At 35.3% G+C, this 72,089-nt stretch overlaps 4 protein-coding genes, 1 long non-coding RNA gene and 1 other non-coding gene across 6 annotated transcripts in view; 2 read left to right on the plus strand and 4 right to left on the minus strand.

Moving 5' to 3' along the window:
• LOC125587228 overlaps window positions 1-922 on the plus strand; it is a 1,399-nt gene extending 477 nt beyond the window's left edge. Inside the window, exons 1-2 of the mRNA XM_048757437.1 lie at window positions 1-807; window positions 875-922. The exon at window positions 1-807 is cut by the window's left edge and continues 477 nt beyond it. Coding sequence (XP_048613394.1) covers window positions 1-807; window positions 875-922 — 855 coding nt within the window. The remainder of the gene's footprint in view (window positions 808-874) is intronic.
• Window positions 923-1,724: 802 nt separating this feature from the next.
• Window positions 1,725-2,390, minus strand: LOC125587229. Its single transcript, XM_048757438.1, has one exon. It carries the CDS (start codon window positions 2,388-2,390, stop codon window positions 1,725-1,727), a length of 666 nt encoding a protein of 221 aa, XP_048613395.1.
• Window positions 2,391-36,791: 34,401 nt separating this feature from the next.
• LOC125587648 lies at window positions 36,792-38,696 on the minus strand. Its single transcript, XR_007323927.1, has 4 exons — window positions 38,216-38,696; window positions 37,654-37,965; window positions 37,370-37,578; window positions 36,792-37,279 (listed from the first exon to the last, which is right to left on the minus strand). It is a non-coding gene; the product is annotated as an uncharacterized LOC125587648 (long non-coding RNA).
• Window positions 38,697-38,943: 247 nt separating this feature from the next.
• Window positions 38,944-43,388, plus strand: LOC106445601 (protein NRT1/ PTR FAMILY 7.3). The gene is made up of 6 exons (XM_048758522.1): window positions 38,944-39,111; window positions 39,824-39,938; window positions 41,309-41,526; window positions 41,628-42,199; window positions 42,283-42,784; window positions 42,860-43,388. The coding sequence occupies exons 1-6, from the start codon at window positions 39,082-39,084 to the stop codon at window positions 43,265-43,267; spliced, it is 1,845 nt and encodes a 614-aa protein (XP_048614479.1). The 5' UTR covers window positions 38,944-39,081; the 3' UTR covers window positions 43,268-43,388.
• LOC106445600 (plastidial pyruvate kinase 3, chloroplastic) lies at window positions 43,327-46,258 on the minus strand. Its single transcript, XM_013887182.3, has 12 exons — window positions 45,887-46,258; window positions 45,520-45,792; window positions 45,275-45,440; window positions 45,063-45,197; window positions 44,859-44,969; window positions 44,682-44,770; window positions 44,549-44,611; window positions 44,286-44,461; window positions 44,112-44,211; window positions 43,901-44,049; window positions 43,710-43,818; window positions 43,327-43,627 (listed from the first exon to the last, which is right to left on the minus strand). The coding sequence occupies exons 1-12, from the start codon at window positions 46,112-46,114 to the stop codon at window positions 43,511-43,513; spliced, it is 1,716 nt and encodes a 571-aa protein (XP_013742636.3). The 5' UTR covers window positions 46,115-46,258; the 3' UTR covers window positions 43,327-43,510.
• A 15,412-nt stretch (window positions 46,259-61,670) lies between these two features.
• Window positions 61,671-61,777, minus strand: LOC125588108. Its single transcript, XR_007324503.1, has one exon. It is a non-coding gene; the product is annotated as a small nucleolar RNA R71 (small nucleolar RNA).
• Window positions 61,778-72,089: the final 10,312 nt, after the last annotated feature.

Consider the following 72,089-nt stretch of genomic DNA (forward strand, 5'->3'; position numbering starts at 1 on the left):
CCAGCAGCACTAGCTTCAGTCAACTGGAAAAAGTATGTTTGGAATGTTGGATACTCCCCAAAACTCAAACTACTAACTTGGAAAATTCTCCATGAAGCTCTTCCTATGGGAGTAAACTTGGAGAGAAGGGGAGTTGTTCACAACTCTACTTGCATACATTGTGGAGCAACAGAGACAACTGAACATCTCTTTCTCCACTGCCCCTTTGCGGTTCAGGTCTGGAATTTGATCCCTCTCAAGATACCTTTTAACTCCATACACTGCGCATCCTTCTACTCCGTCCTTGAAGCGTCGACAAGCTGGGTATGCCTACCACCGACAGGTTACTCAGAGAACATCTTCTACTGGGTTGTATGGTCGCTGTGGACAACACGAAATCACTTCCTGTTTGAATCAAGACACATCTCACAATTAGAGGTTGCCATAAAAGCTCTTGGGGGAGCAAAGGAATGGTCTGCAGCCCAATTGGACTCCGATGCATCAAACAACAACACAAAGGTACCAACTTTACCTTTGCTACCATCCATGCCCGAGGAGACAACCACGTGTAACACAGACGCAGCTTGGAACCCGATCTCCAGAGAAGCAGGCCTTGGATGGATTCTCTCGAATCAAGACACCTCAACACTCCAACGATCGCAATTCCAGACGCATGTTCAATCAGCTATCGCCGCGGAAGCCTTAGCGATTCGAGCAGCACTATCACACACCATTCATCTTGGCGTCACAAAGATCTGGCTTCGTTCAGACTCACTAGGGCTTGCCAAAGCCATCGCTTCGATCACCAAACCAAAGAATCTTCACGGAGTTCTTCTGGATATCGAAGCCCTATCCCTCGTCTTTCTCTTTCTGTTTTTTTTTCGTTCATTCCAAGGGAGTCAAATGGGCTTGCAGATTCTATCGCAAAAGCCACACTCTGTAATTTGGACTCCTCTTGGGCCTGAGCCTAGGTTTCTATATTTCCCATTTATGAAAGTTTTAGTTGATCAAAAAAAAAAAGAAATAAATGGATATGTAGACATCACATACAACCATTAACAATCACACCTTAAGTTCTTTCCTAATATTAGGTCTAGGTTTTTTCCTATTACTTTTTCAATTTGTCGGAAGTTCGACTCAAATATCAGCATGGTATCAATTTAATGTTCTTATTTTTATTGTTTAATTTATTAAAATTAATTATTATATTAAATTATGTTAATTTTGATTTAAATACCTTCAGTTTTCATTTTATTTGGGTTTTATCTAAAAGCTTTATTATATATATGTTGCTACAAAATTTTGTGGATTTTATTTTATATGAGTTAAATAAGATTACTAAAACATTAAAAATATTTTCAGTGCGCTAATTTTTAAATTTATTACCTTTTCTATTTTATTTAAATGTTAAGATTACTATAATTATTAATAACAAAAGTAAAAAGTTTTTTTTTTTTGATGAAATTTCAAATTTATTGATATTGGCAAAAAAGTAGGCATTTACATGAGGTATAAACTAAGTTCTACCTAAACTTTGTGATAATCAAAGATGAAAAAGAAAAAAATAGAAAAAAATAGTTTTGTGGTAACTCTATCTAGCCTTATAATCTGTAAGAAAATCACATTGTGACTTCAAACCATCTCCTCCTTAGACCTTCAAGTTTGCTGTCATGCTTGTATCCCAAAGATGAGATTCTATTCCTCGTAGTCTTATCAATCTGATGAGCCAGTTTCTCCATCTGTGTTCAGGGTTTCTCATGCCTTCGCGCATTTCTCTCTCGCCAAATATGGTAAACCGTCATTTGGAAAACCATTCTCCCCAAAATTTTATCCATTTTAGCCCCGCGATCATACCTTAACCTCGTAACAGTGTCCTGCCAGTCTGGTGTGACACGTCTGCCGAGAAGCCTTCCTGTCACAGTAATCCAAACTATGTAGCTAAAAGGACAAGCAAAAAAGAGATGGTCCCTGGTTTCATTCTTTTCCCCACACAGTAAACACTCCTGTTGCACTCCCCAGTTCCTCATACGGTCTCCAGTTGACAAACGATTCATGATCGTAAGCCAGGTGATAAAAGAATATCTTGGGACAGCTTGCGTAAACCAGATTATAGAACACCAGTCAACCTTCTCTCTTCGATCTCTTATTTGTTCCCAAGTTTTGCCTGCCGAAAAAGATGTCTGGTAATCATCATGGCCATGTTTCCACATAACGATATCGGGACCGGAATCAGCCAAAGGAATAGGTTGATCATTAATCCTCTGTATAAGATTCTGAAAAATGCGGCAACGCCCCCCACCAAGTCTCCAGTGAGTACCATCAACCACGTCACAAACCTTTGCTTGACGTAATATCCCTAGGTAGCGAGTACCTTGCTCACCTGTGATTTCAATAAGTTTCCCTTCCTTCATCCAATTGTCAAACCAAAAGAAAACCGACTCACCATTGTGTACCTCGTGACTGAGAAACTGATAAGCAACTCCTCGAAGCTTCAGTAGTTTCCTCCAAATCTAGGACCCCTGAGAGTTCTCCTTCACATCCCAAAAAGAGCTATTTCGCAGAAGATAAACTTGGATCCAAGACTTCCATAGAGAGCTTCCTGAAAACAGCATCCATATCAGACCGAGAGCGAACACCCGTGTTGTGTCACGAAGTCGCCGCAAGCCTAAACCTCCCTCTTCCTTAGGATAACAAAAATCTTTCCAAGCAACTTTGGCACTGTGAGTTTGAGTAACTGTTTCAGACCATAGAAATGCACTGCAAAGACTCTGAATTGTATCCAAACAACCCATTAGCAAAATGAAAGCAGAGCTCCAAAAATTCACAATGTTGTAAATGACAGACTTAATAAGTTGCAAACGTCCAGCGTATGATAAACTCTTATTAGCCCAAGACAACAGCCGTTTCCTAACTTTGTCGATAAGGGGTTCATAATCATGCCTTGTTAGAGTCTTAGTGGTCAAAGGGAGTCCCAAATAGCTAATAGGTAGCACACCCATTCCTATACCTTTAGCCGCAGCAGCCATACCAATCTCAGTTCCACACCCTCTTGAGGTAAGAATATAAGATTTTGTTGTATTTATGTGAAGCCCCGAGAATCTGGCGAAACGGCTGATCACTTCCAAGACCCCATCTAGAGAGCGCACTGAGCCATCCGTAAAAACAAGTATATCATCAAGAAAACTCAAGTGCGTCAAGTTCACTGCTCTGCACTGAGGATGATACTCAAAAACTCCATTTGCCGCAGCCTCATTTAACATTTTAGATAAAACATTGTTCAGGATCACGTAGAGGTATGGTGATAATGAACAACCTTGTCTGATCCCCCGTGCACTTGTAAAGAAACCCTCAAGGCTTCCATTAACCGCAACCGAGAAAGACGCCGTGGAGATACAGATATGAATCCAATGGATAAACTGATCAGGAAGGTTCATTGCTTTCAACACATCAGTGATAAACGACCACTTAACTGTGTCAAATGCTTTTGAAATATCGAACTTGATTGCATAGCGGGGTGAAGTCGATTTCTTATGATAGCCGTTAACAAGCTCGGATGCAAGTAAAACATTCTCCAGCAGCAATCTCCCCTTTATAAACGCACTCTGATTTGGCTCAATAGCTTCCGGCATGAGGGCTTTAAGTCGAACAGCTAGAACTTTAGAAATTACCTTATATAAAAGATTGCAGAAGGCTATCGGGAGGAACTCCTTCATTGTTTGAGCATTTTCAACTTTTGGAATTAAAGACAGTATGGTTACATTGATTCCAGTAGGCAGAAAAATGTAGAGGAAGAAAGATTGAATTGTTGTAACAAACTCCCCTCCAACCACAGCCCATGCCGCCATAAAGAATTCTTTAGTATAGCCATCAGGCCCTGAGACTTTATCTTTTGGTAGGGAGTGCAGAGCAGAAAAAATCTCCTGAGGAGTAACCGGTGCAACTAGAGTCGCAGCCCGTTCGGAAGTACATCTGAAGGTAAGCAGATTCTGAAGATAGTGTACAGAAATCACCTCACCATCCCCTTGTTGTTGTTGAAGAAACCTCTGGAAATGCAGAACAGCTTCTTTCTTTATATCTCGTGCTGCTGTAAGAGTCTCTCCATCCCTGTTTATCAAAACTTTTATCGAACTCTTTGTGTTTCTGGACTGGACCGCTCGGTGAAAGAAAGTTGTGTTATGATCACCTGCTTGTAGCCATTTGATACATGACTTCTGCCGGAAGAAACGCTCTTCAATGGCTGCCAGTTTATGCCAGATGTTTGATAGCTCCTCAGCTTCAGCAAATTTCGATGGTGTGGGATCAAGCAGAACCTGATTCTGACAAATACATAGTGCTTCAAAAGCCTGTTTGACACGTTCTGTAATGTTTCCAAAATAGTTTTTGTTGAGAGCCCGCAACTCCTTTTTAAGCTCTTTCAACTTATGATGAAATCTGCTGAGAGTACTTCTGGAGTGGTGTAAAGGCTCTGATGAATCCCATACGGCCTTCACCGTAGGAATGAACTGCTCATGTTCCGCCAGAAAGTTGAAAATTTTGAAACGTCTCCTAACTTCTTCTCTGCTATCCGATAATGATACCATACATCTCTCACGATCTGAAACCCCTCCAGTATCAAATATGGCATAAGATTGTGGGAACCGGTGCATCCAGGTTTCGTTTATCATGGCTCTATCCAGCTTCTTGCCCACTGGATTACCTTCCCTTTTATTCCACCATGTAAATAATGCACCCACATAGGCCAAGTCAGTGAGATCACATGCTCCTACTACATCCTGAAAGTGGCGCATGCCTGCCTGGTCGGAAAGATAGTCTAGCGTTCTTGAGTGTTCTCCTGAAGCAAGCGTGACATTAAAATCACCAACCAAAATCCAGGGAATCGCTAGATAACTATAATCCGTATGCATTTCTCTCATATCCTCCCATAAGGACCTTCTTTCAGATGCTGTATTATATGCATAAACCGCTGAAACAATAAACTCCTCTCCCGTTTCTGGTACCTGAATTGCACAGGTGATGATCTGAGCACTCCTATGCAGCAATGTGACCGAAACTTTGTCCGACCAGCAGAACCAAATTCTTCCCAATCTGTGATAGTCATAATTTTTTACTGAATTCCAACCCGGTAGCACCGCTTTCATACACTTCAAATGATTTTTCTGACGAACCCTTGTTTCAACCAAACAACCAAACAAAGGTTTCTCAGACTGAACCCAACTTCTAACTACTCCATGCTTGCGTGACATATTGAAGCCACGCATATTCCAGGCAAAAAAGGACGTCATAACTTCCTAACGGAAGCTTTTTTGGATGTTGACTGCGCGTTCACAAACTTCAGATCTTTGGTACACACCACAATTTTCTTATTAGACTTGTGAGAAGCTGCTGATTGCTCTTTCCCTGCACTCCGGTTTCGGTGTTCCACTTGGTTCAATAGTTCCTCTGTATCTGCCTTCTCAGGTTTCTCGACCCCCGGTACAACCTCTCCTTCTTCAACCTCCGTATCCTCAATATCCTCAATATCCTCGTCAAGAGTAGCTAGAACACTGAATCTGGAAGGTGACACCACTGTCGCAGTCTCCTGGAAATCCGTCCTTCCAGAAGGATCACTACTCGTTCCCTCATTCAAAAATTGTTGTCTCGACCCTCCATTGATAATAGCCCAGTCCTTTCCTTGCTGTGGCAAAACAACTGCACTTTCCTCCACCATGTGATCCTTTACAATCATTTTCTCCAAACTGACTTCCCCAACACTACACTCCACATTTGGGTCTCTCACCGTGGGCACCGGTTCCAGACACTCCAAATCACGCAGCAAATCAGAAACTGCATTTTTCTTAAGGTCATTCTGCCCTCCCAAATTAACTTCTGCAGTCTCAGTAGCTATCGGCTCAGTCTTTTTTCCATTACTGAGAATAGTAATATTGGATGCTAGACAATCTGATCCTTTGTGTCCCTAGCCTTGACAAACTATACAGTGTGGAGGCAGCCATGGGTAGGCTCTCCAATTTCAACACTCTGACCTTCCTGATCCATGAAAGAAATCTTCTCAACTAATGGCCTTTGAAGATTTACTTCCACCAATAGTCGGGCTACATCAAGTCGAGTACAGCATTCCGTATTAGGGTGAAGCTTAACAAATTTCCCCGTTGCACGAGAAAGACACTTCAATCCTTTGCGAGAAAAAAGCATGTTAGGAACTCCTTTCAGATCAATCCACATTGGCATAGCTGAGATATCCAGAGGATCCAAAGCTGTTTCCGGAGACCATTCTCTTACCACCAGCGGAACATCAGAAACATGCCAATATCGTCTTTGAATCACCCTCTCCCTCAGCAGAGAATTCTCAATACGAAAGAGAACCGTATTCTTTTCAATAAATTGGACATCGATTTTTGATCCATCCCTCGTTGCAGTCCAGATCCTGTTGACCGTAGCATGAATGGAACCCACATGTGAAGCATCTCCTATGAAGTGACCTACCACAAAACTTCTCCATAGTGGCTCTGGATTCGCAAAAATCTCATCTGGTATCTGGATTGACGCTACTCCATCTACAACGTCAATCATTGGTTGGACATCAGTAATAGGTCCCTTCGACCAAGGACCAGGGGCGCGCTGTGACGAAGGGGATGCAGGGGTGTTCGAAATTGGAAGAATAGGCGACTGAATCCCAGTATCCGGAGGCGGGGAAGACCCCATTGATGGCGATGACGATAACCTAATCGCCGCCCTATTATTACTTTATAAGTTAGAAAAATTATCACTACTTTATAAGTTAGAAAATCATAAATTTATATTAAAAATATAAAAATAAATTTAATAAATTTATATAAAACATATAATATGTTTTCATATAATTATAAATGGGAAAACCGCCATTTAAATCCCCAACTTTCACGACTAAGCTAAACAAAGCTCCAACTTTTAAGCAAGCCAAATAAATATTAATTTTTTAAAAAAATTCCAAATTAATCCTAAACTTCTATTGAATCAGTTTTTTTAGTTATGTACAAGTCAAACGTTAATTAGACGTTTACGTCTGTTAAATAGTAAAACAGTGCATTTTGATGATTCATTAAAATTAGAAATTCTGCTCGAGTCGTGAACCCTAATTCCCATAACCAACTAAATCATATAAAATTTCCAGTGATTGCAGAGAGAAAGAAGGTGAAGATCTTGGGGACTTTAAAACATTGATGATGCAGCTAAAACGCACCGTGAGGATGGACATGATCAGTGTGACACATCACTGGCCATGCCAGTTAAGTGAGGGAGAATAGCAAGAAGTACAAAAACAGAGTATGCTATCACTTGAAGAATTATCCAAGAAAAATAGATCGTGAGTTTGTTAGAGTTTTGTTCATCTTTTTTTTTTGGTAAAAGTTTTGTTCATTTTTGTTCTGAGTTCTTGATACTCTTTAATGGAGTTCTCTCATTGTTGTTTTTTGAGTTGATTCTTCATATATACTCTTGAGAAGTGTGAGAAATGGTATTTCGTATCATGACCGTTATTCCATTATTGTGTTGTTGAAGCTTTCATACGGATTTACTGTATCAGAAACTAACAAGCCTTATTTTAACCCATGGTGAAAAGAAAAAAGAAATATTTCTGGAATTAAGGATTGCAGTCCACGAAGAAGGGAAGAACTCTTAATTTTATTGAGTCACCAAAACTCACCGTTTTTACTATTTAACAGATGTAAGCGTTTAATTAACGTTTGACTTGTACATGACTAAAAATGGTGAGTTAATAGAAGTTTAGGATTAATTCGGAATTGTTTAAAAAATTAGTATTTATTTGGCTTGCTTAAAAGTTAGAGGTTTGTTTAACTTATTTTTGAAAGTTTGAGATTTAAATGGCGGTTTTCCCAATTATAAATTATATATTACTATATTTTAATTAAGCAGTTTTTGTAGTATACAAATCTAGTTTGCCGTTCATATATTATTATATTGTTTTTTTTCATATATTAATAAGAATAAATATGCTTGGTTTGGAATTTGTTTCCTTTTGGTTTTTTAAAATAGCATTCACAAGATTGCTACAATAATCAGTTTGGTTCAGATTTATGGGACTAAACATTTTTATTTTCTCATTAAAATTTAATTTTATTATTATTCCAAGTGTAAATAAATTTTAGTTTTAATTAATAACTTTTTTATTTAATAATATGTAAATTGGCAGGAAAATTATTTGTGACGTATAGACCAGACTTTTTTTTTGTTTGTATAGACTAGACTTGAATTGACTTAAACCACCGGTTCCTTACTTGTGAACCACTAAACCGATCATTTGAAAAGTATAATGACCTTTCATTAACCACTGGGATGAAAACAGCGGTGTACATGAAGAGTCATTTTAGACGTTTAATCACTTGTAATCAAAGCATAATCCACTTCCAAATGGTCACTAAAGAAGCACATTTGGGATTATATAAACCACTGAAATCTACAATTTATTAAATTATATAAAGCTCATCAATAGCTGTCGACAAAAATGAGACATGTCATTCAACATATATATGGATTGATAAAATAACAAAAATATTATAAGTGGTGCAGGATTACCAAAATTTTCAAGCCAAAAGCTTTAAAAATTAAAGTTAAAGCTATTACTATATAAACCATTTTGCGGGCATAAAATGATGGGTGATGCCTAAGTTGAAAACTTATCTAATGATGACCTATTAAATTTAATTTAGAAAGTAAAACTAGTGGTGTAGACAAAAGAGCCAAGCGTACTAATTGATCACGACGAGAACTCTGAATTCTAAATTAACACAAAAGGCATTGCAGTATGGACGAATTAGGTCATGATTTGCTCTATATTTTTATTTTCTAAGATAGTCGATAATGTATTATGTAATGATGTACAAATGTCTGAAATAGTAAAATATAATCATATCCAAGATAAACTATTCTGTTTCCTTAACTATAATGGTGATTAACTTATGAATTGAGTGGATAATTAGTCATATATATAATGATACAGCTAAAGGTTTAACAGTACAGTATATATAGTATATACATGAATATATTAAATATACAAACCAATAGTTTCTCGGATGTGTCTCAAGAAACATTGGGTTTTAAAGATAGTGATATGATTAACATTTAATGTTTAATGATAATGTCTAAGTTATAATTTGGCAATTTTCTTCTAAAATAACATATCGTCTGCAATCGTTAGTTAAACTCATGTTATACAGATGCTCAAGACAGAATTAACAAAATTTATCTATAAAACGGTATGGTTTTTCATATTTATAAGATCTTTTATTTATTTTCTGGCAAAAACTTCATTTTAAAATAAAATATGTTCAACCCTACTCTATTTTTCTTTCTAAAATAGAAAATTATTTATACTTATTATAATAAAATTATTCATCATTCTATTTATCATTTCAAATAAATTAAGATTCAAATACAATTTAATTCCATTATGGAATTACTCTCATTAAAAAGGAATTAAACATTACAAATGCTCTAATTCTAACCATTTTAGCGTAACCTAACTTGTGACAGTTTAAACCATGGATATCTGTTTTTACATTGTATTCTAGCAACGCCATTTTTCTCTTTGCTTCAAAGGCAAAATTTACGTCATTGAATTTTATAAGAAAAGAAATTTACAAATTCTCATATTGATTTGGATTGAATCTATTGATTATACCAGACATGTACTTATACTAATCTAGTCCAATTCTTAAATTTTAGTCCATGGTCTTATCTATATAATTATAAGAGTGATAACTAAAGCCGATGATGTAATTTATCACACATGAACAGTTTGAGGGGGGCCTGTGCCTTTGTGGCAAGTGCATAGTGGACGGGACTGTGTTGTCCTTTTTAATTTTAGGGATTCTACTGGCCAAAAAGTTCACTATTTTCCTATCGTTTACACAATCATTATACATGCTTTCAAATTAAAACTTCTAATGCGAAAGATATTCAATAAGGAAGACATATATTGACAACTTGACTCAGTAAATCTGTTCGAATGTATCACACGGAAACATTCACATGCCATTACAATTTTAACATTGAAAGATATCTTGCAACGTTTCTCATTTTTACATCTTGTAATGTTTGACCGTTTGTCTATGCAAGATGATTTGTCACTCTAGAAAGGTCCAAAGCTATTCGACTGGCTTTTCAATGAATTAATTGTTAAGGAAACAAGAAAGATGAAAATATGACCGAATAATACTTTGATTACTTAACATTTTCAATACAAGAACATAGCTTATATAAAGAGCTCATAGAACAAACGATTTAGACAATATTGACTGTAATAGCTGTAAAGGTAAAAGTAGAGTCGAGTTGTCTGATTTTACCATGCAAAAATACACTTGATACATTCAATTGTCTGATTTTACATCCTTTTTCTATAGCAATATCAAACATCAGTCTTATTATAGCAGTTCTTACAACTGAACTAAACATTTTCAGATAGTTAAGGCCCTGTTGTTGTTCAAAACCTTTTGCAACCAGACGAGATCTCAACTTTTCAACAGTCTCATCCGGATTAAGCTTAACCGTATGCATGATGCAAGCTCAAATTAACCATAGAACCAACTCTCTCAAATAAGAGATCGGATGTAGCACTTGGAGATCGAATCCAGAGGGAGCGGAGGCACACAATGGATCAGATGAATAATAAGATCAATCTAAGCAAATGAATGTTAAGACAGTAAATATTAATAAGCAGTAAATAAGATACATGAGATGTGTGTTCACAGATAAGACATAAGCTAGACTTTCAGGTTAGGTAATCCAAATTATGATATAGTTTCTAAGTGCATCTGATAATCAATCCTAGAACTCGAATTCTAATGTAAGATATCCAGCTCTTGCTGCGAGTCTACGTGTTGGAATTCTATGTCCACGCTCTCACGTGTCACTTGGAACCGGTATCGATCGATGCACCTATAGGGTGTCGATCGATACTCTTCCAAACAAGCTTTAACCATTGATTGATAAGTTCACTAAATCTGTTAGGCCAGCTTGTCTCTAACAACCTAGCTCGACAGAATTGCTATTAATTATGAGACTACTCTCGTAGTTCTCAACTCCTAAATCATGATCCTATTTAGCAACTCTAGAATGCAAGCAATAAGTACTAACTCTGTGAAGGATGTCAATTTATCACCTTAGCAGTTTTAATATTAATAACTCTTCATAATCATATAAACCCAAAGTCTAACAAGGTAACTACTCAGACATAATCAAACAAGACACAAAGATAAACTAAATGAATTGAATAATTAGATAGAGATATAAAAAACAGTAGTTCCAATACAATACTCTAAATGAGTTCTTGGATCTTCTCTCCAAAGCCTTGAGATTAGAAAACTATAAAATTTTAGTTTGTGTTTTTTTCCCATGAACAATGGCACAACTTATATATTCTAGATCAAAACTTGTCAGGGGAATTCTTTTAAATTGTGTAGACTTCTGGGCTCAAATCTTGATCTTGGCCCGCGTAGCTTCTCGCATCGAGTGTCGATCGACACCAAGGATGTGTGTCGACCGACACTTCCTGTGGGTATCGACAATGTTGCCTATTCATTTTCTCAGCTACGGGTTTGACACCATTTAAGCTCCATTTAGCTGCATAAAGTCCACAATGTTCCAAAACGTACTTAAACCTGTAAATACACTAAAATATACTCCAAAAATAACATAAATACTCTAAATGAGATATATACTATGGCATAAAAAGTGGTCAAATCCATAGTATATCAACTCTCCTAGACTTATCTTTTTGCTTGTCCTTAAGGAAAACATAGAACAGTATCTCCTTAGATGCTTAGGAATCTTATTTCTCCTTCTCTTCCCAATAGAAATATGTCCATCAATGGCCTCTTTGAAAACTAATGGTCCTCGTGCATCATACTCTCGGGGGTGTCGACCATAGTTGGGTTGTTGATTCCAATCAACAGTCGGCCTTGTCTGAGATGGGTATCGATCGACATAAAGACGGTGTCGATCGATGATGGGCAATCGTGGGCGGGATGCTAGAGATGTTTTGCAGTAACGATCGTAATCAGGGTAGCATATGCCGATGCTTGGAGTTTGTCGAGATCCTAAGGATTCTGCAGGTTGTGTCGATTGTTGCGCTGACGGGGGTGGAAATCGATGCTCAACAGGTGGTGTCGATCGCTGCTAAGCTGGTGGTATCGAGCGACACCAATGAAAACTGCCAATCGGCATGGAGCTCTAGACTTCGAAGTCTCCTTCTTGGATTTTCTCATGCTTCACCACTTTCTAGAAGTCATCATCAAGCAGGGCATTCACGTGGTGTCTTTGTCCAGTCTGACTTCTTTCCTTAGCTTGTGCTTCCTGCTTCCTACTTCCTTACAGCCTCAGTATTCTGTGCAACCTGGGTTTCCAGCTTTTTCACCTGGGTGTTGAGAGTGTCAAACTTCCCATTCAAGTTGTTGTACACAACATCTATCTTTCCATTGAAGTTCACAACAATCTTCTCCAGCCCTTCAAGAAATTGGTGAAACATTGATTCCAGTTTGCTTTCTTGAGTTGGTGGAGGGATGTTCTGGTATGATTCTCCGTAGTTTTTGTGAAGTTGTTCTTGCTGTTGTTGAAGGGTTTATGGTACTGGGAGTTATGATTGTAATTGCTCATTTGGCCTGAACCATTGAAGTTTTTGTTGTTGTTATGATTCCATACTTCTGATTCTGAAACCAACACCACTCACAAATTTCACATCCTCCTCTTCTTCTTCTGGCTTGACTACACCTAGAGCTACATCTTATACCACTGCGAAACTGACTTGCTTCATGGGAAGTTTGTGGACTCCATCCAGATTTTCTTTAACCTCATCCAGCTGTTGCATGTTCATGCTAGAAACTGATTTCTTCCTCTCATAATCAGTGTTCTTGGTACTGTTGCTAGATGCCAAGTTTTCTATGAGTCTGGTTTCTTCCTCTGGGTTTCTGGTGTTGAAGTTCTCTTCACTAATTGTGTCTAGAGCCATCTGGTAGACCAAATCGATGCCTCCGAAGAAAGTACTGAGAAGCGGTACTTGGTTGAATTCATGATGTGGGCAATCGCGTTGGTAAGACTTGAATATAATCTAAGAGTCTCTGAAAGACTCCATAGACTTTTGAGAAAATGTATAGATTTTATTCCTCAAGTCTTCAGCTCGCGCATCATCAAAGAAGTTACGCATGAATGCGTTTTTGATGTCAGTCCAGAATATAAGAGATCTCGGTTCCATTCTTAAGCCAATATGAAGCATTTCCGGCAAGTGAGTACTTGAAGAGCTTACAAAATAGATAGTCCTCAGGGACTCCATTGGCTTTAATAGCAGATACTAGATCCTCGCATCGCTCCAAGTGATCCATTGGGTGCTCATATGAGAGTCCATATGAGAGCCCACAAGAGTGAAGTAAGAAGGCTTGACATCGAAATTGTGCCTCTGGAAAGCAGGGGGACGAACTGCAGATCTGTTGGCATAAAATTGATCTGGACGATTGTAGTCAGCCAACGTTCTGGGTCGAGCCGCCTCAGCATTAGCTGCAGCATTCTCTGCTTCCAAAGCAGCAGCTTGTAGAGCTTCTGCTTCTGGGTAAGGGATTTCAGCCCCCTGATGATCATCTATCCTTCGACCTGCTGCATTACACAGGTGGCCCTCTAGGTCACCCAGGCCTCCACTCTCATCTCGGGTCAATACTAGAGGTGCGACCTTGTTGTTAAATCACGGGGTTTGTATTGATCAATGCGTCTAAAAGAGTGTCGATCGTTGCTTGCCTATGTGTAGTGTCGATCGGCAGAATAGTTGTGTCGATCGATGATGATCGCCTTTCTTTGCGGATTGTACGCTCGAGTTGAGTAGGATCTGATGGTGGTAAGAGATCTTTTCTGTTACTGCTTCTTGTGTTGATAAGCATGCACCTGAAAGACACAAGAAAATAAATTTTTAATTAATAAAAAAAGAAAGAAAATAAACTAAAAATAAAACCTAGACGAAATAAAAAAATCTAATCTAATGGTGAATCCAACGCAAGCTCAAATTAACCCTAGAGCTAATTCTCTCAAATAAGAGATCAGATGTATCACTTGGGGATCGAATTCACAGGGAACAGAGGCACACAATAGACCAAATGAATAGTAAGATCAAGCTAGGAAAATGAATGCTAAGACAGTAAATATTAATAAGTAGTAATTAAATAAGATAGTGTATTCACAAATAAGACAGAAGCTAGACTTTCAGGTTATGTAATCCAAATTATGATATAATTTCTAAGTGCATATGATAATCAATACTTAAACTTGAATTCTAATGTAAGATATCCAGCTCTCGCTGCTAGTCTACGAGTTGGAATTCTATGTCCACGCGGAACCGGTATCGATCGATGCACCTATAGGGTGTCGATCAATACTTTTCCAAACAAGCTTTAAGATTTGATCGATAAGTTCACTAAAGCAGTTAGGCCAGCTAGCTACAGCTCTTGTCTAACAACCTAGCTCAACAAAATTGCTATCAAGTATGAGCCTACTCTCATAGTTGTCAACTCCTAAATCATGAACCTAGTTAGCTACTCTATAATGCAAGCAATAAGTATTAACTCTGTGAAGGATGTCAATTTATCACCTTAGCAGTTATAATATAAATAATTCTTCATAACCATATAAACCTTAAGTCTAAAAAGGTAACCACTCAGACATAATTAAACAAGACACAAAGATAAACTGAATGAATTGCATAATTAGACATAGATAGAAAAACCAGAGTTCCAATACAATACTCTAAATGAGTTCTTGGATCTTCTCTCCAAAGCCTTAAGCTTAGAAAACTATAAATCTTAGTATGTTTTCTTTTTGCCAAAACAATGGCACAACTTATATATTCTAGGTCAAAACTTGTCAGAGGCATTCTTGTAAATTGCGTAGACTTATGGGCTCAAATCTTGATTTTGGCACGCGAAGCTTCTCGCATCGGGTGTCGATTGACACCAAGGATGTGTGTCAACCGACACTTCCTATGGGTATCGACTATGTTGCCTCTTCATTTTCTCAGCTACGGGTTTGGCTCTATTTACGCTCCATAAAGTCCACAATGTTCCAGAACGTACCTAAACCTGTAAATACACTAGAATAGAATCCAAACATAACATAAAGAGTCTAAATAAGATATATAATGTGGCATAAAAACTGGTCAAATCCATAGTATAACAACTCTCCAAGACTTATCATTTTGCTTGTCCTCAAGGAAAACATAGAACAGTCTCTCCTTAGATTCTTAGAAATCTTATCTCTCCTTCTCTTCCCAATAGAAATCTTTCCATCACTGGCCTCTTTGAAAACTAATGGTTTTTGTGCATCATACTCTGGGGGGGGGGGGGGGGGGGTCGACATAGTTGGGTTGTTCATTGGGTTGTTGATTGGGTTGTTAATTCCAATCAACAGTCGGCCTTGTCTGAGATATAAAGACAGTGTCGATCGATGCTCGACAATCATGGGCGGGATACTGGAGTTGTTTTGTAGTAACGATCGTCATCAGGTTAGCATCGGTCGATGCTTACAGTTTTTCGAGATCCTACGGATTCTGCAGAGATTTTGGATCAAACTTGTGAGTTTAAAGTAGTCTGAGAAAAGGGTAACAAGCTGGACCGAACATTCTGAGAGAACCATAATCTAGTTTGACCTGAAATAGACATTCAAATGGACTCTTGTTGTCTAACGCTGATGAGGGAAGAAGGTTGCTGATATAACATGTTGTCGCAAAAGCTTCGACCCAATGATGCAGAGGAAGGTGACTATGGAACATTATTGCCATTGCAAATTTTGTGAGGTGTCTATGACGTCTCCCTGCCAACCCATTTTGTTCCGGAGTATATGGACAAGTGAGACGATGCTGAATGGCATTCTCTGCAAGAAACTATTTCATCTCTTTGTTTACAAATTCTTTCCAACAGATTGAGATTCTTTAATCTTTGCACCAAATTGATTATCAACAAATTTCTTGTACATCGAGAAGACTTTGAAGAACTCTAACTTATTATGAAGATGGTAAAGCCATGAAAATCGAATACATTCATCCAGTAAAACAGCATAAAAATGAAATCTTTGACTTGAAACAATGGGAGAAGGGTCCCATATATTACAATGGACCCTCTTAGAGGCATATACACATGAGACTGAGAATGAAAAAAATGTAACTTATTACTTTTTCCCATCTGGCAAGGCTGACATCTTGTTCTGCTTTTATTCACACTGATATTCTTGCTTGACTTGAGTTAGGAAGAACCCTAAAGTTTGCATGACAAAATCTGAGATGCCAAAGATCCTTTGAGGTAGACAGTTGGTGATCAGAGAAATAGACTGCAAACTCTTCAAACTTCAACGTGTACAAACCATTACTTATGATTCCCTTTGATACCACTTTCTCCTTTAGGAGGTCAATCAAATACACATTAGTAGCATCAAAAAGACAACACATGGATAGTCTTTACACAGTTTTGAAACCGATAGTAATGATTTTCTAATGTTAGAACAGCCTAATACTTCATTAATGATAAGGTCCCTAAGGAGGATGAAATGTTGGCTGAACCAACATGAGTAATAAGTAAATCAACTCCATCTCCGACCACTACTGCATCATTGCCTTCATAGGGGTGAACTACTTGCAATTTGGTGGTGGATGAAGTGACTTGGGCTGTAGCTCCATAATTAAGGTAACAATTCTTATCCCCAAACACACATCAGGAAGTGAATGCCTCAACAATTTGATGATTGTTATAGAACATGTTGTTACACTTGATTGCATTATGACCAACCCTTCCACAAATCTGACATATTGGCCTTTCGCTCTGAGTATTACTATTAGATTGATGTTGTGGGAAGCCATATCCTTTGCTAGAGAAACCAACACGATCCCCGTAAGAACCAGATCTGCCTCTTCCTCTTTAGCTATGATTGTAGGATTGACCAGTGTTCTTGTACTCCACAGTCTGCGTTGAGAAATCCATATGCGGGTTAACCGTGGTAGTGTCCTCATATGACTGTAGCTTCACATCAAATCGTTGCACTTCAAACACAAAAAGTTGGAGCTGGAAACGTGGTAAGAGAACTCTGAATCACTTTGGTTTTGGGTCATATTCACGTCCAAGACATTGAGGAAACCAAATATTTTCATTGACATATCAATCGGTTTACCTATAGTAGAGAAAGAATCGCATATGGTCTTGAAATCCCTATGATAGACATCCAAGTTCTTGTCTTTTTGTCAATAACTGCAGACTTCTTCGCAACGAGAACTCCCGAGAAAGATAACTTTTTCTGAAGTTGTCTGCTAATAATAACCATACCTCGCGAGAGGTAATCAAGGTATGAACTGGCCCCAAGACCTCCTCAGACAGTGTTCCAAATAGCCACTACATCACCTGTTGATCCGTAAAATAACATGACTCAAACTGCGGATTTTTTTCTTCTACATACAACGCTCTACGAACCACAGTACGTGTTAATGGTGGCGGAGTAACAACACCATTGACGAAGCCCAGCAGCTTCTGACTTGTCAGTAGGGACTCAAACTGCGTCTTCTATAGAAAATAGTTGATGTCATTGAGCTTCAGAGTAATGGAGCTAAGAACATGAACATTGCTCGGGAAAGGATAAGGGTTCACGGAATCTGCCATTGAAAGCACATGTTAAGGTTTAAGAGGGCTCTAATACCATGTTAGGAAACAATAAAATTGAAAATTTGGCTAAATAATACTTTGATTACTTAACGTTTTCAATACAAGAACAAAGCTTATGTAAGGAGCTCATAAAACAATCTAGACAATATTGACTATGAAAGATGTAAAGGTAAGGGTAGAGTCGATCATATCCAGCATATAAGGATAAAAGAGGGCTGAAATCGGATAAGCTCCAACTGCGTTCCCGTACCAGCTTCCTATGTTCTTCAACATGACAAAATCTGTTGGGGAGAAGACCGTTCTGGGAGATGCCAATTGGGCTCCTTCTGGGCCTTTATTTCGACATCGTGATGGCCGAAGTTTGTATTACTCTTACATTAATTCCCAACATATTATCTTATTATAGGATGCACATGTTTCTACAGAGAAATAGTTATTGTTAGTGAAAGAGAGTGAAATGGAAATATATTCATTAAACATTAAGTGTGTACATATTGGATTCTTTATACTCATACATTAGACTAATTTGCACTGCTTTCTACTCTCTACAAGTATATGAACTATACACAAATATGATGATATACATAATAGCCCCTTTTAAAATGGTGTCAGGATTTTTTGAAGACCCATGTTGGACATAAGCCGGTGAAAAAGAGCAGTATAAAGAGCTTTATTGAATGGATCAGCCAGATGATTCTCAGTTCGTACATGATGTGTTTTCAAATCACCAGCTTCAATCTTCTCGCGAATAAAATGACAATTTTTTTTCTATATGTTTCGTGTGTTCATGGAACACATGATTCTTGGCTATGTGTATAGCAATTGTACAATCACAGTAAAGAATAGGAACATAAGGAGAGGAAACTTGAAGATCATTAACCATCCGAGCAAGCCAAACAACTTCCTTTGCTGTGAAAGACATGGCTTTGTATTCTTATGCATATACAACATCTTGTTTCTTGGATTTCCAAGAGATAAGTGATTCACCAATGAAGATACAAAAACCAGTTATGGAGCGTCTTGTATCCGGACAGTGGGCCCAATATGAATCACAAAATGCTTTGATTTGAAATTAATTGTCAACCAGGTAGAAAAGTCCTTGACCAATGCTTCCCTTGAGATAATGGAGAACCTTATGTGCAGCTTTGAAATGAGGAACACGCATTGTAGTAGAGAACTTACAAAACTTGTTAACCACAAAGAAAATATCAAGACGTGTGATGATAAGGTATATGAGTACCAATCAAACATCTATAAGATTCAGCATTAGGAAGAAGATCACCATTATCAAAAGCTAACATGAAAGTCAGATCGACATGCACATATGAAGGCTTACAGTCAAGTAAAGATATGCCAGAAGAAGAACGTTCAATTTCTATACCAAAGAAGAGCTGTGGTTTGCCAAGATATCTCACTTTGAAGTATAGCTCAAGTTTACTGATTAAAGAAGAAAATGCATTTTCCGAGTTGTTAGAGATTAGTATATCTTCCACATAGACGATAACCATAAGAAACTTGTCGTCTTAATGGGACCAGAAAGAGTATCATCACTGTTGATCTTTTCGAAAGCCATACTCACTAGAGTAGTGGAAAATATTAAAAACCACTATGGGAACCTTGTTTTAAACCATAGATCGGCTTTTTAAGGCGCAATACTACATTTTGTGGGAAGATTATCCACCTTTCTTTATGCATATCCAGAAAGTAAGTAGTCCATTTATATTTCTTCAGAGAGCTATCCATTAAGAAAGGCATCAGATACATCTAACTAATGTAAATACTATTTCTTCTTAGCATCCAAAGAAAACATCAGTTTGACTGTAACCATCTTAGTCATAGGGGAAAACGTATCCACATAATCTACTCCTTCTTCTTAGGTGCAGCCTTTTGCCACCAGATGACCCTTGTAACGTTCAAGAATACAGTCTGCATTTAACTTGAGTGTGAAAATCCATCGACATCCAACAGTTTTCTTCCCATCATATAAAGACCAAACATCCCAAGACTTAAATTGTTCCAAAGAATCAAACTCCTCGTCCACAGAAGTGCACCACTTCTTAGACCTCTTCGCTTCATCGAAAGTATTAGGAGTAGAAACAAGAATAGCAGAATTAAAAAGAAGGAGAAATATTGGTGGAGAGAATTTGTCATATGAAAGGAAGGCTAATTAAGAATAAATAGAAAGAAAAAAATAGCATAAATATTTTTGCAAATGAGAAGGTTTCTTGCGTTACCTAGAGGATACAGTTGCCAAAGGAAAACCTACATCAGAGGGTGATGGAGCAGATGCCATTGTATCACCATAGCATGAAAATAGTGAAGGTACACTATCACCAGACGTGCAAGACGAGTAAGGAAAGCTTTTGTAGTATCAGAAATGGAGGAAGCAGCAAAAAGAAATATGTTCTCATGAAATATGGCATGTCTGGAAATGAAAATACAATTAATTTGAAGATCAAGAACTTGATACCCTTTATAACCTATGGGATAACCTATAAAAACACAAGCCTTATCTTGAGAATCAAAATTGGTTCTACCCTTTAGAGAAGTACTTTTGTAACAAAGACACCCGAAGCTCTTAAGAGACTGATAATCAGGAATCCTATCCATGAGTACTTGAAAGGGATATTAGTTATGAGAAAAACTGTTGTCAAGATACACTCACCCCAATACTTTAAAGGAATATTAGATTGCAAAAATAAGGCTCTAGCAACATTGAGAAGATGTTGGTCTTTTTGTTCTACAACTGAATTTTGTTGTGGTGTTTCAAAACATGAATGAAAGGAAAGAATACCCTTTGACTGATAAAAGTTGGTAAAGAATAACTCAGAAGCATTATTAAACCTAACATACTTAATAGTTTTACTAAATTTAGTTCAACCATTGTAATGAATGCAAGAGACACAGTAAAAACATCAGATTTGGCTTTTAAAAGGTATATCCAAGTGGCACAACTGTATTATCAACTATGGTTAAGAAATATCTATAACACTCATGTGTAATAACAGAGAAAGAGCCCCAAACATCAATGTGAATTATGTCAAAAATATTCTTACTAGTGTGACTATCATATGAAAAAGTAAAACGCTTTTGTTTAGCTTTAGGACAGACATCACAATGAAAAAAATCCAGATTTATTTGTTTTATTCAATGATAAAGTTCAGACATATTATCAATCTTAGCCCTAGAAGGGTGTCCTAGACGATTATGCCAAGTATAACTATCAATTATTGAAGAGCAAACAACATTGTTCTGATTATTAAGAAAAGCAGGAATTAAAAATCTTGAATCAAGAACATATAGAGGTTGTGAACTTGTCTACCCTTGCCAATCATCAACTCATGAGTAAGATCATGTGTAAAGCAATCATTTGAAGTGAAACCAACCATATAATCTGTATCCTTAGTCAAAGAACGAATACTCAACGAGTTAAACGAAACTTAGATATATATATAAACCATTTTTAGTCTTATGTTATCACCGCTGTTCGGAAATTCGCTAGGCGTTATCCGTACGATCGGGTTGGGCCTAGTGCCTAATGAAAAAAGAAGGCATTATTCCAAGATTAATCGGCGATCAATTTTAGGTGTTTTTTAATTTTTTAATAAGTTATATATAATACTTAAATTTATACAAAAAAACCTAAGATATGCGTGTGGTCTGGTGGTCATACCGACGTTGAGTGCAACAGAGTTTGAGTTCAAATAGCGCAAGTGTATATTTTTGCTATTTATTTTTTATGAGTGACAAAATGTTAATATTCTCTTCTTCTTCCTCTGAAGAAGTCTTAAGGGTTTACGATTTCTCTGTAACTTTTTTTACAACCGCCATTAAAATTTTCATAGAATCCTTCATCTTTTCACTTTTTTTAATTGTTTTTCAACCTTCAAATTGTATATCTATCCTATATTAATCGATTCTGAAATCCAAAATAGCAAAAGAAAAAAAAAAACAAAATTTTCGAATCATTCTGTATAATCAACCGATTATAGCAAATCGCGACATGAGGTTCCCGTGGAAAGTTTAACCGTCGGAAACGCGGCCGCATTAACCACGTTTTAGAACAGGGTTATCACTTTTAATTGGACCTATTCCAATAATGCTCACAAAGTTTCCTGTTGATAAGGTAACAAAGATATTCAATAGGGATTTTGGGATGTTAAAAAGAGTCTTATCGTGACAAACATGATGTGTAGCATCCGAATCTAAAACCCAAGACTCACTTGAAACCAAAGTATTTCCAGAAGATAGAGCTGAAGGCATACCAATGAGAGAAAAAGTATCTAGAGGTAGGAAAGTATCAGATGCTTTCCAAGCCGTTGGTAGAGCTGACGGAGAAGGAAGAAGTCCATCCTTTGATGATGCAGTGCCATTGTTGTGAAGTTGAGAACTAAAGGAAGCGATGAACTGTTTCATATGTTCTGGAGTAAGAGAAGGTGATCTTGAAGATGTTACGACATCTAGATTATTCTGTTCAGTCTGAGTGGTTATGATCGCATTAGCAGAACATGAAGTGTTCTAAGGATATGTTTTTCTTTAGAGGATAAAAATTCATTTTATTTAAGACTCGGAGGATATCCAGAATCTTGTAACATCGATCAACCACATGACCAACACCACTACAGTGTGTGCATACTGGAAAAGATTGATCATAGTGTGAATTAGAGGAAACTTGGAAAGTAACAATATCAACTCCAGTGTGAGAAGAATTCCTTGCAGACCTCACTATCTTCTACGATCGCAATACTTATATGAACATATTTGTATAACTTGGAAAGTAACAATATCACAGATTGGTTTGAATACCATGAAGCATCATGGGAAGGAACATAGTTCGTATAAGTATTGCGATCTATTAGTACTGATTTTCTGGAGTTGGTTATGTACTTCGAAGTACACTTTTGTTTTCCTATTCTAAGTGAAAATAAAGATGAATCGGTAGGATTAAAGATGAATTTGAAGAAGACAATGAATAATTTCAGCTAACGAAGACCGTGAGATAAAGACAACGAATAGAGCGGAAGATGATAAGACGATGAACGAAGACGATGATTGAAGATCGGAGATGATAGGAGATGATCGGAGATCGGAGATGATAGGAGATGATCGGAGATCGAGAAAGCGGTGATTGGAGGTTGAGAAAGAGATTATCGGAAGTTGAGCTTGCTCTGATACCATATTAAAGAAAGAGAATGAAATAGAAATATCTTCATTAAACATTAAGTGTGTACATGTTGAAGTATTTACACTCATACATTAGACTACTCTACACTTCTTTCTACTATGTACAAGTATACAAGTATTTGAACTATAAACATAAATATGATGATGTACATAATAATTATATGTTCTACTACCGGATGAAACAAAGTTTTGCCTGATTTGTCTACGTCGTTCACTTGTCTTGGGATATCTTAATCCATGTCTGTCTCGGTTCGATATCTCATTCGGATTCTTTAAAATTGTATTGTTAGTTCTACTCATATTTGTTACCAAACTGAAAGGTCAAAATATTGATTATTTTAATTTCCATGTTTTTATTATTTTTTCTGGTGGAACCAAAGTTAGAAGTCTTCATTTTTCTACTCACACTTTGTAAAACTTTAACTTTTATTTTGTTGAAATAGTATTAACTTTTAATCAAAAAATTATACACATGCTTACTACATATGTCTCTTGATTTTTTTTTAAATGTGCATCTTGATGCTGCACATGCAATCAAATCACATATTGTATGGTTTCATCTAATCAATTGTATACATATGACATTTTATGTATTAATGATCTATGTTCTCCAACCAACGTCGCATCATTCGCAGTACTCATAAAACAAACTGTTACTCGTCTTGTTTAAATTAATTAACTACATTTCGATCCGCGCAACCGCGTGGATTTTTGGTTTCATTTATTTTTATATAAATATTTTGTTATCAATTCTAAATTGGTATATATTATAATATATATGTGTCTATCAATTTTTAAAACATAATAAGTTTACTGTATATTTTTTTCATTGAATAGATCGTTTCAAACTTTCACATGTATTTGTATCTTCTTCTACATATATATTTTTGGATTATTATTTCATTATTAAAATCATAACTATATATATAAAGATTAGTAAAATATTGTTTTATTGTCATATTCAAAGATATTGTAACATTTCACAAATTTAGAAAGTTTTTCTAAAATTAAAAATTTCGCTTCATAGATTTATATTATCAAGTAAATAATTAAACATTTAGTTTTTTTTTTAATTTTTAAAATAAAATACGTAGTTTGAAATTTGTTTTCATTGGTTTAAGGTAGTAAAGATTAATCATTGTTAGATAATATGATTTTTGTTATTTAAAAAAATCTTTATAATTTTAAAAGTTAACATCGACAAATATTTAAATATTTAGCATATAGAAGTATAGTATTACAATATTAAATTATATCTATTTAATTTATATTATCTATAATCCAATGGATCATCTATTGTTTAAATCTAATTATTGATAGCCCAATAAAAATTTCTGGTTGGCCCAAAATTAAAATGATAAGATTAGATATTAAAAGTAACATGACTTTTTAGGAATAGGTCCATTAGGTCCATTTTTTAAAAAAAATCACACATAAATCAATGTTGTGACTTCTTTTTTAATATATAAGATATTTCTATAGTCCTAATAGAAAAAAGCAACATGGAATCAAGATCTTTAGTCACTTAGTTTATTACATATTCAGCCGAGCTTAGGCAATAGAATAAAATCGAACGTCTAAATATTTTATTTCAAACAAACTCAAGATGGAAAATTGAAATCTAGCCAGCTATATCTTATGACCTATGAATATGTATGATTTGGACAAATTAAATAAAGTTGAAGTGGAGCTACGCATTGAGATAAATCAGGTTATTGTCTCCTTAATAGTGTTGGTGTTGGCCTGGCATAATAAAAAGATTAGGTTATTTCACATAAAATCTCGGCTCGATTGAAAAGACTCACTCGGCTGAGCTCAAGTCATGATCAAGAGAGATAAGTAGATAACACAATAAGATTTGATCGCGGACTGAATCAGAGAGTCAATTTGTACATAAAACCTCTGTTCTAAAAATCGGCCGTCTAGGCGCTACGCGTCACTCTTCCGCCCCGATTTATGCTAAATCGGGATATCCAATTTTTTCCACCTAGACCGCCTAAACGACCGCTTAGCCGCATAGGCGGCCGCCTAATCTATTTTTTTATTATTTATTATTTTATTTTTATTTTTAATTATTATTTTTTTTTTAAATAATATTTTTATTTGTTTATTTGATCTAAAATTTTATAAATATCATTTATATTCATAATTTTGATGAAAATTACACTATATTAAATTTATATATTCTATTTGTGTGTTTTATACAATCTTAAACATGAAAATGTATTAATGTTATACACAATTAAAGATTAACATGTTTTATAACATAGTAAACCATCTAAAAATTCCGCCCCGCATAATTTCTGATTAATCCCCGATTTTCTCTTTAGGCGCTAGGCCTAAGCCGACTGCCCGACTAGCACCTAGCGCGTTCCCGAACAGGGCATAAAACCATCAATTCAAGAAAAAAATAATAAAGGAAGAAAAAATCACGTAGGTTGTGACTGGTAATTTCTGGAATAGAAGAGAAATGTAAAAAGTAAAAATGGGAAGAAAATATAAAATGAGTTAATAGTCATTCTATTAAAAAAATCTATATTAAAAATAGCCTTGTCAAAAATATAAATCGCTATAAGAAAAACTGCATGTGTCACAATTAAATTGATGTCATGCCACATTTTGTTTTTGAAATTTAATATAGTGGTGACATATATGCAAATCTTTAGTAAATAATGTGTAGGGAATTTTATAGAGTAAATGAAAAAATAATTGTTCACCTATATTGTTTACTCTAATAATGCTATACAGTCAAATCCATAGTTATTTTTCATTGTATTTTACTTTGCCATTGATATGCTCTCATTATTCAATACAAATCACTATTTATCCTTCTTAGTCTATAGTTAGTCCTATGTTCGAAGGATGAATTCAATTTGTTCCAAAAAAAATGAATTCAATTCGTACATTATTCTAAATTTTCTTATATGATAGTCTTTTTTTTGTTTTTTTCTATCAAACCAAAATAAATTTTATTAAAAACTATATATACACTTATACTTTTAGGATTAATTGATTTAGACTTATGGTTTATAGTTAAGAATGAAGTTTTCGGGGTGGGATTTAAAACTTAAAAAAAAATATTAAACATAAATAGTTTCAAAAGCATTTTTAGATTTCAAAACGAAAAATTTGAAAAAAAAATCATTGAAAAACTATTAAAAAATTGAAGTTGAAAATATATAATTTGTAACTATATATATATTTTAATTAGTATTATTGTATCTAAGTAATTATTTATATTTTATATCTACAAAGCAAAGAGTAGAAATGTCTTTTGCCTATTTAATGAAATTTATTTTAGTCTTTTTTTTTTGAACTCTTTTGGTGACAAAAATAAATTATAAAATGTCAGTAACTGTCTTTTAATTCATATATACACTAAGGCAAATATCTCGATTTATTAACCTTTATTTTTTCCTTATGAAAATTAATTGATTTTCCAAATTAATTTGGTACGGATGTTGATGTCTTGATAAAATAAAACAAAAGAAACCAATAAATACACAGATAAGTGAAGTGCGATCCAACTCAAGTCGAGCTCTTGCGAAAAGCATACTATTTATTTAGTAATTTCGCTATTGTGCGGATGGGGGACATTACTAAAGCCTGATAAGTGATTTGTTCTTGAGTCTCTACTACTGTTTATTTATTGTTAGAAAAAGCTTATTTTTCTTAACTGGATGTTGTTTTACTTTAAAAAGATGATTTGGTTACGTTAGCGAGGAATTCTGATAAGTAAGTGGATGGACGTAATACGAGCAATTGCTTTTCAATCCATGCCCAAATTTTTACTGTTGATTTGTCATTTGAAATGCTTTTGAAATTTATTTTTTCTTTTTTCTTGATTCAGCGAGTTGATAATTAGTTTTTTTCAACAATAGCTATACTACACTAATTTAAATTAGAAACCGATTCATAAACCAAATGGGTTAAATATAATCAACATAAATTATAGTTGAAGAAAACTCTTAACGCTTCATTCAACCTTGTCTATAATTTTATTCTTTGTATCTGTTAAATTAGAAAATTTAAGATCAGTTTACATTGTTAAAATTCGTCCATGTGAACAATGAAAGCTGACATTGATGTTGTTGTAAACATAATTTTTTTTTGAATGAATGTTAAATTTATTCAACAAAAAAAAACTTTTTTTGGATAATTTCTGTAACTGTATCCGAAGTAAAAAACTGCAATTTAAGACAACTTAGTTGCTATCTCACAGAAAATTTTGTTTATTAATTATCTCTCTAAATATGATTCATCCAACAATAATATATTTCAAACAAATCGGTCATTTAAATTAACTTACTTTAGTTAAAATTCATTATTAACTTAGAAAATATATATTTTAAATTAGTTGTTTATTTATTAGCAAATTAATCTTGTGAAAAAGTTGAAATATCAACTTATTCGGTAAAAATAATATTGTTAACTTTTTATAGACTATTATGTTAACTGAAAATGCAGGTTTTGTGTGAAATATGGAGAAAGCACAAGTAGATAAATGTCATTTAGGGGAAGAAAAATACATAGGCTTTCACCATGACCTTAGGGTTCTCTCTTCTGAGATCAAACCCTGAAAGAGATGATCAAATTGGCCCTTGTGAATAGCTTGGTGCACTGCTCGGAAAATATATCTGACTGCACATGAAAAGGTGACTATACTGTCTACAAAAAAGTGAAAAGATTTCCCTCCCCAAAACTCTCTAAAATCTAAAGTAGATATCGTTTAATAATAGCAATTCAAAATTGTATTTAATTTTGGGCGAGGATCTCACTGTGTGAATCTGTTTTTTTGTGGATCGACGTTCTAATCTATTTATAAGTATTTCATAAGCCGGTTATGACAGTGTAGTCGGCTGTAAATCCTCATAAAACATATATATTTATTGGTTTTAGAGTAACTAGAGTCGGTTTTTAGGGTATTGCAGGTGGTCTCTGAAGATTCTTGGAGAATCAATGCCATGTGGAGGAGGATGCTCGTCTTTTGCTACTTTCCAGTTAGAGGTATCTTGGCTACATTTTCCTGGCTTGTGGCATTGCAGCGGTGGATGTGGTTATGTTGTCTCTGCCTATGCGTCTTGGTGAGACACGGTTGCTCCAAAACTGTCAAGGGTGCTTCGGAGTTCCCTATGCTCTGAGGCAGGCTTAGTCAGCGGTGCTGGCATGTGCTTGTGCTTTGGGAAGTGGCCCGTGGACTCTGGCATGGTGTTGGCTATGGTCATCTGTGGATTCTCCGAGGCGGTGCTGTCTGATCTCTCCCAATCATCCTTTCTCTTCCGGCCACATCTTAGCTCTTTGTCGGCAAGGTCTTCCATGTTTAGCTCGTGTGGTTTCAGTGCTTGGTGGATTCATTGTCACTGGATCTCCACCTTAGATAACTTAAATTAACCGTCCTTTGGAATATTATCTTTAAGACAGTTTATTACAAACTTTTAAGTTGTTTGTGCCACAGTTTGACAAGTATTTAAGCTCAATGTGACACAATTTGACAAGTGTGGTGTTCCCCAAAGGACGGTTAATTTAAGTTATCTAAGGTGGAGATGCGTCTGGCGGGGTTCATTGTGGTTCAGTTTTTCATTTAGGTCCTTTGTCTGTCGGTGACTTCATTCGGCGGTTCGGTGCATCCCAGTGACGTGAGCTGCCAGTTGGTGCTCATGGTAGTGTCGTATTGCTAACATTTTGCAAGTCCAAGAGTTTAGCGGGTTTTGATGTAACAGTCGACTCGTGCCCATTTTTTTTCTCTTGATGTCAGGTTAAGGAGTCCAGTTCCGGTTCCCTGTGCCCCTCCGGTCTTTGCCGTGCGATGTGAGTGTTTACCGACGGGTCATGGAGTGCACGTTTTGGTTAGTGTATCTTGGTCCAACTTAATTATTTTACGTCTTGCTTCAGTGATGGTAAGATTATGAACTTAGACAAACTCATCGGGTACTAGCTACTCCGGAGACGACACGAAAAGACTCTAGCATCCGAAGAAATAAGGTGAATTTCTCCTTTATGTGGTTATCGCTAAAGGTAGAGAACGGTATTTCATACGTGATGATACTTGATTAGGTCTATCAAAACGCGCCGGGGATATGGGTCATGCGTAGCTAAAAAAATAAAGAATCTAATTGTATAATTTCGTGTGAGTCGGTTTGTAATCGGATCCTTATTTCTGTTTTTCGGTTTATTAATAATATATTTTTAAATAGGTATTTATTGTCTATGTCATTGATTTAAAGTAACATTAACAAAACAAAGTTCACTAGATAATGAATTAAACAAATAGAAAACATAGAAAAGTGAAGGCATGGTTGCTTTAATTAGGTTGTTTAGACGTACTCATTTGTCAGTAGAAATTTTAAATGTAGATCTCAGAAGATCACTAATCACAATGTTAGGTGGTTAAATTTTTGTATAAGATGATGACCTTATGATCATTAACTATTTATAAAGGTAAAAAACAATATAACCTAAAAATTAAGCATTCCAATTACATAGATTTGCTGGAGGCATAGATTTGGATTAAATATTTAACCCTAATAAGAAGAAAATCAGATGTCCATAAATGAGGTAAAACGTATATTTGAATTCTGAATGTAAATAATAATAAAAAACTAATTTAGAGTCGCGCATGATAACAATATATGCAAACTTATGGGGTCAAACCGAATGAAAACACTCAAGTGAACAAAAAAAAACTTTAATTTAAAATAAGGAATAAAGTGTTTTGATTCGTAATCTTCGAATCCACTGAAGAAAATATCGAGAAATAACAAATTAAACGAAATAAATAGAGATATTAAACATGATTTTGAACAATAAGAACGAGATAAATTGTAGAAGATGAAAACAACTAAAAGGGAAGAAGGTGAAAACAACAAACACTCTAGACACATACTATATTTATTTATACTAGATGTTCTTGCCTTTTCATCTCTATTTTTTTACAAATATCTACTAAATCATTAATAGTAAAAACCGTTCATTTCAAAAAAATTGTTAGTTATATCGTTTTACTCCCCTTCATCTCTTCTTGCTTTAAATGCTATATTTTTTTTAAATGTTATTAGACAAGTCCAACCCTAGTATTATTGATAACTAAGGGCATTGCATCCGCGCAAACGTGGAGTTGTGAACAAAGTTCTTGTTTCATCTCAATATTTGTTAGGGTTATTGTAGTTGTGAATTTTGCGTTTTGGGTTCATCATTGTCTTTCAAATTTTTTTATTGTTATAAGGTTAGAGTTGTGATGACGAACTGTGTATGCATTGTTCTCCATTATTGAAGGACTAAACTCTGTTAGTAATGTGATTGATATAGTTTGTGGTATTGCTTGCTGTGTCACTGAGACTTATTGTTTGTTTGTCTTTTTGATTTGTTTCTTGTACTGTTGAGAGTACATAAATTATATTAAGATTGTTGAGAGTACTTTTTGTTTCTGGATATTTTTTCTCTAGTTTAGTTATGTAAGTTGTGTGTATTAAGTAATAATTTTTATTATCCTTATTATGTTTGTTATATGTTTTTTTGTTTTAAACTTGTTGCTTTTACCAGACATTTAAAACAAATACATGAAAACTTGTAGAAATAACTATAAAATGAGTGACAATTCTGAATATTTAGGCCTTAATGGGTTTTAAAAGAATTTATGTATTTCTCATAAGAAGACAATAGCATTGTCATGTTGACATTGGGCATGTAAGCTATTTTCATAAGACAAAAGGAGTGAGTAGCTGGAGATGTTGTTGCCGCCTTTGTGTCTGTCGGGATTGTCTCTTGTATCTTATGGTGTGGATGTGTTTGTTTCTCTTTTATTTGATGGGTAATATGTAAACAAAAATCATTGTTAGTTGTATTTATCAGAATTTCTAACTTACTCTTCTTTTTTGTTTAGGTAATTTCACTGATCTTAGTTGTCGTCTTCGTCTTCTTCGTAAGCATATGCGAAAGTAAGTTTGTAAATTGTTAAATACTTGGACGTGTAGATTGTATTTGTTTAGCTGACTCAATGTATTGTATCGTTGAGTTTTAGTTGAGGTGATTGGTTTGGTATATTTGTTTTGAAGTTTATTTGTACGATTAGACAAAAAAAGAGGTGATCATTAATGATTCTGTCTTTTTGGGATTCTAGTTGTTGGTATTTTAATTGTTTGGGTTATTGTGGTTTCTTTTAAGCTGTAAATTAAAGGTTTGTGTAAAATAGTTTGATAAGTAAGGGAGATAAATAGACGACCACATATATTGGGTAGAAAATATTTTTGTTTATTGATGTTAGCACAATATAGACAGCAATATAACGACTCGAGTTGTTTCTTTGGTGAGGTCATAGCCCTCGATAGAACAGATTTGCCCGACCACATCTGCGAGTTTAAATATTAGTTATGATATCGAAAAATAATATAAACCCAGATGCAATATGATAATATACATGGGAGTTCTAGGTTTGTGTTCGCAATCACTTGAAGATTGTCGAACAGTCTAACATGACTGAAGATTGATCTCAGGAGCACCCGTGATGACTTCATCAATAATGGTTGGTGAGATGAAACAAATAAGGAATGGATGATCAGTTATCTTGTACATGCTTGAGCACCTAGCAACCTCAAAACGATTAACTTTCACAATAGAACCGGCTTTCAAAGATGGTTTGTAATGATTAGCACGTCCGGCGGGAATAAACCCGTGAATCATGGAATCTGCAAATAATATTATTAAAAAAAAGAATCAGGAAATCAATTAAAACAATTATGTTAAATAAATGTGATAGATAGAAGATTAACTTACCTTTTCATCAAGGAAGAGAATCGTGATTCCCATAAACTCACTGTCTTTCTTGAAGTTCAGGGAATTCCAGAAGCGGAGGAGGCCAGAGGCTATGCTCTGACTACTACGACCAAGACGGAGAGACTAGAAGGTGAATGACGGACGCTGGGGACGCCGGTTTGAGGAACTGGAGAGGCAGAGAGAGACATTTTCTAGAAGATCGTTAAAGCTAAAAGGAATCAATGACTTTTGTGTAGATGCAGATTGGGTTCATCAAAGATGAGAATCATATATATAGGGTTTATGGAGGGGCTACAAATCAGGAACATTTATGATCAAGCGATTTAAGATGGGGAGAAGAAGAGTTCACCAGTGAAAAAATAGATTACAAATAGACACACGGCGCAACTTTGTAACTCAGACTTATTTGAGACAATGATGAAAAGAACCCTAACTCATGTTAAACGAAGACAATTTACAATATGGAAAAACTATAATTTTTGCAAATTTGAGCCTTTTTTATATAACGTGATGAATCTCATTTAAAAATAAAACATATAATACACTTGTAAGTCCGGCCCTCAGAAGGAAGCAGAAGAAGTAAGGGCTTCCGACCTTCATAAATATATATTAGTTTCGGCTATCAATGTACAAAGTCTCTTTTAGTTTAGTGGTATAAATGTTGGTGGTTATATCTCAATAACCCGGGTTCGAAGCACGGGCTTAATACTTTTTCACACTTTTTAAAAGTGAGGCCGACAAAATGCTGACATGGCGCACTGAGTAGTGAGCAAAGTGCCTCATTATAATGTAGATTATATTTTCATTTTTATACAAAATTTCCTATAAGCCATGTTCAAAAACGCGGCCGGATTGCCGAGAACACAGCCGCAAATACGTACATCGGAGCTTGACCGTGGCGAAATGGACCTGTTCGGGAACATAACGCGGAGTCACGATATTATCCCGTTTTGGCTGTTAAATTGCAAAAACACGGCGAGTTATGTGACAAATCATCAAAATATAGTCAAATCTCGTGGAAAAAATGTTAAAACATTGAAACCAAAGCTAAATACAGTCGGCTGCTGTGTTTTAGGGTTGCACAATTCGCAGGGAAGAAGACAGATTCGAAATTATTCTCGTGCCCCTAATTAGAAACCCATAAAAAAGAACAAAATATTGTGTTTTGGACTTCGAACCCACGCAGAGAAAGTTTGGTCAGTAGTTTCCAACCACTACACTAATGGAACTTCATTGTTATTGCTCAAATTATAAAATATATACCCCTAATATACGATAAAACCCTTTAAAAAATCTCCGAGTACTCCCCGATTTATTCCCGGGTTTTTGTTAAATCACTAGGCCCGGACCGTCCGCCCGAGTCGGGCCTAGCGAAATTTCGAACATGGCCTATAAGATATTTTCTGTATTACAATATATATTTATTAATCCAGTGAAATATAATCGATATTGCCTAATTTTTTCCTACATACATTAGGAAAGGATATTAAAAACTACTATTTCTAAAAGGAGAATACATTGAGATGAAATTCTACAATATTTAAAAATTTACATTCAAAACCTGAAATAATAACTTGTTTGAAAAATAATCACCAACACATTTAATTTAAATAGAAGGTGTAAAATTTCATTATTTTGAATGGCAATCTTTTATAACAACCACGATACTTAATTATATTTAGCTAATATCATCATCTTAAGATCGGAAAGATTTTCAAAAATGAATCTTTCACTCTAATCAAGAAAATAAATTATACATAATTAAACTAGTATATAAAATATTGAGATACCTATACAAAAAAAAAATACAAAGTATTTTTTATAAATTTTGAGATATTCTTACATGAGTATAGAGTGAGATATTTACTCAACTGGTGCACACAAAAAGATATATATGTATATATACTCAATTTTGAAAACCTTTGTAATAGCAATGCTCTAGTTGAAACTTCAAAATTTTCAATTCATACGGACATCTTTAGTGTAATGTCCCTTTATTTATAATACGACAAAACTTAGGTTCACCCCATATGATATGAACTTTTAAATTCACCACCTCTCTTACCACCAATCAAAGTATCACCTAGAAAATTAATAAAAAAATATTAATATTTAAACAATTTAAAATAGTTGAAAAAAAATGAATCCTAACAAAACCCTAAATCTTAAATTCTAAACCCTAAATCTAAACTCTAAATATTAAATCCAAATAGTAAACCCTAAATCCAAATAGTAAACCCTAAACCCAAAACCCTATACTATAAATCCAAATCCTAAACACTAAACCCAAATCCTAAACCCTAAACCCAAACCGTAAACTCTAAACCCAAACTCAAATCCTAGACCCTAAACCAAACTGTAAACCTCGAACCCAAATTCAAACTTTTTGGGTTTAGGGTTTACGGCTTGGGTTTAGGGTGTAGGATTCAGGTTTAGGATATAAGGTTTGGGTTTACGGTTTATGGTTTAGGATTTGGGTTTAGGGTATATGGTATGGGTTTATGATCTAGAGTTTGGGTTTAGGATTTAGAGTTTGGGTTTAGGATTTAGGGTTTAGAGTTTGAGTTTAGGATTTAGAGTTTAGTGTTTAAGTTTAGGATTTAGGGTTTAGAGATTAGGTTTAGGATTTAGGGTTTAGAGTTTAGGTTTAGGGTTTTGTTAGTGGCATCATTTTCTTTTTTCAATTATTTTTGATTTTTTTTTTAAAAAAAAAAAAATATATATATATATATATTAATAATCTAGCTGACAATTTCATTGGTTATAAGAGGGATGGTAAAATTAAAGGTTCACCCTAGGAGATGAACCTAAGTTTTGTCCTTTTTAATATATAGTTTTGCATTATATTTCTCTTTACTCTCTAGACTCCCCTCCACCTTTGTTGAGTGGAGTGGCAGAAAACCAAACCAAAAGAATTTAGCCGAATGCAAACCAAACCAAAAATACGCAAACTCATTTATTTAAAGATTTTATCAATTCAAATGGTTCGGTTTGGTTTAGTTTTAAATTGAATCGAACCGAAAAACTAAAGTGTTGCTTTAATTAGAATAACTAAATGTACAAATAATATTAAGATTTAAATATTTAATTTAAACAATTTAACATATTTTTATAAATTTTACGTATAAATAAATAGCAAAAATACAATTAAAATAAAATAAAATAATTAAATCATATACATTAATATCAAAACCAAAAACAATTATCTATTATATTAATATCAGGTTTGAAGATAAAAATATAAAATTAGTGGATTATATCTTGTACATTTTTATTGTGATGTTTAGATTTACTTTTAAATATGAAGAAAATATTTTTTTTGTAATGATGATTTATTTTTATAAATTATATTTTTATAATATAAATCAGAACATAACTTAAAAATCAACTCGGCTGAACTGAACAAAGACAAACAAAACTAAATAAAACCGAACAAATACAAAGCCGAACTAAAAACAAACAAAACAGAAACCAAAATGAACTAAACCCGAATCAAATCGAACACAAATCAAACCAAATTAATTTCGGTTGACGTTGATTAAAAATCTTTAGACCCATATAAACCGGATCGAATCTTACCTAAAACGAACACGAATTTAAACCGAAATATCCATCCCTACGGCACTCATTCTTGGCTCGAAGCTTCGAAAGCCCAAGATGTTTCTCCCAGCAACAAAACAAAAACAAATTGGAGAGTGGGAAATTTTTGATGTTACTTATAATGAAATACTAGAGCTTCACCCGCACGCCCGTGCGGGTGTTTATTTTAACTTGTAAAATCATTATTAACTTATAAATTATTGGTATTTACTATGTTTTATAAATTATGGTCAATGTTATTAGATTTTTGTTGTATTATTATCGTGTTGAATGTATGTTTAACACAAAGAAATGATTAGTAATACATTCAACTATTAATTATTTTTGTGTTTTTTTTTGTATTTCAGTGTTAATCTTATCTTGTACTCATACTCTATTATTTAAAAAGTTAAAATTATTAATTATATATATTTTTGGACAACAAAAATCTATGCTTAAACATCTATTAAATGTTAAAAGGAGTATTGATTTTATATCTTACTATTTGTATTAACTATGTTTTTAGTTCGTATAAAATAATTGGTAATACAATAAGTAATTAATTATTTGAAATTTAATTTATTTTTATGTCAAATTTATGTTACTCATGTAGAAAATTATGTATATATTTGAATTTAGTTATTGTATATAATATAAATGGACTATTTACTAGTACTTGAAAAATTGATCTATATTTTAATAAGATAGACTAAATGTTAAAAATGGTTTTATATTAAATTTAGTTAAACGAAATAGAAATTGGATATGGTCTTTATATAATATCTAAACTATAAATACAAACAATTACAATGGGCCAATATAGTACTTTAATCAAAATAGAGTGGGTGTCAACAATTGAGTTTATATAACAAAACTGTTAAATATATCATCTAAATTTTGATGTTATTCACTGTAAAATTGCATAAATTTGTTGTTTATGTGTCTTGTTCGATAATACTATTACAAAATATTTTAACATTTTCATATAATACACTTTGGTATTCTTTAATAAGAATATTAAATCTATTTTTCTAAATTTTGGTGTGAAAACTTTTTATTTGAAGTAATGAGAGTAATATCTTTAAAAAATAGATTGATTATCTAAAGGTTGCGCCACACATATATTATGTTTATTTTAAATATGTCTAAATGTATTTGGTTTTGAGTTTATAATTTATATCTATATTTTCTTGCAAATTTTTGGTACAATAAATAATCAAACAGAGAAAGTATCCTCAAAATATATTAAAATTATACTTTTATAGTTTGCATACATTACATTTTCAATTTTTATTTAATTATATATATTTTTTTAGAAACTACGTCAATTATTCTTTGTAGTATTAATATTCAATACATTTATAAAATTATTTAACATGTATAATCTATTTTTGTTCATCAAACTCATCTTATATAATTGTTATGTTTAATAAAAATTACAATTTTTGTTTAATTAATCCAGTCATGTATGGGTTTAAATTGGTTTTGGACTTTTAATTTCAAATTTAAATTAGTTATACAAAAAATTTAATAAAATATTATAATATCAATCTAAACAATTTGTAATATTTTTCACAGCATATATGTAGAAGTGCGATTACTTAATACAATTCTAAAGAAATAAACTCTTGGAAAAGATTTTAAAGTTTAAACCAGATATAATTACATAGGATTACTTTGAAGGTGAGGGTAGAGATCTTCGTAAGAGTTTACTATAATTTCTTCGGCAACTCAAGTTACCACTGATATATTCGCTTGGCATAGAAAGACTCTAAACAAATGAAAGTGCCATTCCTTGTGGGGAGAAGTTTAGGAATACTAAATCCCTCACCTGCTGTTGGAAATACCCCCCAATCTCATAGATTCATAGTTAAGGTGACAATTGTTCATCCCCAATGCAACACAGTAGAGATTTTCAAAAGGCACTGGCAAAAGCTATATTAGACATTCTGGCCTGGTTTTGTCCAAAAAAAAAAAAAAAGACATTCTGGCTAGGGTTCAAAATTTTCCATCTGTTGGTTTGATTTTGGAAAAGTAAGGGTAGAGATCTATGTAAGAGTTTCTTATAGTTTCTTCTGCTAGTCCAGTTGCAACCAATACACCTACAAGGAGTTCAATATCAGAAATTGTTTGTTTTAAGTGAATATTTGATGCTATAACATTAAAGTATAGAAAATGTGTATAGAACAGACCTCAAAGAGGCTTCTTCTAATCAGAGAGCTGTGTTGTTTATAACTTCTGCTGCAATAGGTATGTGATTCGTCTTGCAACCAAAGGGTTAAAAGCTCCACGTACGAATAATCATAAAATCGACAAAAACATAAAAAACGACAAGACAGTAGTGGTTAATGATGTAACCTTATATTGAACTCCTTTAACTTCTGCACAGACTCTTGAGCCGCTTTCACCGTTTCCAACCAGGAAAGTTAAAACCACAAATAAGAAGCCAAAAGCACTTGATTTAAGAAGAACTCACCATAAAATCTCCGGCGTGGATGGTTCCCATTTCAACAGATTGTCCAGTTTCAAGCTCCAACTGCCAACTGTTTGACTATTTATTCTTTTGTAAAAGTGACATGAGTTAAGAAAGGAAAGAAGAACAATGACTAACAGTCTAACATACATATATACAAATAAACCAAAATTGTTTGGTACTCGTAATGGATCTTGTCTTGTCCTCTTGCCGGCAAGCAATGTATAAATAAGAAGCCAAAGAGCAAACCTGATTTTTTCCACTGGCTGACTTCTGACCCTCTAACATTTTGTAAATTTCGTTGGCTAAGCATACCTGAATCAAAAAATATATATATATATCACTATTAGAAACAAAGAGATGAAACAAAGAGAGAGAGAACCAAGACATGAGACAAAACGTCAAAACCTTTCTCTTAACAAAGAGATGAAATTGATTTTGTCTCAATGTCCATGGTCAACTGGACATCTTTACATCGCAAATCAAACCAGCAAATGCAATCATCCTATAATCATACTTTTAAATTTAAACGTTTAAAATAGTATGATTCTGAATTGGAAATAACCTTGGAATCTGAAGCTTCTCGTGAGCCACAACATACATCCTAAAGTGGACATAACCTTGAAATCAGAATCGCATATCACCAAACTTAATCCAAGTTCCACATGGTTTATCCATAAATCCAATTCGACACCAAGTTTCCCCTGAACTCACCGTTTTTCTATCTACGAGCAACATTACCTTGTTGTTGATTCTGAAGTTCTTCAACACTTCCATCATGAAAGCCTCTTTCGTGTAGAGGATAAGCACCCACCTTAGGTGAACATCACGATATTGACAAATTAAGTATAAATTTTGGATTCCAGTTAGACATAGGTTGATGAGCAATAATCAAAGAAGCATAAGAAAAAATATGGTTTTAAGAATCCAAGAAGGGATTGGAATCGAAGAAGAGAACCCAGTGGAGATGGAGGAGACGTATGCAGAAGGCGAAGCGTATATTAAATTAGATGATAAATTAATTTACTTTAATCGTGAGTAAAAATTATTATCCTAGTGGCATGGAATTGTAATTCTTTAAAAAATGTCATGGTTATTTTATTTTTGTACTCCTGTTTTAATAGACGAAGCTCTCTTTTTTTCTACCATCGTGCTTATATGACTGTATTATTGTATAGGAAATATAATTAAAATAGGTATTGGGCATTTGAGTGTCCCATGTAAAATCAGGACCGTTCAAATCATCTTCCAAACCTCTATTTATTCTCAATCCCCTCTTCTCTACAGCATCCAAGCCTGAACTTTCTTTCTGCTTCTTCCTTCTTCAATTCGTCCTTTGTTATCATTCTCTCCTTCACTTAAGAAAAACACCAAAAATCTATTTCGTTATTATTCTCTTACAAAAACACATATAATCCAATATCATCAAAAATGTCTTGCCTAGGGATATATAACAAAGATGTAAGTACTTTAATTTATAAGCTTTTATATATCTTCAGTTGTTTCTTTTGCTTACTCAGAGTTTAAATTAATGGGCCTTCACTTTTCTTCCTTATAAGATTTTGTTTATATGATTAAGGTTCTTGTTTCTTGAATTACATATGTGACTTAAAATGAATTAGAAAAGGATGTAATTAATAGTATAACTTTTCTTTGGTGGCTCAAGAAGAGCATATCAAAAGGGCATGCTTAATGCAATCGACAGTCACAATCTTTATGTGCAAAATGCGTTTAGCGCAACATCTTTTCTTTTATTTTATTTTTTTCCTACAAACTCTTGTTTTAATCGACAAGCTTTTAATTAAGCTCGATAATAGCTAATCATCTTCGTAACAGCCTCTTTTTGTGCTGCAAATTAAAGTCGAGAATAAATCCAAAGAATCTAAGAAATTGTGCCTACGAAACGAGAATACGTGGCAATGCAAAAAAAAAGTGTGATTCTATAATAATCACGTCAAAATACAGATTCAAATTAAAATCGAAACTAGAAAAAGATGGAAATACAAAAAACTATCGAACTTATGAATCTTCTCCATATCAACATGGCAAAAAGTGGTAGATAATAGATACTACCAGAGGGTTAAACATATATATGTATCTTTCGATCTATGTTTTATATATAAAATGATATAATATTTTGTCAAGTAATAAATTGATATAAATGAAAATGCAGATGATGATGAAGAAAGAAGAAGAAGAAGAAACAAGAGATGGAACTGTGGATTACTATGGTCGTCCCTCTATCCGTTCCAACTCAGGCAAATGGGTTGCTGGCATCATCATTCTCGGTATGTCTCTCTTCTCTAATCACGATTTAAATCGAAAGCAAAAACGACCATAAAACAAAAAAGGACTATCAAACAAGACAATATTGTCTTGAATACTTTACAGCTTCTTTGTACATTTTCTGGTTCATCACGTCCTATATGTAACGTATAAATATGTTATGATATAATGCATATCTAAAAGTGTGTAGATTGATTGACATGCGTACTTATCTTTGAGGTAATAAGTTATCAGAAACTAGGAAAGTGACAACAGAACCAACCAAAAATCATTAAAAGTTAACTTCTAGTTTTTTTAATAAACTTCGAGTTTTACGTTATGTTCAAAAAAAAAACTTCGAGTTTTACGTGAACGTGTCAAGACATATCCATGTGTTCAAACGTAGCCTGCATGTCGTGGTTAAAATCACCAACCACATGACATATGCATATATTTATTTATATATCACTTATACACATAACACGGTGAAAAATATTTATTTTAAATCTAAAACTATGGTTACTTTTAATGCTTTTCGATCATTTTCTGAAAATAATATAAACGCAGCAAAAATTATGTAATAGATGGAATGATTGATTGAGTGCTTTAGTGATACGAATTTAGTTTGTCATTTTAGAATAACTAAAATTGAAAACTTTTAGAGTTGTAAGTGATCCTAAAATTTAACCCAAAAAAGAAATAAAAGTAAGTTTGAGGAAGACGACACTAATATATAATATATTAATATAGTGCAAAGAAAGGCTGTGTTAGTGGAATAACGTTGCCTTACACGTAATTTCCCATCCCGTCTTTCCATGACAGTAGCTTATGCCACGTTCATTTCGTTACATTTTATTTGCAAAACATAAATCCTCTTTTACTCCTAACATTTTTCAGATTTAACTTATAACAATATTGAATTATATTTAGTAAATGTTTTAAAAATTTTGCACCAACTCAACATTTCTCTATATAAATAAAAAATCATAAACATCTTTCTATAATACAAAATAAATTTGAGATTTTTTGGTTGGTCTTCTTTTCTGGTGTGCTTAAGAATCCACCTAATAGATTTAATAAAAAATCACAAGATTATTGGTTACCGATTTGTTATTCGCATGTGAAATTTCACTATCACAGGAAAATTTAATTTCGTTAGAAGGTGGAACTACTATAGAGTTAGATACCATCCAACCAAGTAAATGTTAATTAACATCATCTTGACGAACACGGAACATAGTTTCAATCATTCACAATCATTACCATTCTTCCAATAGTTCAGGTTCCTTTCAAATCAATAACTTGGGTTAACATTATTACCAATAAAAATAATTTTGGTTAACTTACTAAACCAGTTTCTAACCGAATTTTGTTAATTGAACCGATTTAACAGTGAACCAGGGGTTGGCGACGCTGGCATTCTTTGGAGTTGGAGTGAATCTAGTGCTGTTCCTAACTCGCGTTTTGCAGCAGAACAACGCAGACGCAGCGAACAACGTTAGCAAATGGACAGGAACAGTTTACATCTTCTCATTGGTCGGAGCGTTTCTCAGCGATTCTTACTGGGGTCGTTACAAGACTTGTGCTATCTTCCAAGTCATTTTTGTCATCGTAAGTAACATCAATTACAGCATATATGGTGTTGTGTGTTAAAGTGTAACGTTTGACAATTTAAGCTGATTATAACACTTTCTTGGAATGTAAAAACGCAGGGACTTTCATCGCTCTCGCTATCATCATACATGTTCTTGATCAGACCAAAAGGTTGCGGGGATGAAGTCACGCCTTGCGGTACACATTCAACGATGGAGATCACAATGTTCTACCTATCAATCTACTTGATCGCATTGGGGAACGGCGGTTACCAACCGAACATTGCAACGTTTGGAGCTGATCAGTTCGACGAGGAGCATCCTAAAGAAGGGTACTCAAAGATCGCCTTCTTCAGCTACTTCTACCTTGCTTTAAACCTCGGCTCGCTCTTTTCGAACACAATCTTGGGATATTTTGAAGACGAGGGGATGTGGGCACTCGGGTTTTGGGCGTCTACTGGCTCTGCCATCTTGGCTTTGATTCTTTTCCTTGTTGGAACTCCGAGATACCGAAACTTCAAGCCTACAGGGAACCCTCTTTCGAGGTTTTGCCAAGTTTTGGTGGCTGCAACGAAGAAATCATCTATGGAGGCACCTTCCAGAGGGAGGGAGGAGATGTATGATGAAGATAGACAAGGGAAGAATGCTTCAGGAGATACAGGGAGGAGGATAGTTCATACTGATGAATTCAAGTACGTTGCCAAAAAACCGCGGTTTTCACATATACTTCAATGTCATGCAAGTGTTCTAACAGGTTTCTGTTTCCGACTTGTAGGTTCTTGGACAGAGCCGCGTACATCACAGCAAGAGATCTTGACGACAAGAAACAAGGCGGAGTGAATCCGTGGAGGCTTTGTCCGGTGACACAAGTTGAGGAAGTCAAGTGTATTCTTAGACTGATGCCCATTTGGCTCTGCACTATCATCTACTCGGTCGTCTTCACCCAAATGGCCTCTCTATTTGTGGAGCAAGGCGCAGCGATGAAGACCACTGTCTCTGATTTCAAAATCCCTCCAGCAAGTATGTCCAGCTTCGACATCCTTAGCGTTGCCTTGTTCATATTCATATACCGAAGAGTTCTCGAGCCACTAGCCAACAGATTCAAGAAGAAGGATGGAACAAAGGGAATCACCGAGCTTCACAGGATGGGCATCGGGCTTGTGATTGCTATCTTAGCTATGGTTGCAGCCGGGGTTGTTGAATGTTTTAGACTTAAGTACGCAGACAAGAGTTGCACTCACTGTGATGGCTCAAGCTCACTAAGCATCTTCTGGCAGGTAATGAAACACAACCCAACTCCGTCCTAAAGAGGAAACTCTTTTAAGTCCTGACATTGTATCTCCTCATTACAGGTTCCACAATACTCGCTCATCGGAGCATCAGAAGTGTTCATGTATGTTGGTCAGCTTGAGTTCTTCAACGCGCAGACACCAGACGGACTAAAGAGCTTTGGGAGCGCTTTGTGTATGATGTCAATGTCCATGGGGAACTTTGTGAGTAGCTTGTTGGTGACAATGGTGGTGAAGATCTCTACAGAGGATCACATGCCTGGTTGGATTCCAAGGAACCTCAACAAAGGTCACTTGGACAGATTCTATTTCCTCCTGGCTGCGTTGACCAGCATTGACTTGGTTGTGTACATTGCATGTGCAAGGTGGTACAAATGTATAAAACTAGAAGCAAAAGACGAGATGCAAGACATGGTGAGTGATGATGACAGTGATGACTACGAGGAGCCAATGAAGGATTCTAGAGTCTAACTGAATGTGTGTTTGGTTTTCGTTTTTTTTTTTTTTTTTCAATGTAACAAACAAACTGATTGATAAATAAAAAGGCTGAATCGGATTGGTCTTTTTAATCGAAAAGACTCTTTTGTTTTTACAGTCATGTGGTTGAATAACTTATATATATATGGTTTCACTACTGTGAGTGACTTAAACAATATTGGATCAAATCGTGTAAGAAAAATAGTCAGAAATGCAGAAGCTCAAGTAGTAAAGACATCAACCTATCTTAATCTTACGGACTTGTATGAGATGTGTTGATTCTTCACGCCAAATAGGTTGCGCACCGCTTTGGACAAGCGTTACATGTTGTCCTTCCTTGAGCATACTCTCGTCCTGAGGATGTACAAAACAAAACAGATCAGTGTTTCTGCAAGGTTGATAGACGAGAAGGGACAAGACAAGATAGTTAATGTACCTGTAGGAGTTTCAAGGAACGGGCATATGTATCTTCTGCGTCATCAGAAAACTCCATGTATATAGGCATGACACCTTGGTAAAGAGCCAGCCTCTGCATTATTCTTCTCCTAAAGGTAAGAACCAAACATATCAATTAAAACCCAATATGTCTGATTAAAAGTTGACATTTTCTGGTAAACAAACACGTACTGGTTTGTGAAGGCGAAAATTGTTGAGGACGGCCGGTAATGGCTCAGAAGCACTGCCATGGATCCAGTTCTCGTGAATACAATGATCGGTGTGTTCAGTGTATTCGCCATTATAGAAGCATGGAAAGCAAACATTTGGCCCATGCGACCCTGTATTAACACTCAACATATGAGTAAAGAACCATACGTAACATTTCTGATGTGTGGAGTACCTTGTAAGCAGTAGTACGGATTGCTGAGGTTCTAACAGGTAGACTAGCCTCAGTTCTCAAAGCCACGGTATGCATCACGTTAACAGCTTTCAGAGGAAACCTGACATAAGAATATCTCAAGATCAGTGTTCTGTTGATGGGAGAGGCAATTGGGTTTAAGTTGGATTTACGAACTTTCCGTGTGCGGTTTCACCAGAAAGCATGATAGCATCTGCCCCTTCGCGCACTGCAATTGCAATGTCAGATACTTCAGCTCTTGTAGGTGTTGGATGATTAATCATACTCTCTAGCATGTTTGTGGCGACAATCACTGGTTTATGAATGTCCCTGCACCTTCTGATTATCTCTTCCTAAAACCAGGCATGATGGCGAAAGCATAAATACCAACAGAATCTATGGAAATGTTTTTTTTTTGTAAACCATGACTTGGATTTTACCTGTAACAAGGGGACCTCCTCAATGGGAAGTTCAGCTCCAAGATCTCCACGAGCGACCATTGCCTGACAAAGCATTGATAATCATATAAGCTAAGGAAAAATATCATAAAAAAAAAAGGACTCTGCAACTAACCCCATCACAAGCAGATATAATGGAGGGAAGATTCTTTATGGAATCTGCGCTTTCAATTTTCACAATCACAGAGATATCCGCACTGCAGGCTATCAAAACATTTTGAAAGATTCATTAGTTTTACAGAAATTTCACCAATGCTATTGGAGGTAGAAGATATAGTATATGCTTAGTTACTTTTGAGGTAGTTTTTCAACTCATGGACAACTTTAGCATCCTTAACAAAAGAGACAGCATAGAAATCAACTTGGTTGTCCACTCCAAATTTGATGTCTTCCCAATCTTTGTCTGCAACAAGAGCATTAACATTCAAAATCATCCAATTAGAAACCTGCTTGATACAAGAGACTGGAAAAAGAAAAATTAATAGCTGATACAAACCTGTTATGGAAGGAAGAGTGGCACTCTTTCCTCGAACATTCAAGTGACGTCTAGATTGAAGCTCTCCACCGTCAATAACTACACATTTCACCAAATCGCTCGTCTTGGACTTAACAGCTAGTGACATCATTCCACCTAGTAGAAAGCCATATCTTCTTGTTAGAACTAAAACAAAGACTCCAATAGCCACAAAGATATCCAATGTCTCTTACCATCCACCAAAAGTATGTCTCCAACTTCGACATCGTTAACAAAATCATCATAGTTGACACTGACGGTGTCTTTCATGGAGACACCTCTCTTGATGGTAAAATTAAACTCTTGACCCTCTTCAAGGAAGATCGGCTGAGGTACATCCCCACTTCGAACCTCAGGACCCTTCACAAACATATCAGAGAAATAAATAACTTTTTTTTTATTGACAAACGAAAAAAAAAAAGACAAAAGAAGATAGTACCTTTGTATCCAACATGATAGCAATGGCTTTGTCAACAAAGAGAGAGTTGTATTCTTTAACAAGATCAATAGTAATCTGATGAGAAGCATGGTCTCCATGAGACATATTCAAACGAGCCACATTCATTCCTGCTTCCGCAAGTTTCCAAATCATTTCACGAGAGCTAGAGGAAGGTCCAATGGTACACACTATCTTAGTTTTCCTCCTCGAATCATTATGACTTGTTCTTGGCTCCGCAAATTTATATGGCTCCACTGAAGGATCCATCACTCCCTACAATGACCACAAAAATCACATCCTAACGACACTAGTTCACAATACGGGAGCGTGAGAAACAAGAAACGTGAAGGAGCAAATATACACTGACCAAATCGAAAGCGCCATTCTCTGCATACACCTTGACTTTCCGGCTATCTTCATTGGTGTTAATCGATCTGACAGAGAGAGACAGTTGACGGTGAGCGATACCAGACCTTCCGGAGACGCCGATTAGTGTTCTCTGTGGTGATGGTGAAAGGGAAAGTCCAGCGTTCCTGGAGGAGGACAGAGTGCGATCCACCGTCATTCTCGTCGAGATTTGACCTGTCGCCGCCATGTCGTACAACTTGAAGAACAGAGGTCAAGCAGAGGAGAGATAAAGAGAGAGAGAGAATGAGGTTTTGTGTTAAAACTGATATTTAAGAGAGAGAGAGACGGGGGGGGGGGAGAAATACAGAAGGAAGGAAGGGGCGGAGAAAGAGAGACAGAGAAGCGAGGGTTTTGTCTTGTTGTTATTTTATGTTATTGTTTGTTTGTTTGTTTGGTTGTCAGTTACACTGAACCCTCTGACCCAGGTAGAAGCAAGTGACTTTTTTATTATGTCAAGACTCTCTACATTCGCATCTACCACATAGTTACTTTTTTGGGAAAATTTGGATAAGTACCTCTTAATAAGATTTTATTTTGATAAATACACCATTATTTAATGTTTTTGAAAATTACACTTTCTACTTAGAGAATTGACTAAATTATCCTTATCAAATAACATCGTAAGTTTCAAATTAAAATAATAAATGAGAAGGCCATTTAAAATTATACACATGCTTAATTTAAAGGCATGTCGTCGTCTTCTTCCTTTAAGATCAGAGATTGTGTTCGGTTTTAAAATTTTACAGGTTTCCGTATCACATGAAGATGTTTCATAAAGCATCAAAGGACGCCATTTTTTTGTTTGAACAGGAAAAATGGTGAAATCTGCTTTGGCCTGATTAGATATCATAACCAGAATTGGCCAAACACATCGGCACAATTGCTCCATCATCTTGGTATCTCCACTCGGATAACAAACTCATGTTACTAAGCTCGACAAGGGACACGATTTAAAGCCAAACTATCAAAAAAACCTTCCCAAAACGTTTCCAAAACCATCCCCGAACATCTCTAGCGAGACAGCTCCTAGAGTAGACGCACCCATGCTTTACAGCCCACATGTAATCATATTATTAATTAAACTAAATCAGTCAAATTGTTTATGGTTATGATTACACCGGTTAGTTTGAAAAGATGTAGTGAATCGAATGATATATAAGGTTTAAATATTGATTTTAGAAAATATTTGCAGACATTTTAATCCAGTTATTCATTTAACCATATTAGATTATCTGTTTATTTTGAAGATAACAGCAATGACAATATTTTTCGAATTTAATCTTTATTTATTAAAATATAATATTTAAGTTAAATTTGGGTAAATATGTCTTATCATATATAAAAAGAGTTAGTTTTCAAAAATAAAAAAAAATAAGGTGTATTTATCAAATTTGAAAACACAAGTAGGGTATTTTTCAAATAATCCCTACTTTTTTTTCTAGTCACATTATTATTATTTTCTTTTTGAACAACCCTGGTCACATTATATACCACAAAACATAGTATATATGAAATGAAAAAAAAGCAAAAAAGAAAAATATCCTCAAATTTAAACCAGTTTGTTATGTGAATGCAAAAATTTATTTGTTTTATGTGGTCGACCTAAAATTAGCAGCCCAAGACCATAACAGGTTGGCTCTCCGTTTTTCTTTTGATGTCGGTATTCGAATTTGTGGTTTTGAATTCTCTAATCTTTCGGTTGGTTGACTACACTAGCTGAAACCATTAGTCTAATTTTGTTAAGCTAGCAGCATTTGTAGATTTTTTTTTTTGTAACAGTTTCAGATACACTTAATTAGAAATTTTAGCTAAACAGAAAATGCCCTTAATCATTACAACAATTGTTTTGTGCCAGAATATATCACAATCTATAAGATATTCATTAAAAGAAATTAAACGAATATATATTATATAATAAACTAAATATAAAATAAATAAACATTTAAAATAAAAAATAAAGTACGTAAATAATCAATTATACAAGAAGTATACGTATATTTATTATATTTGATTTTTTGTTTGTTTAAGATTTTACATTTAAGGTAATTTAATATTTTCTTGTGTAATGAATTTTATTTTTGTAATTTTCATGTTTTTTGTATTTTTGGTACAATTTTTTTTTGAGTTTTTACGATAATGGTTATAGAAGCTTTAATTTAGTTCTAAATTTTCTAAACTCAATTTTATTTCAATCAAATTTTAAATTCTCTTTTATTGACAAACAGTTACACAACAAAAGTAAGATTGTAAACTCAATAAGAAAAAAATCAGAAAAATAAATTATTACATATATGTGTCACATCCTAAGAAAGATACGATGATAAGTGAATTAAACAATGATTTAAAGATTTAAGAAAGAAGTTTTGCTCGCTGATAGGAGATTAAAGGAGTGATTGGTCGTAGATGCAGATGTTCCGGGGAGCCAAAATTTAGTCCAGACCATATATGTCAACCAATCAAGTTTTTTTTTTCTTTAAAAAAAATACAGCAAAAAAATTTCTAGAAAATAAAAAAAATATGGTTCTAGAGAAATTTATTTCAGAGCAGAAACACTAGTGTTTTATAAAGGTACAACAAAAAAAGTTACAACAAATAAATCTACAGATTAAAGCCAAAAACATAAAGCCCTTATCAATCACTCCTTAAATCTGTTATTTTTTCTTCCATTTTGATCTATCTCTAATGCAAAAGGTGTATTTGATTACTGATATTTGGCTAAAACCTTTAGATACACACAACATAATTAAACTCAATGCTTCTGTTTAAAGATCTGCATTCTTGACAAGATATCAATGTGTATCCAACTAAGGGTATGAATGTAACACAAAACAAAAGTAGAACAAAAAGTCATGCAGACATGACTACATTTATTATGCAGAACCAAAAAATTAAAATTAAAATTAAATGAACTGCTTACAGGACACAAAATGTGTGTTAAAAATTGTACTACTGGGAAGGAGGAAAAGTGGTCGGGTAAAACACAGATGCCCAATGGAATTTTTTTTTTTTGCCTATAAATACTACCATACACACAACTTTATTTCTCTCATTATTTATTGTATAGATTACTTCATTAAATTCATTCACTTTTAAATCAAACACAAATCACTTTAAAAGTATGATTTAATATTTTCATTTCTCATACTTCTGTAACAAATTATTGTCAGATGAATTTATTTATAGAAATAATATGTAAAATATATATTTTGATTATATATATATATATATATATATTATCTTCTATAAATATGATTGTAGAAAATAATATATATTTAGTTTGTATATTCATATTTTTTTTGTAATTTAGTTGCAGTAGGTTATAAATGTTATTTTTATATCCTTTTAAAATATGTGATCAATCAAAATCATGTATTGTATATTCCAAAAGTAATTAATATTTTCATAAAATTAGGTTAATAAATTAGATACTTTCATATTTGATAACTCATATTTTAACTGCATTAATTATAAATGTTAACGGTTATGTTTTGAGCAAATAATGTTAAAGGTTATTTATAATTACTTATATCAGTAAAATATGAAACATATTTTTCTTACATATGCATGTATGCATTTTCATATTTTAAAATTTTAAATGAAAATTTTGTTGATACAATAACATATATAAAATGGACAATATTAGTTTTATAGTTTAACCAAATAGTAAGAAAGAAATGACAAATCGAATAAAGATACAAAAAGAGCAAAATAAGAATACTCTTTATAATTTTTGTAACTGTGATTAATTTTCATATAATTTACAATTTCATTATATTTATTAAAATGATGATATTTATTGTTATTTTTGTCAACATGATATTTATTACTTATTTATAATAAGATTTATTTTGTTTAGATATTTAATTTTCATTAAAAATAAACATTTATTTAAATATAATAATTTATTAAATTAGCTTGATATGATTGATCTGCATTTGTTCTTCTTAATCTGCATAATTTGTAGGGGTTTTTGTCAAAACTAACCCACAACTTGATTTTAACCCCAAACCTATACCCAAACTTGAATCAAATGCAAAACTAACCTAAAAGCCTAGTGAAATTACAGCTCAGCCCCTTATGACCAAACAAAAAAACAGAAGCCATTTTTACGAATATAGCCCTAGTAAATCGTCTGAGTCGTCTAAGATGTTGGAAGTCGTCTGGACGACTGAAGTGTAAATCGTCTGGTACCGGTTTATTTTAAAAATAATTTATAAATCTTGTAAAAAAATATTTTGATGAGTGAAAAATAAAAATCAAGTAATTATAAACAGTTTTAAGTGATATAAATTAAGATATGATAAAATTTATTTGTTTTGAAGATAGATAAGTGGAAGTAGTGAATCATGAAATACTTTGGTTTAGGAGTTTGGCAAACATATGTTGTAGTATTGTATGTATTGTTAGGGTTAGATTTTGGAAAACTAAAATGTTTTTTTTCAAAAATTAGTTTTCACCTATATGTGTTTATTTATGTGTATAGTAAACACTTTTCAAGTTTGATTTGATTTTATGAAGTCTTTAATTAGATAATTAAGTTTAGGGGTTATGTTTAGGGTGTGGACGACTTATATTTCACTCGTCTGTTGAATAATTTACTCGGACGACGTATATTTCAGTCGTCCACATCGTACCGAACCTTTAATTTTACCAATGTACGTTTTAACCTAACCGGATCATTTTACTCGGACGACTTACATTTCAGTCGTCTGGTGAAGAAATTAAAACAGACGACTTACATGTAAGTCGTCCAAATATTCCCGCTTAAATTTTTTTGTAAGTCGTCTAGAAAGTCTTCTATTTTAGTTTCCCGCTAAAAATATTTAATTTCCCGCTAAAAATATTAAACTCTTCTGGACGACTTACATGTAAGTCGTCTGTTTTAATTTCTTCACCAGACGACTGAAATGTAAGTCGTCCAGGAAGTCGTCTGAGTCAAAAATATTTAACCTAATTGGATTTTTTGTCTTCCTATATAAAGAAAAATTTACACATTCTCTCTCCTCCTCTCAAATGGCTGCAACAAAAATGTAATGTTCATCATTCTAAAACTCTCCAACCTCTCTCTAATCTCTTTGACTTGAAAACACCAAACTTTATATGAATTTTTCAGTTTTGTCTCATGTATTTCTTACTAATCTATCTCTTTTGCAGGTTTTTAATCAAATGGTACTCATCTTCCACTAATTTAAAGGTAAATCTATTAATTTTAGATATGTATTTTTGTGTGTTCTATAAATGTAGATTTATCTAATCTTCCACTCATTTTCTCTATTTTTAAGTCATTTGAACGTTTTTGGATATGCAGGTTTTTCAGATCTGGAAGACTTCTTGGACGACTTACCTGTTAGTCGTCTGGAAGTCGTCTGGAAGTCGTCTGGACTTCTTGGAAGTCTTCCAGGAAGTCGTCTGGACTTCCAGGAAGTCGTCTGGACTTCCAGGAAGTCGTCTGGACTTCCAGGAAGTCGTCTGGACTTCCAGGAAGTCGTCTGGACTTCATGGAAGTCTTCTGACGAAGTCTCCCTTTCATAATAGATCTGAGCGTTTTGGTAAGTTCTTATGTCTGATTTTTCTTCATTTGGTAACATCTTGTTGTATAAAGTTCTTACTTTTTTCCCAAACTAAAACTCTCCAAACCCACTCTAATCTCTTTGACTTGAAAACACCAAACTTTATATGAATTTTCCAGTTTTGTCTCATGTCTTTCTTACTAATCTATCTTTTTTGCAGGTTTTTAATTAGATGGTACCCATCTTCCACTAATTTAAAGGTAAATCTATTATTTTTAGATATGTATTTTTGTGTGTTCTGTAAAGGTAGATTTATCTAATCTTTCACTCATTTTTTCTGTTTTTAAGCCATTTGAACGTTTTTGGATATGCAGGTTTTTCAGATCTGGATTTAATATGCAGGTTTTTCAGATCTGGAAGACTTCTGGGACGACTTACCTGTTAGTCGTCTGGAAGTCGTCTGGAAGTCGTCTGGACTTCTTGGAAGTCTTCTGACAAAGTCGTCTGGACTTCCTGTAAAGTCGTCTGGACTTCCTGTAAAGTCGTCTGGAAGTCGTCTGAACTTCCTAAAAGTCTTCTGACAAAGTCGTCTGAACTTCCTGGAAGTCGTCTGGACTTCTTAGAAGTCGTCTGGACTTCTTAAAAGTTGTGTGGTCTTGTCTACTCAAGTGGAATCCAAGCTTTTCTTTGTAGAGGAATGATCTATAATAGTTTTGTTTGTGGTCTGTTTTGTGAATTGCATGTCTACTCTTTTAGTTGTGAATTTTTTGTAAAATCAGTAATAATGTTTTCTAAGATGTATTAAATGTGCTAACAATGTGTTTACACATTTACAAATCAATGAAATAATAGACTTCAGTAGCCTTTTTCTTATCTTTGGATCTCTCATATGCAATAATAAACTCCAATGGCCTTTTTCTCATCTTAATAAACAAGAATGTTGGTAGCTTTATATTGATACAATATTTTAAGAAGCATTTTAACCATTCTTCCAACTCATAACAATAGTCATCATTATTGTCTATAACAATAATACTTAAGAGATGGAAACAAACAATAGTAACTAGTCAAAGCATATCATATTTTATTATAAGTTTGCGTTGAAAAACTTAGTCAAATTTAGTAAAACTAAGGGAGAGAACATATTTTGTAAATATGAGTTTTACATATCTTGAAGTTACTTATAACTCTTAAAAATACAAGTTATTCAAAAACTAACATAGAAGACTTAAAAACTAGCGGAGAAGACGCAGACGACTTCACTCTAAGTTGTCCAGACGACTAAACTATACGTCGTCTGGTCAACGCAGAGGTTATTTTTGCAATTGACTTTGAAATCTGTTATTTCGGACGACTGAAAAATAAGTCGTCTACTATTGTTTGGCTAAAAAAAAACTCCAAAAAAGCTAGACGACTTACATTTCAGTCGTCATAGGTTAGTTTTGCATTTGACTGGATTATTTCAGAAGTTTGACTTTTCTGGACGACTTACATTTCAGTCGTCTAGTGAAAATTAAAATAATAATATTTTTTTTAAAAGTAGACGACTTACAGTTAAGTCGTCATAGGTTAGTTTTGCAATTGAAAAAAAAAACTTCAAGAGTTAATTATATACAGACGACTTATAATTCAGTCGTCCACGAGACAACTGAAATGTAAGTCGTCCAGGATTTACGAGGTTTGACCAGAATCTCGGAAAAAAATCCTGGACGACTTACAAGTAAGTCATCTCGTGGACGACTTACAAGTAAGTCGTCTCGTGGACGACTGAATTATAAGTCGTCTGTGTATAATTAAATTTTGAAGTTTTTTTTTCAATTGCAAAACTAACCTATGACGACTTAACTGTAAGTCGTCTACTTTTAAAAAAATATTATTATTTTAATTTTCGCCAGACGACTGAAATGTAAGTCGTCTGGGGAAGTCAAACTTCTGAAATTATCCAGTCAAATGCAAAACTAACCTATAACGACTGAAATGTAAGTCGTCTAGGTTCTTTGGAAATTTTTTTGAAACCAAACAAAAACAGACGACTTAACTTTCAGTCGTCTCAGGTTACAGATTTCAAATTCAATTGCAAAAATAACCTCTGCGTTGACCAGACGACTTCCAGGTAAGTTGTCTACAGCCAGACGACTTCCCAAGTAAGTCTTCTGACGAACAGATCTGGAAAAAAACTTGATGTCATACCTTAAATTGGTGAGATAAGTTCCTTAGCATACATAAGGCTTCTCCAAGCACACAGAATCACAAACGAAAGTAACCCACCCAGAATCGTTAGCTTCTATGACTCTATGAACCATAAAAAATTTAGAATCAAAATCTTGGGTTTTTTTAGCTCATTGTGGAGAGAAAGTGAGAGATATGTTGTGTTTAGTTCACAAGAATGGAAAAAGAAGAAGGGTAAATCGATTTTGGGAGCATTAAGAGCTTCAAATTGGTTGTTCATGGTGGTTGTGGTATTGATGACAATGGCAATCTTGTAATTATTTGAAGATGATGAGGGTGAGAGAGTAAAAATGTCATTTTCGAAAAAAAAAGAAAAAAAAAATTGATGGCATTTTCGTAAATTATATGAACTTGTGGGGTGAATAGGGCTAAACCAATTTTCAAAAAAAAGGAGGTTAGTTTTGTGTTTGACTTTAAGTTATAGGTCAATTCTGCAAAAAGCCCTAATTTGTATATGTTCTGCTTGATCTGTATTTCTTTTTGATCTGCATATTGTTATCTGAATCACTCATTCGGAGCATATATCCATTTATCAGAATTTTAGGCTTCTAATGTGGCGCATATAAAAAAATGCAGATCCAAAAGGTAATGGAGATCACGCTTAATAAACGCAGATAAAGTAGATTACCCTGCAAAAAAAGAAGTGAATTGTATCACTTATTTACAAATGAAACAAATATAGATAATTCAAAATCAATTACAACAAATGATATTATCTATACTATTAAAATAGAAGTCATGATTTTTTTCATGTGTGGTTTCTTAATTTGGACCAGCCTTTAGAAATTTTATTAAATGGATTGTATTAAGATTATATAATATATAGAATTTTTGAATTATTTTAATCATACTATGTTTTGATATCTTTTCATTTTAAAAATATATATATATATATATATATATATATATTTTTTTTTTAACTTTTTAACAAATATTTTAAGAGATTTGAACAGGCTCTTATTTTTCAAAAATTATATGTAAATATTTTCACTGATTTCATAATTAGTTTTGAAATATTATTATATATATTTTATAAAGTGAAAAATATAAATTATATCCTATTTCTATCTATTATATAATCATAATCAATCATATAAATTATATATATATTTATATATTTTATTTTCATAAGTATTTATGTTCAAATATAATATGTTGGTAACATGGATTAACTTATATAATACATGTATAAAAAATTAACATGTATTTCATTAAAGTTAATAATATAAATCTTTTAATCATGATGTCTTTTTATTTTAAATATAAATATAAAATAATATATATATATATATATATATATATATATATTGTAAAAAATCTGTTGAAAAATATTTTAACAATATCTTAATTTTCAAAAACTTTATGTAAATATGTTAACTAATTTTGTAATTAGCAATGAACTATTATTATGCTTTAATATATATGCAGTTATCGTTTATAAAATAAAAGTAAAAATTATATCTTATTTTATCTATTTTTTTATAATAATAATTCATGTCAAAATAAAATTATTATATTGAACTAAATATGGTAAATTTATATTAAATTTATAAATTTTATTTTCATAAATATAAAATATTTATGCTAAAAATATAAAACGATGACATATCGACTTAGCATTCACAAACTATATAATACATATATAAAAATTGACATATCTTATACTTTTGTATATACACTAATATATTATCTAAAATGAAGAAACATAAAAAAAATATTTCTAAAAAGAAATTAGGATTTGAAGGTCGGCGGGTGAGAAATGGGCATAAATTTAAGGTTTTATCAGCTAAGTCATGATGTTATTATCCCATGATAATGGAGTTCCATAAAGGAGTATGACGGCGACTTTGATCTGAATATGAAACAAATTTGAAGACTCATTCGACTGTTTGAATCAGCTAAATTCTAATCATAATTTGTATGCATGAACATTTGTTCCTAACATGAGTAATAATTTCTAACATAAATTTTATTTTAATAAATAAAAAAAAAGGCGTTGTGTTTCGATTGTCACATAGTTCAATCTTCTTAGAATCTAATAGTTTGTTTTTTATAGATGTCAACAATTGTTTAATCTGAATTTGTCATAATTATGAGATAGCACGAATTAGATGTTGGATTTAATATTATGTTGATGAAGTCGGAACTCGGTGACAAGAAATGATGTTTCACTAATTATATTTAAATCTTATAAAATTAGCTATGTAATCGTTGCAAAGTGATCAAACCGTTCATAGTTATTTTATTAGAGAAATAAAAATTCTGGATGGACATGTTTATGAGAGAATTAGTTTTCTCCACTTTGGTGTAGAGAGCCCAGGATGATTTTTGATGATGATTCTGCATTGAGATGCCTATATGAGTTTTGGTAGGCATTTCCTTCTTTTTTTATAGTCTTTTACATTTTTTGTCGATTTTCTTTTCTCGGCCAACTTCATTTTCCTTGCTGGCTTTTGATTTTTTTGGGATCAATTTCAATTTAGCAAGGCTTTTGACAAGAGTGTCGAATCCATCTCAAACACTACATTTTAAGAAGAAAAAAATAGCGATGCTTCTCGATGTATCTCATTCCAACCAAAACCACTAATCATAGCAGTCCAGGAAACTAGATTTCTCTCAGAGAGCAATCTATAAAATTCACAAACATCTACATATTGAAAATAAACATAGACCATGCTCGTCCAAGTAACTACATTCTTCTCACTCGTATTCTCAAAAAAACTTTCACTTCTTCTAAGCCATCAATTTCAATATACTCTCTAATCACAGCATTCTAGGAGAGAATATATTGACTAAGCATATAATCAAACACTTATTTCAACTTGAGTTTTGACCTACATAAAATTTTCCATTTTGATCGAATTTCTATGAAATTTGAGCTCATTTTTATGCCAAAACATTATGCATTTCATTTTTAAACGATGAATTGTTCGTTTCAAAATGACATGATGTGTCTCTACATTCAAAGAAATTTGAACGAGCTACATGTAGAAGAATTTGGCCAAAATGGAAAATTATATACTTATTAATTTAAAGGAGCATGAAAAAAGTAAGAAACATATGCTTAACATGAGTGTTTGGACTGAATTTCGACAGATATTAAAAGGCGTATAGGAAAAATGTACTAGAATAAATTATTTCTATTGTGAAATATCTTGAAAAATATAATTTGACATTATGTGGAACATATGAAAAGTTATATGAAGTAGTAATGGTAACTTTTCAGGATTATTAGAGATTCTAGCAGAATTTCATTGTTATAAAAACACATGTTTATTGGATTACATATCACTAGTGGTAGTATTTCATCATCATTATATTGGTCATGATATCCAAAATAAATTAATTCTTTTGATTACTTCATGAATTAAATTAAACTCAATACAAAAATAAAAGAAGCAGAATATTTTAAGTGATTTTGAATTGTACTCCCGATGCTAGCCATCAAGAGAAAATGACAATTATTCTAAGGTAAGTTCATTTTTCACTTTTGAAGTGTTAAAATATACGTTATAATCTTTAGATCTTGATTTAGATAAAGTGATAGGTCAAAACTATGATAATGTATCTAATAGGAAAGAACGAAAACAAAGTGTTCATAAAAAAAATATTTGAATATTTGTCTTAGAGATTTTTATACACTATATGCTTTTCATAGTCTAAATTTGGTCTTGCGTGATAATGCAAATAACTATATGAAAGTGAAATATTTTCTGCTGTGCTGCAATATTTATATATATTTTTTATAATACTATACAAAATGGGGGGACATTTTGAAAATAAAGGTGAACTTTTTTACTATTAAGTGGTTGTCAACAATCTGTTGGGAAAATTGGATTAAAGAATTAAAGCCATAAGATTTCAGATTATAGATATACGAGAAGCTTTATTTGAAATGAGTGAAAATGATAATTGATACTTTGATCCAAAATTATAATTGATCCTTTGATCCAAAATGAAGCAAAATCTTTAGCAATAAAAGAGCTTAGTAATTTGAATTTATATTATCTAGTATTATTTAGTTTGACATATTGCATGTAGTGAAAATGGTTAGTTAACGATTACAGTCAAAGGTAGCAATTTGATGTTGCAATGACCAAAGTAAGTGGATTGATTTCTTATTTTTTAGAAATATATTGAAACTGAGATTGTTGATGCTATGATGAAAGCAAAAGAAATTGTTGATAAAATTGGTATTGAATCAGTTGTTATTCAAACACGTGTTATTTGTAGAAAAAGGAAGTTTGGTAACTAATAGTAATGAAACTATATTATCTATACATGAAACATTGATTCAAGAACATGTTATATAATAGACCACTAGGAGTTTTCTCTGCACAATGTGCAGAAACAATAATTTTTTATGTATTATTTTTATTTAAAAGAAAATTTATATTTGTATTTGGACATATTTATTTTTATATTTTAACTTCAACAATTTGAAAAAAAATCATAACCGTATTTTGTACTCTTATTTCTTTTGATTTGGTTTAACTACTTCAATTTGATTTTATTTTATAATAATATTTTTTGGTTATATTATATTACATTTAATTGCTCTTTATTTTAAATCTATCTTTTACCATATATATATATTCTAATAAATTTTGAATTTTTGTTTGTTTTAGTTGAAATATGTTAAACTAAGAAAAATCAATTTTTTAATTAACCTAGTGAACCTATAAATTAAATTAAAATTTTAATCATTTACCAATCAAAAAATATTTGATTAGTGTTTCTTTAGTTTTGTATTTGTTGATGAATATTTACAATTAATTTGCATAAAATGTATGTTTATACAAAATATGATATATAAGTTACTGTAAGAAAAATATTCGTAACTACATTTACTATTTAGTTTATTTTTATTAATGTAATATATATATTAATTTAATAGTGATATATGAGTTATTAGTTTTAATATATTTTAATAATCTTTCCAAAAATAAATACTTATATAGAAAATTAACATTAATGATGATCTAGAAGTTAATAGGTACTACCATATTTAAAAACCTTATTAAAAATATATAGAACTTTACGAGGAAAATTGTAAATGTCACAATTAGGTTAGTGTCATGTTACATTTTCCAAAGCCATGTCAGCATTTTTCTCTTAGAGTGATTGTAATGATGACACATATACAAATCACTTGGTAAATAATGTCTAGGGGATTCTATTAGTTCACTTGATAAAATATTTGAAAAATACACATTAATACATTATATCAAACTATATTTGGTTTGCAATTTGATTCTAATAAGTTGAAAATGCATGGTGATGAGATTTTAAAATCATGTTTTAATTTTGTAGAAAATAGTTTAAAAACTGAAAATTGATTAGATGTTAATTGACGTGACTTTTCTCTTGAGGTTAAGATTCTTAAATAACTTTTATCAAGTAAGAAGATAAATGTAAGTGATGTTTTGAATTTTTTTTATAGAATTTGATAGTTTTCCAAATACTACAGCTACATATAAAAGTTTACACACTGTTCTTATTACTATTTATTATGGAGATTTTTTTTTTCAAAATTGAAGCATTTCAAATACCTAAAAGCATCTATGTCACAAAAAAGTTACATGAGTTAGATTTAATAGCAATTGAGAACAATTTTGAAAGAATTAGATGTTAAATCTTTAATTGATGATTTCGTTTCAAAGCATCTAAATAGAATGACTTATTTGGTTGAATGATTATGAGAAAAATATTTAAACCCAAACCAGACCATACAAAATGTTCATTTTAAAATCATTAAATCATATTTCCTATATACACTTGAATCCAAAAAAACCCCAAAGTTGTAAAATTTCGATCATGCAAGTCTTGTGAATTATGACTAATCCAGCTGGGTGATTCGTCGCAACAAAGGTTTCTCTTAATGAACCATCAATCGAACCGTGTAGATTGTAAAAAGTTTGAGACTTTGAGCTTGGAATAAAAGGTGGTGAATTTGTGTGCCTTTTTAAATGTAGCTGTAACCGTTGTCATTGTCATCTCCTATGGAAATGAAACTCAGAATAACAACATAAGACAATGTAGGAAGAGAAATCAAAGGCTAATGCACTCAACATATGAGTCCAGCGTGCTTTAGAATAGAGGGCATTGCATGCTTATTGATATACTATGAATTTTACCCACTTTCAACCATGGTATATAGATGTTTTAGGAACTAACTATGTTGTTTTGGAGTCCTTTGAGAACTTTTACAGGTTCATGGATGATTTGGAGAAAAGTGGTGATTTGGGTGCATTTTAGATATAAAATGTGAGGAAGCTCGAAGCTGACCATCGAACAAGTTCGAGGTCGACATTCAGAGTCCACCATCGATCGATGCACACTATGTGCCATCGATCGACAGCGAAGTGCGCAAATCCCAGCCGGCTTAAAACCCAAGTCAAGACATAATTATGGAAATACCCCTGGCCGACTTTTAACCTAATATTTATGTGCTCTGCCATTTTGTTCTAGGAAACACACGCTTTTTACACTATTCATATTCTCTAGTTTCATACAACAAAGGTTTTTAGTAGATTTAGAAAGAAGATCCAAGACTCCTTCAGAGATTTGTATTGGAACTCCAGTATTTCTGACCTTAATTTATTTATGAATTCCTTTATGTTATTTGCTATGAATTGCTTTGCTATGTCTGAGTAGTTCATCTTGTTAAGTTTAAGGTTCAAATAGTCATGAGGGATTAGCCCAAAATATAGAACTGCTAAGTTGTCTGGATATCCATCAATTGAATTGCCTTTAATGCTTGTGTTCTAGAGTAGTTAACTAGGACCATGTTCTTAGATAATTGGGCGCAAGCGAAAGCATGGTCCTTTGTATGATTTAATTCATATTGTGCTAGGATTGCTAGAAACAAGCGACAACTGATTTAGTTAAACTAAGTAAACACGTTCAAACCCGCTCGCTAAAGCTTGCTAGATGGGACGTCGATCGACAACTCCATAGTTGCATCAATCGACGGACTGAAAGGTGTATCGAACGACTATCATTGATAGCATTGACACCCGATTAATAACCCTAAGCCGGCTTCATTTAAATTGAATTTGAACCATCCATGTATTCTAGTTACTTGCGTCACAATTAATTCTCAAAACCCCACTTGTTTCTCAGCTTATTATTGAACTCATAAGAGTAAAGAGTAAACTGGTCCTCTGGATTGAATCTCAAATATTACAATTACCACTGTTAACTTGACAGTAGCAAGGATTCATTTTTAGTGTATCAAGTTTTGGCGCCGTTGCGACGGAGACTAAGCTTTTACCTTTATTTTTCGGTTTAATATTTATTCTGAGATATCTAACTTGCTCTACTTCTTTGTTGGAACAGATGATCCAAGTGCATGACCAGTAGACATACTCGGAGCAACGCACAAGGACCACTACATCAACTGACCAACGACGAACTCGCAAGATTAGAAAGACATAACCACCAACAGCCAAGAACAACCGACACCAACATGGGTGATCACGGCAATATGGATGACCTCACTGCTGCATTGGCACTCATTCAACAACAAATGCAGAATCAGCAACAGCAGATGCAGCAGATGCAACAAACCATCCAAAATGAACAACAAGCTGCTCATGAACAAGCAGCAGAGAACGCCGCGCGAGAGGAGCGTGGTGCTCTTATTGGGGAGCGAAACCTTCCGCGGAACTTCACTACAAACCGCTCTCCCATCAACCCTCCACCCTGTACTCGACAAGATTATGAGATCAAACCTGCACTGATAGGTCTGGTACAGAAGAGCACGTTCAGTGGCCTCACATCAGACATACCAATGGATCACATAGAGGCCTTTGAGAGGATTTGCAATTTTTCTCGCTCTAATGGAGTGCCACCGGATTATGTCAAATGCACGCTGTTCCCATTCCTCTCGAAGGGAAAGCTTCTCGTTGGCTGCAATCTCTCCCAACCGGTTCTCTAACCTCATGGGACCAGGTTCGATCAGCATTCATGAGTCACTTCTACACCAAGTCCAAAACTGCGGTTCTGAGGCATAGAATCTCCAACTTCAAGCAGAAATCTGATGAACCTTTTCATGAAGCTTGGGAAAGGTACAAAGAGTACCAGAGAGAGTGCCCACACCATGGGTTTGATGACGATTACATATTGGAGGTGTTCTACGATGGAGAGAGCTATGAGTTCTGGAACACCCTTGATTCCTCTAGTAACGGAGACTTCATGACTCAAACCACACCTGGTGCGTTCGCGCTCATTGAGAATATGGCTTCGAGTTCACTCAATAAGAACAAGGAGCATGATCGCTCCAAAAGTGTGAACAGTATAGATGACCTAGCGGCAAAGGTGGACCAACTGCTTAAGGGAAACTAGAGCCAGGTTTTCATAATGGAAGAAGCAACTCCTGAGAAGAGCGCAGGCGACAAGGCGTTGGAAGCTGAAAAAGCAGGAGACGATCAGCAGGAAGTGAGCTACGTAAATGGGCAAGGGTGGCAGCTGAAGAATTCCCACCCAAACCCTAACGTAAGGAACAATCCACAGCTTTTCTGGACTAAGCAGGACAAACCAGTTGGTCCGGCGCAGAGCAACCAAGGTCAGTATGCGGGGTATCAGAAGAACTATCAACCCCGAACTTATGTTCTAAGCAAACCACAGAACAATCAACCTCAAATGCAGAACCACCAGAACAATCAGGTCGCTACTTCCGCCCCTGTCGCCGTTCCGCAAGATGAAACTAAAACCATGTTGCAGCAACTCCTCCAAGGACAACAGCTCCAAGGGAAAGCTCTGAACCAGGTCACTACCGAGATCAATACCAGAATGAACCATATGTTCGGAGATTTGAGCACCAAGTACGATAATGTCGCAAGCTATATGAGACAGATGGACATTCAGATAGCTCAGACTGCTGAGAGTGTCAAGAGGCAGCAAGGTACTCTACCTGGTAAAACAGACAAAAACCCCAAGGAGTGCAATGCGGTTCAGCTGAGGAGCAGGAAGCAACTCTCCGAGCCAGAAAGGAGGAGGTTTACCGCGGCTGAGAAAGGGAAGCAGAAAGAGTCGGAACAACTGCCAGCCGATCAGGCAGATGAGAGGAATACATAACCAGCACTTGAAACAAGTTCGCCAGGGCCAAAACAACCAACTGAAGCGGTGCGCCCGATCCCAGAGGCTGTTCCTCCTCGCGAATACATTCCTAAGGTCCCTTACCCTGTTCCAGCAAGGGCCACTCGTAAGGACAAAGAGGAAATTTAGTGCAGGAAGATGCTGGAGGACCTAACCGTCCGACTCCCCTTGATGGATGCAATGCAGATGATGCCCTCCATGCGCAGCTTTATGAAGGGATTGATCTCAGGAAAAATATCAGAGGAGAGCGAGTTCATGACGGTTTCCAAGGAGTGCAGCGCAGTTCTTCAGAACAGGCAGATAAAGAAGCGAGGAGACCCCGACAAATTTGTCCTCTCTATCCAGATTGGGAAGACAGTTTTTGCATGCTCTTTGGTTGACCTTGGGTCCAGCGTGAATCTCATGCCTTACTCTGTGGCTCGACGTCTAGGATACACGCATTTCAAACCAACTAAGATGTCATTGGTATTCGCAGATAGATCAGTCAAATCCCCGGTTGGTATTCCAGAGGATCTCCATGTAAAGGTCGGGAACACCTCTGTTCCAGCAGACTTCGTTGTTCTAGAACTGGAAGAAGAGTCTAAAGATCCTCTCATCTTGGGAAGACCATTCTTATGTACTGTTGGAGCCATCATTGATGTGCAACAGGGGAAGATTGATTTGAATCTTGGAGACATAGTTATGCAGTTCGAGATGGATGAGTTGCTAAAGAAGCCGATGTTGGATGGGCAGACCTTTGAGGTTGATGAAGGGATTGATCCGCTCCAACCTCGAGAAGGAATGATCGAGGAGATTCTTACCAAAGACCCACTGGAGCTTGCACTAGTGCGAGCCGAGGCCGAGCAGAGTGTCGTGAACATTGATGCAGATGGGTATGCCAAGATGCTTGACTCCGCTAGGAGTATGGGAAGAATGGTAGCAAGTTTAAGTCTGGGGGAGGAGAGCAACAGGGTCGAAACCACTCCATCTAGAGCGACCCCTACACCGAACTCGCCTGTTCTGTCGAACCAACCAGAGGATCCCTGAAGCGAGCTTAAAGCTCCCAAGGTTGAGCTAAAACCCCTTCCCAAGGGGCTCAGGTATGCTTTCTTAGGTCCGAATTCCACATATCCTGTCATCGTCAATGCTGAGCTAAATAATGTGGAAACTGCATTGCTTTTGTGTGAGCTTAGGAAATATCGTAAGGCATTAGGATATTCGCTAGCTGACATACCTGGCATTTCACTTGATTTATGCATGCATAGAATACACCTAGAAGATGAATCAATGACTTCTGTCGAACATCAGAGGAGGTTAAACCCAAATCTAAAAGATGTCGTTAAAAAATAGATTATGAAACTTCTTGAAGCAGGTGTAATCTATGCCATATCTGATAGTAAATGGGTCAGCCCTGTTCATGTAGTACCTAAGAAAGGTGGGATCACTGTTATCACAAATGAAAAGAATGAATTGATCCCTACTAGGACAGTGACAGGACATCGCATGTGTATTGATTTCAGGAAATTAATGCAGCAACTAGAAAGGATCACTTCTCACTCCCTTTTATTGATCAAATGCTTGAGAGATTGGCTAACCACCCATATTACTGTTTTTTAGATGGTTATTCAGGTTTCTTTCAGATCCCTATCCATCCAGACGATCAGGAGAAGACGACGTTCACCTGCCCCTACGTAACGTACGCTTACAAGAGAATGCCATTTGGCCTGTGCAATGCGCCAGCAACATTTTAGTGTTGCATGATGTCAATCTTTACTGACCTGATCGAAGACATTATGAAAGTTTTCATGGACGATTTCAGCGTCTATAGAAGCTCCTTTAATGTCTGTTTGTCAAACTTGTGCAGGGTACTAAAAAGGTGTGAGGAGAAACATGTCGTGCTCAACTGGGAGAAGTGCCACTTCATGGTCACAGATGGGATTGTTCTGGGGCACAAGATCTCCGAGAAAGGAATTGAGGTAGATAAGGCAAAGATCGAGGTGATGATGAGTTTGCAACCACCAACAAATGTGAAAGCTATCAGGAGTTTCTTAGGTCACGCTGGGTTTTACAGACGGTTTATCCAGGACTTCTCAAGGATAGCGAAACCACTCACCAGACTGCTCTGTAAGGAGATCAAGTTCGATTTCGACAGTGAGTGTCTTTCTGCGTTCCACACCATCAAAGGAGCTCTAGTCAGTGCACCTGTTGTGCAACCGCCAGACTGGGATCTCCCCTTCGAAATCATGACTGATGCAAGCGACTTTGCAGTTGGAGCAGTACTTGGGCAGCGCAAGGATAAGAAACTTCATGTGATCTATTACGCGAGCAAAACTATGGATGAAGCTCAGTGCAGATACGCCACAACAGAGAAAGAACTCCTGGCTATTGTTTTTGCATTCGAGAAGTTCAGATCCTACCTGGTGGGATCTAAGGTGATTGTGCACACAGACCATGCTGCTCTTAAGTATCTGCTCACAAAGAAAGATGCGAAACCGAGGTTGTTAAGGTGGATTCTTCTCCTCCAAGAATTCGATCTTGAGATAAAGGATAAGAGAGGAGTCAAGAATGGGGTTGCAGACCATCTGTCCAGAATGAAGATTGATGACGACACAACTCTTGATGAAGAAGACCTAGTGGAACACGTCAATGCGATTGGTCTGCGTTTCGCGGAACAACCTCTGTGAATCGCATCTGACTGCTCTAGCATCACGGAACAACCTCTGGGAAGGAGATCCAATTGTTATCACGTCGCGGAACATCCAGTCATCGTGATCCAAAAGCAGTATTCTCACCTCCCGTGGTTTGCTGAGATTGCGAATTTTCTTGCTGCTGAAAAGCAACCCCTTAAGTTCACTGGAAACGACAAGAGGAAATTTTTAATGGAGGCGAGGCGTTATGTTTGGGATGAACCGTTTTTGTACAGACATGGCAAGGGTGGCTTGTTCAGAAGGTGTGTTCCAGAGGCAGATATTCCAGGAATCCTACATCACTGCCATGGTTCATCTTACGCAGGCCACTTCGCTACATTCAAAACAGTTTCCAAAATCCTTCAAGCAGGTTTCTGGTGGCCAACTATGTTCAGGGATGCTCAAGCCTACATAGCCAGGTGCGATGCATGCCAACGACTTGGGAACATCAGCAAGAGGAATGAGATGCCTCAGAATTACATTCTAGAGGTTGAGGTGTTCGACTATTGGGGAGTCGATTTCATGGGACCATTCCCTTCATCCTTCAAGAACGAGTACATCCTCGTCGCCGTTGACTATGTATCTAAGTGGGTAGAAGCGATAGCAAGCCCTACTAATGATGCAAAAGTGGCGACTAAGATGTTCAGCTCCATCATCTTTCCGATATTTGGAGTGCCTCGAGTCGTCATTAGCGATGGTGAAACACACTTCATCAACAAGGTATTTCAGGGCCTCTTGAAAAATAATGGAGTGAAACACAAGGTGGCAACCGCTTATCATCCGCAGACGAGTGGACAGGTTGAGGTTTCCAATAGGGAGATCAAGAGCATTCTCCAAAAAACTGTCAACACTTCACGAAAGGATTGGACACTTAAGCTGGACGATGCATTATGGGCCTACAGAACAGCCTACAAAATGCCGCTGGGAACAACTCCCTATCACCTGGTCTACGGTAAAGCATGTCACCTCCCTGTCGAGCTCGAATACAAAGCTGCATGGGCAGTCAAGTTACTGAATTTCAACATCAAGCCAGCAACCGAGCGACGCATGATCCAAATCCATGAGCTGGAAGAGATAAGGCACCTCGCCTATGAAAGCTCCAAAATTTACAAGGAGAAGACCAAGGCATACCATGACAAGCGCATCATTGCCAGACATTTTGAACCAAACGATAAGGTCTTGCTTTTCAATTCAAGGTTGAGGTTGTTCCCAGGCAAGCTGAAGTCTAGATGGTCCGGACCCTTCACTATTAAGGAAGTTCGACCCTACGAAGCTGTTGTGTTACTGGACAGAAAAGGAGACGAGTTCGTAGTGAACGGGCAGCACTTAAAGCATTACCTTGCTGACTCCACTATCGCAGAGGGCGAAGAAATTCCCCTAAGCGATCCCCCATCAGCCTGATCGGCTGATCCAAGTCAAGCTAATGACTTTAACCAAGCGCTTGGTGGGAGGCAACCCACTGGTTAGTGTGTACATTGTTTTCTATAGTCTATTTTATTTCTTTTCAGATTTATTTTGTAGGCCAAAAAAAAAAAAAAAAAAAAAAATCGGACACTTCAATCAGAACAACCAGAGGACTGTTCTTCTGGTAGAACAACCCATTGCCTGTTCCAGGTAAGTGTTCCGAACCAAAAAAAAAAAATTATACATAAAAAAAAAGGGAAGGGCAGTTAGGGCTTTGCCTATTTAAGGCTCCACCCTTCCACTTTCCCCCTTTTCACTGCGCCGTACACTGGCCCTTCCCCTTGCGATTTTTAAGCGACCACCAAATCTTTGTCTCTCAACCGTTTTAAGTGGTTTTTGCTTCTCACTTGTTTGGAATTTCGAGTTCTCTCTGTTTTTACAGTTCATTTCACCAGTTTCTACAGGTAAGAGGCTCGACAATCCTTATCCAAATCGCAATACTCAGTTTGCAAAGTTCATCATTCTAACCGCTTCAATAGATCGATCCTTGTTGTACTACATTGATTTCGATTTTCCCTTTTGCTGTTAGGGTTGATTTAGAAGATGAACTCATGATTCATTTCACATTTGCGATTTGCAATTGATAGGACTGTTTGGATTCAGTTTGCGGATAGTTGAATGGAGTTATTGGGTTGATTTTCGATTTGTTGGTTGTCGTGCCAAGGCAAATTACGGTTTGCATAAGGAGGGATGGAAATTGTTCTATTCCATTTCTCCTGTGCGCATAACAGAACTAAAGCTTTCTTTTGTTTGCTTTGCAGATGGCACGCACTAAGCAATCAGCCAAGAGAACGCGAGCGACCTGCACGAGCAGTACGCCACCCCTGCAAGCACAACAACAAACCTCTGCGACCTACCCATGGCCCCGTGAACAAGAGGGTGAACCTATTGATCTTGACAGCCCACTGCTCTTGGACTTCAACTGCGAGGGATGGGATAAGGGAACAGCAGCGCGTTACAACGCTCTCCTCCGGGTTGACATGTTACCGACTCGTTTCTGCCACGCGGAGACTCTGGCTGATCTTGGGATCGACGAGGACGTGTTCGAGACGCTACACGCCATAGGGATAGCTCCTCTGTGCTATACAACACATGAGCTCAACCCAGACCTTGCTCGCCAAGTGCTCGCCACCGCCACGATCACGTACGAGGATTCCAATGCACCCTCTTACGCCAACTGCTCATTCTCTTTCATGGCCGATGGAGAGTACTGCTCCTTGTCCCTCGACAAGCTTAATGAGATCTATGAGACAGCCACCAAACCGAAAGGAGTAGCGGTCGCGAAAAATTTCTCTCCTTCTAAAGCCTTTTGGGATTGCATCGCGAATGGGAACTTTACACCCGGAAAGGCTTACCAGTCGCAGATCAGGAACCAGGCGCTTCGGGTCATTGCAAAGATCATCTCAAACCTCCTGTTCGCTAAAGATCTCACCTCAAAGGTCACCAACGGGGAGCTGCAAACTCTGTACGCTGGTATTGAGGATGAAATCCGAGCTTCTGGGTCCGGCATTCCAATTCAAAAGGTCAAAACGAACCCCGGTTTCAACTTCATGACCATGATCTGCGAGAGGAGGCAGTGTCTTATGCACGGTTCGAACAAGAAGGACATAAGCGGTAGCTTGCTTACACCGCTCTTTAAGCATTTCAGCATAGATCTCGGCAAGTACAGCGTCAATAAAGAGGTTCAGTACCTTGACATCAAGTACCTTATGGGATGTCACATCATGCGTGATGAAGAGACCTACAGCTTCTTTGATAAGGCCGGTACCCAACTGTTCACCAAACTGCATCACCCCGAGATCACCAGGTTCAGCGTGTTCGACAACATACGCTTCCTCCCTCCACCTGAGCTCCTTTGCACTGATCCACGTGCTGCAGTCCCTGACGCGGACATGGAAGATGTTGAGGACATCACCCCAGAAGCTGAACCGTCATACGACCTCGGAGAGCTGGCTGATGTGACCGATGATCAGGCTTACCGACGCTGGATGGTTGACTCGCAGCGGAAGAACAACAGCCTCATGCAGAGGATCCTCCATCTCAGCACTGGAGGCTACATTGGCGGAAGTAACCAGCGACAGCCTCCAGCAGAGCAGACTCCACGATCACACAGACCAGGAAAGGCGCCTATGGGAACAGGCACTTCGACCGAGGAGGTTCATCGCTCGCGCAACAGACGTTCGTTTGATCCAGCCGAGAGCGGCGAGTCCGACTGAGTCCGCGAGGACTATTCTCTATCCATTGTTCTATCCATCTGAACTCTTTATTTTTATGTTTTATTTTTATGCCTTATGTTGATTTTAGGCGGACCTCAGATTCATTTCACACGAGGGATGGTGTAAATTAAGTCTGGGGGAAGCACTGTGTGCTGAAACTTTATTTCTTTGTTTTCGAGTCAGTCCTTATGTCATTTGGATGTTTTATTGAGTCAGTTTAGAATCGAGTCAGCTAAAACTCTTGTGGGAATTAGGACCTTGTGATATATTCTCTTAACCACCTCGTGCTCTAACATTCTTATCCAGTGACCTTAGCAGTGATGAAAGACCCACACTTGGACCTGGAACACCCTCTGACTTATCTCATTTGATTCTCCAGAAGCTCTCATCCGATCAGGTTACACTGGGTAGACTAAACTCCACCTAACTTGAACCTAATTCTGACTGAATTTCTTCTTGTTATGGGCACTAGATCAGGGAAACGAGACCCACGCTCAGGGCTTCTTATTCTTTTTACCAATCTTGCTGATCCTGAGTGGCTAGCTCATCTTTAGCTAGTTCCAACCTTGTACCTAAGCCTTTATTTTCACCCTCATGCACTCTGTTTTTCAATGTCATATGTGCAGATATGTGCAAAAAGGTCGGAGAGGATAGGATTGATGCAGCCCCTTACTCGTTAATGCCTTACATTCAGAGAAGAGAGAGCAAGCATAATGAGAACAGTTGACAATACTACAAGAAAACATCAAGGATTCTGAGGGAAAAAATCGTCGGAATTTCGTCGGAACGATATTCCGACGAAATTCCGACGAAACACGTCGTCGGAAATAATTCCTCGGAATTTCTTTTTTCCTCTGAAATCCCTCGGAATTTTCCGACGGAATTCCGAGGAAATAAATTTCCGAGGAAATTCCGAGGATCCCTTGTTTGTCGGAAAAGTCCTCGGAATATACCGAGGTAGAACTTCGTCGGGATAATTTCATCGATCGATGCGTGTTTGGACATATATACATCGATCGATAGGAGTATACCGACGGACTTTTTCCTCGGTTTATACCGAGGAACTGTTCCCTCGGTATATTCCGAGGGATCCGTTCCTCGGAATTTTCCGAGGGAGTTGTCCCTCGGAAAATTCCGAGGGAAATGTCCCTCGATATATTTAAAAAAAAAAACGGATCGATCGATGCGTTTTTGTTCAAAAACGCATCGATCGATCTAGTGAAAAATATAATTAATTTCCTCGGAATGTAAAAAATATTAATTTTTTTGAAAAAATAAAATTTCTGAAATTTAAATTCGAAAATATGAAATTAAAAGTAAAATTGAAATCATATTAATTAATATTCAAAGTTTCACAAATAAAAATAAAACATTCCGAGATTGGGGAAAAAAAAAACTACGGGTCTGGCACGTCCGGGAACACCTCGTTCGGGTACATCCTCTGCATCATCTCCATCATTTGCTGGTTCAGCCTCCTCTGTGCCTCATAGCCCGCCTGTTGAGCCGCCATCTGGGTCTCCAACAAAGATATTCGATCATCTTTGTCCTTCAACTGAGCCGTAAGTACTTCTGGATCAACAAAGGGCGGTGGTGCAGAAGAAGGAGGAACCGACCGGGTGCGACGACCCAAACCGAACAAACGTCCCTTCTTCTTTGGAACCGACTGAATAGAAAAAAGCCAAATTTAGAAATTTAAACCAAGAAATAAATGAATTGAACTTTAAAAAAAAAAGAACTTACGGATTCAACGATTTCGTTGATTCGAAACCGGGACAAGTTGGTCGAAGCCGTCGAAGCGTCATCCTCGGTTTGAAGCTGAGACACTTCGTCTACCACCTGAGTTTGGACCAGGTCGACCACGTCCCTCACAAGACCGTCATCAATCTGGCCGGTCTTCTTGTTGGTATACGCCCTCCTCATTAGGGCGAGATCATCGACCGGCTCGCCATCATTTTCTTCCGCCTTGAAAAAAAACATAAAATTAAAGAAACATTAGAAATTAGAAGAAATGCACAATAAATTTAAATTCTGAAACTCAAATAATTGAAGAAAAAGCGGTTAAACTTACCATGCGATCTCCGAGAGTGGCAATAGATTGAGCACCCAAGTTATGCTTGTAGATGCCCTTCCCTTTACGGTCGCTCCTGCGGTTGGTGGAGTTGGTGGAAGAAGTTTCTTTCGTCTCCTCCTTATCCCAATGCGCACACAACTCCTTCCAGACCGTGTCGTTCATCGACTTTGGGACCTTTTAATTAAAAAAAAAGAAAAAGTTTAATAAATTAAAAAATAGTTTAATAAATTAAATCGAACCTTATTGATTTCCCACTTCTTCTTCCACTCGTGGATCTGCTTCCCATAGTTGTCCATTACTTTATGGACGAAGTGGTGATAGATAAAGAGCGTCTCATCGGAATTCCAGTTGAACTCTTGCTGAAAAAAAAACACAATTAGTAGAAAATTTATATTAAAGATTAAAAATATAAGTAAAAAATTAGAATACTTACCGCAAACTGACGAAACCACAGAACCTGCTTGTCGGTTGGGAAGTGAGTGAAAGTCGGATGTCCACTGTCGAGGGCCGAGTACATCATACGGTTGATCCATGCGCTGATCCCGTTCCCGGATCGGTTGAACCTTATTAAAAGAACAAACGGTTAATAATGAATCCAAATTTAAAGAAAAAAAAATGTTTAATTACCATGTTTGACCCCGTCCATGTGGATACGGAGTGAGATACGGAAGATGGTCACGACCGGGCTGTTGAACCAACTCCGCAACCCTCATCACTCCCGGAGGACCCGGAGGAACAGGAGCGGATGCAGCAGCGGGAGCGAGAGGAGCATGAGCGGGTGCAGCAGAGGGAGATGTATGGTTGGAGCTGTGGGGCGAAGGGGAATCCTGAAGATGGCTGGAATCCCGAGACTGGCTCCCCGTACCACCACGACCACGACGCTGTCGAGGCCGAGTCTGATCAT

This window comes from Brassica napus, chromosome C5, assembly GCF_020379485.1.
Source record: "Brassica napus cultivar Da-Ae chromosome C5, Da-Ae, whole genome shotgun sequence".
Taxonomy (NCBI): Eukaryota; Viridiplantae; Streptophyta; class Magnoliopsida; order Brassicales; family Brassicaceae; genus Brassica; species Brassica napus.

Bases quoted from the DNA above. Each gene is read 5' to 3' on its own strand.
- LOC125587229 (XM_048757438.1), bottom strand. From the start codon at position 2,390: ATGAAGGAAGGGAAACTTATTGAAATCACAGGTGAGCAAGGTACTCGC.
- LOC106445601 (XM_048758522.1), top strand. From the start codon at position 39,082: ATGTCTTGCCTAGGGATATATAACAAAGAT. The intron at 41,527-41,627 runs GTAAGTAACATC...GTAAAAACGCAG, and splicing joins TCCAAGTCATTTTTGTCATC to GGACTTTCATCGCTCTCGCT. The intron at 42,200-42,282 runs GTACGTTGCCAA...TCCGACTTGTAG, and splicing joins GTTCATACTGATGAATTCAA to GTTCTTGGACAGAGCCGCGT.
- LOC106445600 (XM_013887182.3), bottom strand. From the start codon at position 46,114: ATGGCGGCGACAGGTCAAATCTCGACGAGAATGACGGTGGATCGCACT. The intron at 44,212-44,285 runs GTTCGTAAATCC...TTCTTATGTCAG, and splicing joins GGTGAAACCGCACACGGAAA to GTTTCCTCTGAAAGCTGTTA. The intron at 44,050-44,111 runs GTACTCCACACA...GTGTTAATACAG, and splicing joins TCCGTACTACTGCTTACAAG to GGTCGCATGGGCCAAATGTT.